Source organism: Quercus lobata, chromosome 2 (assembly GCF_001633185.2).
Source record: "Quercus lobata isolate SW786 chromosome 2, ValleyOak3.0 Primary Assembly, whole genome shotgun sequence".
Taxonomy (NCBI): Eukaryota; Viridiplantae; Streptophyta; class Magnoliopsida; order Fagales; family Fagaceae; genus Quercus; species Quercus lobata.
This window is the reverse complement of record NC_044905.1, coordinates 45,395,290-45,467,378: the sequence shown is the minus strand read 5'-3', so window position 1 is coordinate 45,467,378 and position 72,089 is coordinate 45,395,290. Positions and strand designations below refer to the sequence as shown.

The 72,089-nt window shown below is 37.5% G+C and overlaps 2 protein-coding genes and 1 pseudogene across 2 annotated transcripts in view; 2 read left to right on the top strand and 1 right to left on the bottom strand.

Annotated features, from left to right (window-relative positions):
* The window catches only part of LOC115974302, a 1,269-nt gene extending 74 nt beyond the window's left edge, over positions 1-1,195 (bottom strand). Inside the window, exons 1-2 of the mRNA XM_031094582.1 lie at positions 728-1,195; positions 1-159 (exon numbers count right to left, since the gene is read on the bottom strand). The exon at positions 1-159 is cut by the window's left edge and continues 74 nt beyond it. Coding sequence (XP_030950442.1) covers positions 1-159; positions 728-1,132 — 564 coding nt within the window. The 5' untranslated portion in view covers positions 1,133-1,195. The remainder of the gene's footprint in view (positions 160-727) is intronic.
* A 37,439-nt stretch (positions 1,196-38,634) lies between these two features.
* Positions 38,635-43,914, top strand: LOC115965192 (annotated as a pseudogene).
* Positions 43,915-49,871: 5,957 nt separating this feature from the next.
* On the top strand, positions 49,872-67,592 carry LOC115965183 (pentatricopeptide repeat-containing protein At5g25630-like). Its single transcript, XM_031084371.1, has 6 exons — positions 49,872-49,999; positions 58,460-58,540; positions 60,146-60,258; positions 62,195-62,334; positions 65,045-65,953; positions 66,638-67,592. The coding sequence occupies exons 1-6, from the start codon at positions 49,872-49,874 to the stop codon at positions 67,529-67,531; spliced, it is 2,265 nt and encodes a 754-aa protein (XP_030940231.1). The 3' UTR covers positions 67,532-67,592.
* Positions 67,593-72,089: the final 4,497 nt, after the last annotated feature.

Below are 72,089 nucleotides of genomic sequence, written 5' to 3'. Positions count from 1 at the left end.
CAAATTTGTGAACAGAACACTACAATATACTATGATAACACAATGTAAAAAAAATTCAGTATGAACAATGTAATGAATAACTAACCTCAACGTACTCCACACCAATTTCGCTAAGATTATCAGGAAGCAAGTAGATAACTCCACCTCGCTCAGTTTCCACTAAACAAATTCAAACCCGTGGCTCAGTTTCCACACAAAAACAATTCAATCACTAATTTTAACACAAAAACGTATAACTAAAATTCAAAAAAAAAATTAAATTGATTATGTGTGCACAAAAACTACAATTCAATCAATTATAGAATACAAAATAGGCTGGGGTAAAAAAATAATCTATAGCTCAGTTTCCACTAAACAAATTCAAACCCGTGGCTCAGTTTCCACACAAAAACAATTCAATCACTAATTTTAACACAAAAACATATAACTAAAATTCAAAAAAAAAATTAAATTGATTATGTGTGCACAAAAACTACAATTCAATCAATTATAGAATACAAAATAGGCTGGGGTAAAAAAATAATCTATAGCTCAGTTTCCACACAAATTGAATAGCCGTGAAAAAAAAAAAAAAAAAAAAAAAAAAACATACCTAGAAATTGAATAGCCGTGAAAAAAAAAAAGCATCTTGACAGGTTTATATATATAGTTATAGAGTCCTAATCTATATAGAGTTCGGATTCAGAAAAAAAAAATTAATATATATATTAGGTTTATAAGATAATACCTTTGGGCCGGTCTCGACGGGCTGGGTCGGTTGCATTGCCGACCGACATTGGGCTGGGGAAGAGTGGAAACTGAGCGAATTGGATATGGGTATGGTGGGATCTGTGGCCATGGGCTTGCCGTGGAAAGGAAGAGGCAGAGGATCGGTCTGTTGGGTCGGATCGGTATCGGGCTGTTGGGTCTTGCCGTGGAAAGGGAGAGGCAGAGGATCGGTCTGTTGGGTCGGATCGTTGGGTCTTGCCGTGGAAAGGAAATGGCAGAGAATCGGAGAAGGCAGAAGGTCCGGTATCGTGAAAGGGAAAGCTATTCGTGTGGCCATGGAGGAAAGGGAAAGGTATTCGTGGCAGAGAATCGGAGAAGGCAGAAGGTCCGGTATCGTGAAATGGAAAGCTATTCGTGTGGCCATGGAGGAAAGGGAAAGGTATTCGCGTGGTTATGGAGTTTGTTGTCCGGTATCGTGTAAGGGAAAGGTATTCGTGTGGTTATGGTTTTATTATTATTTTTTTTTTGTTTTATTATTTGTTATTATTATTTTTTTTTTAAATGATGTGCTGACGTGGAAAATTGTGGAAGCTCCAAAAGCTTCGGTTTTATATATATATATAGATAAAGATCAAATCATGCAAAGCAGCGGAAAATAAACAACACACGATATGATCACCCAGGAAACCAAACAAGTAAAAACCTGGGGAGGATTTAACCTAGCTATCCTCAAGGTAAACTTGAATCCACTATCAGAAAGAATCGAAGTTCATACAAAAGGACTTACAAGCACCCCCGCTCGACTTCCTAATGCTACCAACCAGTAGAACTTACTGACACGACCACGTGCAAGCTCCGAATCCACGTACTCCTTCTTTCTTTCGATTCCCACCAGCTACAAGCACCTCCGCTTGTGTATTCTTTAAGCTTTAATGGCAGCAACTGTTTTGATCATCAAGGTGTAGAGAATATCTCCTCCTTGAAAACCCTAAGTTTGTGTAAAGGAAAGCTCCTCTAGATCTCACAAGAGATTTACACAAACCGCAATATGAGCAACACTAAAACGTGGCTAGGGTTTGCCTTTTATACTTAGGACAAATAAGAAACCCTAAAAATGTTTTAAAACAATTAGGGCTGAGTTGGAAAATTCTGTAGAAAAGCAATCTGCCCGAGCTTCGATCGGTCGAGCCTAAGCTTCGATCGATCGAGCCAGGCCGAAAGCCACAGTGCTTTCTGCTTTACACTCGATTCCAACTTTACATTGACATACAACTTTGAGCTAGTTTTAAACATTTCTAAACACATTGTTTTGATCATAGTTTGTCAACAATACAAATTAGAGTTCTAAATACATAAAGATCTACACTTTAGAACCTAACAAACTCCCCCTTTGGCAATCCGTGACAAAACACAACTTAGAAGCTCAAAGTTTACAAAATGAAAAGCCCTTTACAAAATAATGCTCATAAACAAAAATTCAATCCTAACTACTATCCATCAGTTGCAAGTGTAGACAGTAGCTCAATTGAATCAACCTGTATATTTCCTGAAACACTAAATAAAATGCATAACCGCATGTGTGGAAATAATACAAGTAAACAAAATAACTTCTTGATTTCAAACAACACACAAATAAAGACATATATCAATGAATAACTCATAAATATAAATCAATAAGCAGTTTGAAACAAGAAACAAATAAAGTACCAACAAAAACATAAAACTCCCCCTATCATGAATATCCAATAAAAAAAAAGGTAAGAGCTAAAAATGTTAAGTACACAGTGAAGCACCTAGATACAATCTAAAACTCCACAAGCTCCAACCAAAAACAAAAAAGTCTCCTCCTGAAAGCAAAAACACTATAAGTACTCTCCTTTTTTGTGACGGAATGCCAAAGGGCAAATAAGATATCCATCATCAAAAGGGAGGTGGTCTAAACTGCGCCAACTCCGCACGCAAGGCACGGATCTCATCAAGCACGTCCACCAAAATCTGTCCTTGAACCGCCTGAACGGTCAAGACATGATCTAACGTGCGACGAATGTTTGAATCATCCGTAGCAGTCGGTGGAGGAACAGCAGCATGAGCATTAGCAGCAACACCTGAAGTCTCAGAAGTAGCTATACTTGTATAAGAGGGAGGAGGGGGAACACTACTAGATGACGCACCTCTAGGACGAGAAGGAGGAACTCTCAACTGAGTAGCCCTCTGACGAAGAAAGGTGGCACCTATGGGAGCCATCACATGAACAGGCTCACCTGATGGAAAACCATCTAGACCTAAATAGAGCAGAATCCTATGAATAAAAATAGGATGAATCAGCGCATGCCCTACGGCAGAACTCCTATGAACCTCGTTCAAAGAACGAAGCAACAAGTGAGGAAAACTGATAGACGCTCTAGAAGCAAAGGCGTACAAAAACACACATCGCTCTAAAGGGATGGTGTGGAAGTGAGAGATAGGCCACAAGGAATGACACACAATCCTAAAGAAGAGATAGGCAGTCTCGGTAAGCTCAGCGGATGTGATCCGAGGATCAGAACCCCACTGGATAGATGACCTAGTGATGTAAGACATGACAACATCTAAAGAGGGTGTCTCATCATAGGGATAGTCAGCATCCCGAACAACCGGCATCCTAAGAGCCTCAGCCACCAACCGAGGGGTAATGGTAAACTCTACACCTCGTATCCAACTCCTAACAAGGGTGTTGGAATCATAGAGGTGGCAAGAGAGATTCGAGTAGAACTCTTTAATCAAGGCGGTCGGAGGTGGATGATCTATCGCTATGAGAGGCAACCAACCCCTAGACTCAAAATTGGCCCTAATGGCAGGATCAAGAGCATCTAACACAACAACTCGCTCAGACGAGATCTTACGCCTACAGTTCAAGGTGTCATAGGCTTCTCTACACTTCTCATTCTTAAATAGCTCTACTCTAGGTGGAGACTTAGAGGAAGTGGAAGTGGTCCTATGAGTTCTAGTTTTCCTAGGCATGGTGCTAAGATAAGGATCAAAACACAGAGCGAAAGAACAAAAACCACAAAACCAAAACCAAGGGCAGACTGCAAGTTAGCACAAAAACAAAAAAATAGAATCAAAATCTATATGATGCATGAATAAGTTTAAATGTCATGATGCATGTGCTAATGCAGTGAATTGAGTCAAAAAGATTCAAATTACAAAATTGGCTTGCACATAAAGGTTTTTAACACAAAAACCCCAAAATAAAGAAAACACTTGATCAATTTTTAAAAAATTGACGAATCGATCATTGCACATAATATAATAACAACAATAATGACCAATTACATCAATTGGAGAAGCCAATTTCATCAATTTAAGCCAATTTGACAAAATCCCCAATTCGGATCAAATTCAAAACCCTAGAATTTTCAATTTTTCAAAAACCACAAAATTGATCAAATTAAACTATAGGGAACATCAATATAACATCATGGCACAAAAACCCATTAATCAATTACACAAGAATTGGCTTGAATCATCAAAAACCCCAATAATTTTGAAGATGCTGAAAATACCCATAAGAATGCATGAAAAATGCATGAAAACAAGAAATAAACTTGAAAAAGAAGGGCAAAAAGATCTTACCGGCTTTTAAGGACAAAAACCTTGCAAAAATCTTGAAGTAAAACGACAAAAATTTGATGGTGGAGCCAAGAGCCAACGCGGAGAGAGAGAAAGAAAAAGAAAAAGTTTGAACAGTGACTTTGAAAAAGTCCAATTTTGCCTTTTAAAAAACCAGATACACGAGTTTCGATCGGTCGAAAATCAGCCTCCACCGGTCGAAACAAACAGAGACTCCCTCTCTCAAAAATTTTAAAATTTTAAAAATTTCGATCGGTCGAAAAATAGAATGGATCGATCGAATCAGGCAGAGGCTCACCAAATTTTTCAGGAAAAACAAAATTTTTGAAAAACAAGTTGATTTAGCTCAAAGCATTAAAATTTAAGAACAAAAATGCATGAGTATGAGATGATATGATTTTCCAAACAAGAATTTTAAGCCCAATATTCCCCAAAAAAAATTTTGCATTCTCCACAAATTTTCAAGCAACAAATTTAGTTTGCACATAATTCAAAGTGATTGCAAAAACTTGGTTGGTCAGACCATAAACACACACAATAACATGTACAATGTTTAGCAAAGAGTAACTCGTGTAGTGTGTGCAACTAGCAAAGACATGAGATACATGTGAGGTGATATGTGAATAGTAATCAATCACAAAATCTACAAAATTCATCACAAAAAATTTAAAAGAGACTATCTCCTAAACATCATATAACTCTCACATCTCCTAGATCATAAGCTTGCAATCATGTAAGTTTCTTGTATTTATGCCTCATAATATACATTCCAATTTTAAGTTTATGTGAGTTTGGCATCAAGCCTAATAGTACACACCAATTAGATTTTAAGAATTAAGCACTTTTACCGAGGCTTCACCTTATGTTCTTTTTGTGCATGTGCTACACTTTCTCGAGTACAAAATCTTATGATATGCACTAAGGTGTTCATGATTGGCTAGTGAACAGTGGTGAGATGGTTATTTATGCCTTTCTCTAAAAGTTCAAGTCCAACATTTAAAAACAAGTGACTTCAAGATTAAGACATGGTAATCAAAAACCATACACATCTTTCCCACACAACATGCACTACAAATCTTCAACTAGTAGAGTGCAATAAATAAGCTCATCAAAGCTAAACAAGGTACAACAAACATGTTATGTGAAAATAAATTGACCAACCTTGTTCTTAAAAACCAAGAAGAATAGTACAAAAACAAAATGTTCTTCCTTTTCCCCTTTTTTTTTTTTTATTTTTTTTATTTTAATAAAAAATAAAAACACCTAGAATTAAATGCATGAATGTTATGCAATGCAAATCCTAGAGACAAAAAAAACACAACCAAAGAACAATGGTCACAACGGGTAGAGCAATGAAGCACAAGGACCATGTCAGAAAGACTCAGTTAGGTCGTGTCTTTTGCATTCAAAACTTTTTAGATGCATCACGAGCATTGGAGTTCTTATTCACTTGAGAATGATTACCAACTCCAGGATTGGAATAAAGGTTTAAAGCCTTTACCAAATTACCAATAAGTACCATAGGATCAAGTGCTTGAGGCACAGGTACTTTTGGTTTGTTTGCTCTCTTTGCAGCTTGCAGCTTGTAGCAATTTGGACGTATGTGTCCACTCTTTCCACAAAAATGACAAACCCATGCAGGTTTATCATGTGTCTTGTCCTTAGATAGGGTAGGCTTCTTAGGCTTAGATTCTTTCAGATCAACCCTAATCTTCCTAGATGATGAACCTTCTAAGGGTTTAGCAACCTTACTCACAGGGTGTTTGACAGTTTCACTCACTATCTCACTCACTGAAGGTCCAAAAGAAGAAGATGAAGGAACAAACTTAGTGGAATGGGGAGCGGACACACAGATGCTATCAACATAACCTAAACCAGTTTTGTCAGAAGATGACTTTTGAACATTCAGCATTTGATCAAGTTTAGAACTAGCAGATCTAGCAACAGATAAATCAAGTTCCAAAGATTTAACTTTATCAAGCAACAGCATGTTTTCAGTTTTCACATTGTTCAAAAGGTCATTAGCATCAAAAAATTTAACAAGCAAATTTTTCTTTTCAAGCTCAAGAGATTCAATTTTCTTTAGGCCAAGTTCAACATTCATAGCATCCTTTGCAGCAACTTTGCAAAATTTGTTATAGGCCTCTTGAAGATCTGCATCTTCAGAGAGTTCCCCATCAGAAGGGTTCTCTTCAACAGATATGCTCTCGTCAACTACAGCAGTAGCAGTGAAAGCAATGAAGTTTCCATCCTCATCACAATTAGAATCATGATCAGAAACTTCACCATCACTAAGGGTTACAGCCATAGCCTTACCCATAGACTTCAAATAGGTTGGACATTCAGATTTCAAGTGTCCATACCCTTGACATCCAAAACATTGAGAGCCCAAAGAATTATTGGAAGATTGACCTATTCTTTCTCTAGGTTTATCATTGTTATTAACCTTAGTGGGATCATACTTCCTAAAATTTCTAAGTTCAGCAGTGTTTGTGCCTCTTGCCTTTCTATTGTTATTCCTGAGAAAGTTTCTAAAGTTCTTGGCAAGATAGGCAATCTTTGTAGCAGAGAGCTCATCATCAAATCCACCACTATCAACATCATCAACAGACTTAAGAGCCATTGATTTGGATTTGGTAGTTTTGGGTAGATCCAACTCATAGGATTGAAGAGATCCTACAAGCTCATCAACAGGGATGGAGTCCACATCCTTGCTTTCAGTAATGGTAGTCATCTTTGGTCTAAAGTCTTCAGTCAAAGATCTAAGAATCTTCCTAACAATTTTAGGTTGATCATAGATTTCACCCAAGTTAAAAGCAGAATTAACAATATCATTCAGTTTTGCATAGAATTCATTAAAAGATTCATCATCAGACATCCTAATGCATTCAAATTTAGAAGTCAATTGCTGCAATTTATTTATTTTGACAGCCTTCGTGCCTTCATGCACAGTCTGGAGGATATTCCAAGCAGTATGAGCGATCTCAACATTCCTGATTCTCTTAAATTCCTCCATAGAAATAGCATTAAAGATCGCATTCATAGCCTTGCTATTAAACGAAGCTGCTTCTTTCTGAGAAGTTTGCCACTCACTAACAGGAGTAGTGGGCTTCTCCCATCCGTATTCAACGGAGTTCCACACCCTCTCATCAATGGATTTCAGGAAGACTTTCATCCTTACTTTCTAGTAAGAATAATTATTCCCATCAAAGTGAGGAGGAATAACTAGAGAGTGTCCGTGTTCCATGACAACAGGGGTCAAGGATCAGCTCAGTGATCAAAGGATCAACAACAAAAAAAGCTACCCACTCTGATACCACTTGATAGTTTTTAGAGCCCTTAAACAATTGATTAAACCTAGGTAATTAGCCAAGTTGTTACTTAGTCCAATTAAACAAGTCTAGGTTATCACAATAATAAAGATCAGATCATGCAAAGTAGTGGAAAATAAACAACACACGATATGATCACCCAGGAAACCAAACCGGTAAAAACCTGGGAAGGATTTGACCTAGTTATCCTCAAGGTAAACTTGAATCCACTATCAGAAAGAATCGAAGTTCATACAAAAGGACTTACAAGCACCCCCGCTCGACTTCCTAATGCTACCAACCAGTAGAACTTACTGACATGACCACGTGCAAGCTCCGAATCCACGAACTCCTTCTTTCTTTCGATTCCCACCAGCTACAAGCACCCCCGCTTGTGTATTCTTTAAACTTTAATGGCAGCAACTGTTTTGATCATCAAGGTGTAGATAATATCTCCTCCTTGAAAACCCTAAATTTGTGTAAAGGAAAGCTCCTCTAAATCTCACAAGAGATTTACAAAAACCGCAATATGAGCAACACTAAAACGTGGCTAGGATTTGCCTTTTATACTTAGGACAAATAAGAAACCCTATAAACGTTTTAAAACAACTAGGGCTGAGTTGGAAAATTCTGCAGAAAAGCAATCTACCCGAGCTTTGATCGGTCGAGCCTAAGCTTCGATCGATCGAGCCAGGCCGAAAGCCACAGTGCTTTCTACTTTACACTCGATTCCAACTTTACATTGACATACAAATTTGAGCTAGCTTTAAACATTTCTAAACACATTGTTTTGATCATGGTTTGCCAACAATACAAATTAGAGTTCTAAATACATAAAGACCTACACTTTAGAACCTAACAGCTGCAAAGTTCTTCAGTTCATCACACTATGAAGATCACGAAGCTCCTTGGTTACAAAACCCTACGGTGTACAAACACAGCAGCTTCTTCAAGAGAAAGATGAACTAGGGTAAATTCTGTGTTCGGTCACAATTTACATTAAAAAAACCTTGTTTCACACTCGCGCAACCTTTGACGGCCCTTAAAATAATCCTTATATATGTTTAGGGTTGTGAGAAAAGAAAGCCTAAACATAATCTTTACCTGATTCTTGGATAGACTTGCATGGCTTTAACACTTGAACTTGAAACCATGTTCCTTGAACATATCCTAGATCTACCCAATTACAAGTAAAGTACGTTTTGTCAAAGGATTAGCGAATTACATAAAATAGTGACATATGTTCCTAATATTGAATCACATATGTCCTAACAATCTCCCTCTTTGGCAATCCGTGACAAAACCACAACAAACAAATGAACATATGAGAGAAGTCATAAATCACTCAACTCATACTCACATGTTAAATACAATAAAATCTATCCTAACACAACTCTTGAAAAACTTTGCGAGAAGAGAGTTTATGGAAGAAGAATTTGACAACCTGTATTTTTGAAACACATTAAACAAAACTCATCATGGCATCTTAGTGTGAAATAGAAATAATATATTGCATTCAATAAATAAGAAACAAGTGTATAAAGAGAGAAAAGAAACAACACATGGAGAGATAGGTGAAATAACATACATCAATATATATATATATATATAAACCAAATATAAGTACAATGTCAAATGGTCACAAGACCAATAGAAAGAAAAGAAAAGATACAAAAAATCCTCACTACATCCCTCATAGAAACTCCCCCTATCTCTTATACTAACCCTCCCCCTATGAGTATGACTACTCTCATCTCAAAACTATTCCCCCTTTTTGTCACGAGTGACAAAAGGCAAGTATATCAAGTAGACATCTCATCATCACTAGGCGAGCCAACATCATCATCCTCATTAGCATCAGCACTGCCAGAGCCATTATCACTCTCATCCTTAGAAGCCAATGGAGATGGATAGGAAGCAATAGTGAAACCACCCATGACAGCCTGTTGTCGCACGATACGACTAACACGGGTGTTCACCTGACACAACTCATCGTTGAGAGTGTCAAGGCGAGCATCCATGCGCAAAAGCTGTGCCATGATGGCCTCAAGTGTCACTCCACTCACAAAAGACGAAGGAGCGGAGGTGGATGGAGCGGTAGAAGTTGGAGGAGCTACCGCCTCTATCTGGGGCTACCTCAGTCTAAGCTGTGTTGCGCTCCGTCAAATAGTAGCTGCATCTATGGCACACATGAAAGCGAAGTGGGGAGACTCGGGATAGGAGATAGAAAAATGGTGAAGGAGCTGCAGGATAGCCGAAGGAAAAATGAACTTATCATGGGTCACCGTATCCTTATAGACATCTATAAGAAAGAGTATGAAGTGAGAAGGGAAGTCTATAGAGATATCCTCTAGGAAGGATAATGAAAATTGAGCACGAGGCTTTGTGATAGTGTTATAGTGAGACAAAGGATGAAGAATAAATATCATCACCATATAAAGGAATCTTGGACCTTTTGCAAAGGCCGAGCAAGGGGTGTTTTGATGCTCACCCCAAGATGATGGTGTCTTACAAAAGAGAGATGCAAGTTCATCTTTAGACATAGTCTTAAGACAATCACAACCAGGGTAGTTAGGATGCGCTACCCTAGGAATGTGTAGTACCTCGGATACAATATCTGGAGTAACTACCATGTATGTACCTCGAACGCGAGTGACAAATTGGGGTATAGAATAATCAAATCCGTGTAAATTCGTGCATATTGGAGTAAAACTCCTATATGATCACGGAAGGGCACGTGATTGGGACGCCACATAGTGACTCCCAACCCCTATTATTGATGACAGTGGGTAGGTCAGTGTTAGAAAAATCTAACAGAACGTCTTGGCGTTCCGAATGAATGCCTCGTCATGAAAAGATCTCCGAGAAGTCTGACTTGGCCTTCTCATCACGAAATCGTACGTGAGATGGAGTGGGTTCAAAAGGAGAAGAAGAAGATGCCCCAAAACAAAGAGGGTTCCAGGACATAATGGATTTATGATTAGGTGCCATGATGCAACTAACGTAAGAAAGAGAGAGAGCGAGGGAGAGAGAGACAATCAGAAAAGCACCAACAACAATATATCAAAATATAAAGAATTGAAGGTGTGTATGCATGAAAATGCATGAGCATGTGACATGCAAATTTAAATACATCATAGGCTCAGCCCAATCCAATCCTAACAACACACAAACAATTCAACATATATAGCACACATCTAATGAAAATATAGTTATAATGCAAATATGATGCAATGCACGAACATTTAGGATCAAAAATACAAATCCTATCCCAAAAATTTAGCAAAAACTTTATTAATTTTAAAAAACCCCAAAGTTTATCAAAAATCCCAAAAGTTAGGTTTAAAGATATGGAATGCGTGATAAAGAGTGAGAAATCAATATATCAGATGAAGAAAAATGATCTTAAGACTGAAGATTGAGTGAGGAAGTAGTTTGGAGTAATTGAGAGGTGTTTATATAGAAACTTCATGAACCTCGATGGATTGAGAGCTATCGAGATTTAAAACGCCCCTTTCAGCTATCGAGGGTCTAATGAGAGGTGTCCACAGCAAAGATTCTTGATGGATCGAGGCAGCTATCGAAAAGGTATCGAGAGGTCAGAAAGTTTCTTAGTGGATCGAAGTAGCTATCGAGAGCTATCGAGAATGCGATAAAAAGAAGCTGAAGGTTCACGATAGATAGCCTAATTGTCGAGAGATATCGAGAAGCTATCAAGATTGCTTAAAAAAAGTTTTTCAAAGAAAAGAAAAACACAAATATGAATGCAATCATGCATGCTACTCAACCAAAGATCCAAACAACATTTTAAGCTCTCAAAATCATCTCTCAATCAAGAAAAAATGTTAAGCACATAGATAATAAAAAAAAAAACACACACACACACACACACAACAAGTCTAACCGATTTCATATTTCCAAAATAAGTTAAGATAGTTTAGTGAGCATACATTAACACATGTATTCCTTGTGATGGCCAAATCACATTGTAGTCACACATGTATCAAAAGTAACAAAGAATATTACGTGTTGTGTGTGAAAAATATCGCAAGATTGCACAAGTGTCTACATGTTATGACGATTTGAGATATGAGAAAATCACTTTAACTCACAATCATAACTATTTGATGGGAACTATCACCTTCAAGGTACATCCTATAACTCCCACATCTCCTAGAAGACACGCTTCCAATCATATATAAAGTATTTTGATTCTTTTTGCTTTTATTTTTCTTTGCATATTTTTCTTTTAAGCAAATCATACATAGGCATATAAGAGATAGAAAAGAAATACCCAATTATGTTAAGCATTTGACATTCCACTTTCGCTATGCCGAACCATATAAATGTCATTTCATGATTGGCGGGCAACAGTGGTGAGATGGTTATTTATGCCTTTCTCTTAGGATTTTCTAGTCCTTCCCGTCAAAAAGAGTGATACGAGTGTTAATTACAAGAGATAACTTAACCTTACTCATCACAAACACGAGCCACAAAGCTCACTTGCTTAGTTGTGCATAGAGATGCTCATCTAAGCTACAAAAGATACAAAGTTTAGAAAACATTGTTTCAATGGCCATCCAAGGTACACAAATACCAATGTACACAAAATACACATTGTTTTTGTATTTTTCTGATATTTCAATTTTTTTTTATATATTTTAAATGAAAAAAAAAAATAAAGCAAAACTGAAAAGTAAACAAACAAAAACATGTTAAACAAAGTAATTCATAAAACTAGACTAACTCAAAACATGAAAGCAAAACACACAAGTAATGCAAACACAAAAACAAGAAGCGGAGAGAGAGAAAAAGTGACAAAATAACTTGGAGCCCTTTTCCTTCCACACCTTGGAAGAACCTTTTCGTGTAGCAAACCCTTGATCCGGCGGTGAGGGGGAAGAATTAAAACCGTTCAAGTTTAAAACGAACATGAGGGCTTTGAGAAGATCTCCAAGAGGAGCAAAGGAGGATGAAAACGAATTATGGTTTCCTGACGCACTCATGCTGTTGCTCTGTTGAGTGGCTAACCAATTATAGCAATTAGGTTGAGTATGTCAAGCTACTCCACAGTGATGACTGAGATGCTGCTTCTTCTGTTTAGGCTTTCAATGTTTCCCTTCTTAGCCCTAGGGTTCTTAATATCTTTCTTATCAAGCTTAAGGGGTGCTCCTAAAATAGATTTACCTTTGTCTATGTTCTCACTAGCTAATTCATTTTTAACATCATTGTTCTCAGTTTCAACATTATTAGTAGGAGGAACAAAAACAGTAGTACTAGAAGTAGCAATATTAGGAGAAGAGAATTCATACCCTAAACTAGTTTAATCAGAAGCAGATTTCTGAAGACTGAGCATCTCATCAAGCTTAGCACTTGAAGTCATTTCCAACTGAGCTCTGACTTGGAACAGTTCTGCCTTAAACTTCTTGATCTTCTCAGCCAAGAAATTATTCTCATATCTCAGTGCTCCAATAGTCTGATTAGCTTTCATCAAACTTTGTGGAGTTTTCTTCTCTCTCAAGCTCCACATCACTAAGCTTCTTGGTGGCCAACTTATACAACTTTTCATGCTTTTTTGAGACCTTGTATAACTTTGCATAGGCTGTGTGGATGTCATTTTGTTCATCCATCTTCTCAAATTTAGACTCCACCAAGTCTTCTTCTCTACATCTTCAACAATCTCTTCAGTAGGATTTACAATAGCAGTGAAGGCATTTAGGATTCCATCATCCTCATTATCAAAGTCATCCTCAGACTCGGTGTCGCTCAAGGTAGCAGCAAGTGCCTTGCTTTTTCCGATGGTCTTGAGATAAGCAAGGCACTCTTGTTTCATGTGACCGAAGCCTTAACACCCAAAGCACTTTGGTCCTGAGGGAATAGTGTACTGACTGCCATCCCTAGCATCCTTCTTCCATTTATCTTGGCTAATGAACTGTGAGGAACTAGATTGCCTACGGTCCTTGTCGAATCCCTTCCCATTGACATTCTTCATGAACTTCTTGAATTGCCTTATAATGTAGGACTTCATTTTAGAATCTTCATCTTATGAAGACTCATCAGTATCACTACTCTTGGCCTTCAATGCCATGCTCTTGCTCTTGTTCGATTTCCTAATCCTTGTCAAACCTAACTCATAGGTCTGCAAGTTGCCAACCAACTCTGTCAAAGGAATTTTGTCAATATTCTTTGATTCCTCAATTACGATGATCTTGGCATGAAATCTCTAGGGTAGAGATCTGAGCACCTTTCTCATAATCTTGAGTTCAAAAATGGTTTCCCCAAGATTAAAGGCTGAGTTTACTATGTCCTTGAGCTTGGCAAAGAACTCATCAAACGATTTATCCTCCTCCATCTTGATCTCTTCAAAGCTTGTAGTGAGCCTCTGAAGCTTTGAATCCTTGACAGCCTTGATTCCTTCATAGGTTGTCTGGAGGATGGTTCATGATTCCTTTGTAGTTTCAGTGGAGGATATTTTCTTGAACTCCTCATTTGTGACTGCACTAAATAAAGCATTCAATGCCCTATTGTTGAAGTTTTTTTCCTTGATCTTAGCATCATCCCAGTCGGCCGGCACTTCCGTAGGCTTAGTCCAGCCTATCTCCACAGCTTGCCACACTTTCTCACTTGATTCTTGGACAGACTTGCATGGCTTTAACACTTGAACTTGAAATTTTTTTCCTTAAAGTATTAAACACATCCTAGATCTACCCAATTACAAGTAAAGTGCGTTTTTTCAAAGGATTAGTCAATTACATAAAATAGTGACATATGTTCCTAACATTGAATCACATATGTCCTAACAGTTAAGGTTCATAATGTAGTGAAGTATGTGAAATCCTCTCCTAATAGATTTGAGAAGTTCAAGGCGTGTGTTGAAATAGAAAAAATTCAAAGCAAAATTTGTTCCTTGATGTGTCTACTAGGTGGAATTCAACTTAATGTTAAAAAGTGCTCAAAAGTTTGTGGTTGCATTCGAAAGGATGGATGATGATGATGGGTGTTTCCTTCATTATTTTGAGAATCCATCTAGTGGCCTCCCTCGGTTTTTGAGATTGGGAAAATGTAAGGCATTTTACAAAGTTTCTTGGTGTGTTCTATGAGGTAACTTTAAGATTTTCTGGTTCTTTGTTTGTGACTATTAATGTGTGTTTCCATGAGCTTGTTAGTCTTCAAGACCAATTAAATCAATTGTGTAATTGTAGGGTGATCCTTTGTTAAAGGATATGGCACAAAGAATGAAATTGAAGTATTATAAGTATAAGGGAAGTGTTGATAGGATAAATTTGATATTGTGAAATTGAAATATGTGAAGTTTTGGCTTAAGTAGTGGTATGACAAGGAAAAGGCCGATGAGTTAGGATTGAGAGTTAGAGAAGCTTTGAATAGATTGTATAAACACTATAGTGGAGCAATGGGGACTCCATAGGGTGCTACTGCTAGTGGGACTAGTGAGTCTGGTGGTAGTGATGTTGTTGCCATGTCTTCCATGCTAAGTTGCTTTGGCAGTGTAGAAGAGAGGATAAAGAGGTATAATAACATATACAAATAGCACTTAGAAGATGAGGATAGTGTAGAATGCAAATTTGAATTGGACCAATAATTATTAGAAGCTAGTATAGATCCAGAGATGGAAGGCTTTGATATTCTTGATTGGTGGAGGGTGAATTCTTCAAGATATAGGGTCCTTTCTCTAGTTGCCCATGATGTTTTGGCAATTCCTATCTCTACCATTGTATCAGAATCTGCATTTACCACAGGATGTTGTTTTTGGATCCTTTCCGTAGCTTATTGTCTCCCAATACTGTCAAATTTTTAATTTGTACACAAAATTGGTTGTGGTCTAAGGATTCAACTAAACCAATTAACCTACGAGAGGCAATGGATGAAGTGGAAAACTATGAACTTGAATCGGGTAATGTGTTTATGTTCTTTTCTAATTTTTTTTCTGCTTTTATTATTTATAAATTCTCTTGTATTTTATTTGTTATTTATTTATTTATTTATGAGTTATTATTTATTTACAATTTTTATTTTTTTTTTCCTTTCAGAGTTTGCACCAAAACCCACTGTGGGTATAGATTTTGTTCTAGATTGATTTGGAAGTTGGGGTTGTTTTTTGGACTTAGCTACATAAGGTAACTTAAAATTTTTATGTAATTTGCTTATTTTTGTTGGTGTTGATACCTCATTTTGCAACCCGCATTTAACCTCACATGGAGGGTAAAAAGGGTAATTTTCCCTTGGAAATAGGCATCTTAAGTGTGGCCACTAGATCCTTAATTTTATTTTATCAAAATGATCTTGATGTTGTAACAATCAAATTAACTAGTCATAAGCCTTAATCAGACCATCAGATTGAAAATTATCATCAAATCAAGTTTTAATGGCCGAGATGCACTATTAGAAATTGAGTCCGACTATATGTGATTATGAACAATTGATTCCAATTGGTTATAATTATAATCAATTTGAAATTAAATACGTGTCATAATTTGATTAGCTAGGACTACATCGTATGGTAAGGTTGCACACACTTGATTAATTAGATAATCAAATATTAATTATTAAATGAGTAATTTGTGTAATTATCTTTTTAATTGAGGTAAATTTGGAACTGATTAAGTCTAAAATGTAAGCGATTGAAGCTATTAATGTTAATTGGAAACTAATATGGGGCATATTAATGTTAATTATGCTTAAACTATTTTCTGACAAATGACCTCTGCTCACCATATTGTCGATATATCTCATAATATTTTGATTTTGTGAGTGAGATTAATTTTTCTAGAAACTAGACATCTTTGGCTTCAATTTGAGCACAAGAACAAGACAATTCTGATAAGAATTGAGTATGATATGATTTTTTTAATTTGGCTTTGCGGGCTATTACAGGAGCTACGGGAAACTTTTTTTTTTTTTTAAATTTGGCTTTGTGGGCTATTACAGGAGCTATAGGAAAAAACCAAATTCTTTGTCATTTTCCTTGCTCATCACTCTCACTAACCTTCAAATTTGTTAAGTGTCATATTTTACATAATTGGCTAATCTTTTAACAAAATATATTTTACTTGTAATTAGGTAGATCTAAGTTGGTTTTAATACATCAAGAAATCTGTTGTTCAAGCATATCAAGTGTTCGTATTAAAAGACATGAAGATTGGTCCAAGAAACAAGTGAAGAAAAGCTGTACATTAAGTCTCAACAGATAGCTCGACAGATTAATGCTATCGAGACGTATTATGAATCTCGATAGATGGCTCAAAACATCCTCGATCTATCGAGAATTATGATTTCAGAATTTCCAAGTTTGATATTCAGCCCAGCCTAATGTATTTGTTTAGGGTTTCTTTTCTCAAAACCCTAGACATATATAAGACTTATTTTAAGAGCCATCACATATGGATACAAAGACCAAGAGATTTTTTTTTCTCTGTGAAAAGCTATAGCATTTGTACACCATAGAGTTTTCTAGACACTCTATTTTGTACCCATAATTTAATCTTGGAAGATGGTGTTAGGGACATATCTTATGTAATTGGCTAATCCTTTGACAAAATGCACTTTTCTTGTAATTGGGTAGATCTAGGATGGGTTTAAGACTTCAAGAAACATGTTGTTCAAGTCAAGTGTTAAAGCCATAAAGATCTGATCAAGAAACAAGTGAAAAAGAGCTGTTCATTAAAGCTCGACAGCAATCTTGACAGAAAGACTTCTATCGAGATTTAAAGTCGAAGCTCGACACAAGCTGTTTCTGTCGAAACTTGCGAAATCAGAAATTCCAGATCTAATTTTTGCCCCATGCTGAAATATTTGTATAGGGTTTCTTTTCTCATAACCCTAGACATATATATGGCTTATTTTAAAGGCTATTATACATGGAGAACACATGCAAAAAGTGACCTAGTGCCATATTCTCTCTGCAAGAAGTTACTGCGTCTTTTACCCCTTAGGGTTTTGTAACCAAGTACTTCTTGATCTTCATTGTTGGTGAAGTGAAGAACTTTGCAGTCAACAACATCTTCAAGTTGTTGGAGTTAGTCACGTACTGGAATTTGTGCAAAAAGGTGGCATTCATATATTGAAGAGTTTAGAGGTTTTGAAGCAGTAGATGGTTTCTGCTCTAAGTTTGTCTAGGGACAAAGGTTTTGTACTAGATCTAAAACTTCTCTTTACTATAGTGAATTTCTTTTCGGGAAGGTTTCCCTTCCCTCCCAGGTTTTTTATTGTGAAACTAGTTTGTTTCATTAGTTTTCCTGGGTCATCATATCTTGTCTTATTTACTATTCCTTTGTGCATGATATTGATGCTTGTTTGTTTTAAAAAGGTTTATTCATAATAAATCTAATTAATAACTTGGGTTTAAAACTAGTTAATTCTATCAATCGAGATCTAAATTTTCCAATAGATGGCTAGAATGACTATTCATATACTCAAAATATAGAGTTTCATTATATGCATTAATTCATTCACTGCATATCATAAAAATGATCTTGAAATTCTAACCATCAAAACAGTATGCCCGATTTCAAAATTGGACCGTCAGATTGAAAGATATCACATGATCAAGTTTTCACGATTTGCATACATTTTGTTTGGGTGGAACCGATCACATGTGATTAATTTGAATTAATTCTAATTGGTTCTATAGTTAAAATTAATTAAATAATTTTGTGATTGGTTGTTGGTTAGTGTCAAAAATAAGCATGCTTGCATGAGAATAGAGTGGATAATCAGATAACAAAGAAATTGTGGATAATCAAGTCTTTTTAGAATATTTATTTGATAGATAATTATTACTTTAAAGACCTGAATATTAAGAAAAAGTGATTAATTTTTAGAATATGAATTAAAAACACGTCTAGGTGTAATTCCTGACTCAAAAAACCTCAAAAAAAGGAGCCCAAATTGAACCAAAATTGAAGGGGGGGCTCGGCACCCAAGAGGGCCAATCAGCACTCTTGGAGTACCAATCGGCGCATGGCCAGTGCTGATTGGCCCAAATGAGTGGCCGGGCCTAGGAACCTCCTGATTAAGATAAAACTTATCTTTTTCAAATGTTTAGAGATAAGGATGAGTTCCAATTCATACCTGATCTTATTCAGCTTATTTTTCAAGCATTCCAACCTCTATAAATAGAGGAAAAATATCTAAATTCGCCTTTCTTCTTTGGACTTCTTTGCTCTCCTTACGTTAAAGACATTTTGGAAGCCTTGGCCTTAAGAATTTCTTTTTTTTTGTAAGTCAAATATTTTTAGATCTTAAAATGGTGAAAGTTTCTTTGATTTCTAAAGTATTCTTCCATTGAAGGGTACCCTAATGCAAGTAGGTATTTAATTTCGTTCTTGTGCTTATTTTTCTTTTCTCTTAATTGATACATTGTGTTGTTCATTCCATGGTTTTTTGTTAATGTAGGTTTGATTTAATTATGATCTTGTTTACAATTCATATATGCCATGTTTATATGTTTAGTTGAAATTGTCTTTAACATGTTTGTGAAACCCCTCTAAAACATCCATATGTGTTTAGATAATTCCTTACGAAGAGTTTCACAAGTATCAAGAAGATCGATAGAGAGTGTCATTTTTATTCAAAATATCATAGCCAAAAGAAGTAAGACACTAAAAATTATCCATAATGGCAGGGATCAAGGATCAACTCTACATAAGACTACCAAATCAAGAGTTAACTTGCTTTGATACCACTTGTTAGTTTGTTTAGACCCTTGTACACTCAGATTGTTTAACCTAATTAATTAACCAAGTTGTTACTTAGGTTTATTATTCAGATCTGGGTTAAACATAATTAAACAATCATATCATATAAAGTGGAAAAATAAAGAAGACAAGCGATATGATGACCCAGGAAAACCAATAAAACAATCCAGTTTCAAGGTAAAAAATATGGGGATGATTTAACCTAAACAATCCACAAGGAAATAAATTAACTAAATAGAATGGAAGTTTTACAATAGATTTTTGCCTAAATCTAAAGCTACCTATTGTAATACTTACTCACATGACCATATGCAGCTCCAAATCCACAGACTTTTCTATCTAAATTTGTTGCGTACAAACATCCACATTTGTTACTTTAAGATCTCACTCAAAGCTTTGGGTCATCAGCAATAGTTAATCTTGTAGCAGCAACTTCCAAAACTCTGGATATTGAGTTTCTTCAAAGAATAATACCAGTAGAAGATTTTAGAGAGCTTTAGGTACAAAAACCCTAGATCTTAAATCAGAGGCACAAGATGCACTCTTCTCTCTCTAGAAACCCCTCTAAAACATCCACATTTGTTACTTTGAGATCTCACTCAAAGCTTTGGGTCATCAATAGCAGTTGATCTTGTAGCAGCAACTTCCACAGCATCAGATCTTGATTTTCTTCAAAGAATAATACCGATAGAAGATTTTAGAGAGCTTTAGGTACAAAAACCCTAGATCTAAAATTATAGGCACAAGATGCACTCTTCTCTCTCTAGAAACCCCTCTAAAACATCCCTTGGGATTTCCTTTAAATACTAGGAGAATTAGATCTGAAACCTAATCACCTAATTGGCTTAACGAGCTGTTGGGCTTTAATTAATTTTTGCAGATCTGTGTCTCGATCGGTCGAGCCTTCTTCTCAATTGGTCGAATTTGGCATGTTTCGAATCTTGAACTTGCTTTCTTCCTTTTTCTTGTATTCTAACTTGCAGCACCTTGAGCATTATCTAATCATACCTATAGACTTAGGAATTTATATCTAGACAAGTTTGTGCTCACAGTTTACTAATTGTTCTAAACTTTTAGAGCCTAACAAATTCTTTTAAGGCTTTGGATCATTCACTGAATGTTCAAAATGTGTATAAAACACCTATGAACATTTAGACCCCCAATTAACAAATTACAAATTCAAGCTTATCAATAAACAATTAATGTGCAGAATATGAACATAAGCTTAACAAAGACTTGATAAACAATCTAAACCAAATAAAATCACATCCACAATAGAAATTAAATGGCAAAGATTAAGGAAGAGAGATGCAAACACAAGGACAACATAACGATGTGTTATCGAAGAGGAAATCGAAGACCTCGGCGTAAAACCTCTCCGCCGCCCTCCAAGCGGTCAATAATCACTAAAGAATCAAGTTAGGATACATGAACAGTAGAAGACCTTCCAAGTCTAATCTACCCAATGTATCTAAGCCCTCCAAGCTCCTACTCCAACGAGGTTACACCAAACCTATTTTTTCTTTAGCTTACCAAATTCCGCTATAAACCATAGCATCAAAAAATATGAATTAGTCCCTTCCTAACTGCTTCCCAAGCACCAAAATAGGCTTCTTACAGATATGGATATGATGAGAAAAGGTTTTGGCTAATGTACCTCTCAAGGATGTAACAATGGAGAGGGTGAGAGTTGAGGAATTTGAAGAGTCATTATGTAAAGATTGTGGATGAGTCAATCTGGTTTTTCTTTAGGGTTTCTCTATCAAAGTTCTCTTTGGAAGCTCTCAATATTTCATGGGTATAGGGGGTATTTATACTGGAGTGAGAAAGGAATGCGAAGAGTCAATTTTTCGATAACAGAGTGGATTAGTGACTTGGCCTCGCAACTTGACTGAGTCGTGAGTCCAAGCTGCAAGCTAACTAAATAGCCAGTCTAGAATTTTTGTCCTGTAGTGCTACAGCTGGCATGACGGTTCAACTTCTCTGCATGCTTCACTTGTGTGCATCTTCTGGCAACTTGCAAGCTGCGAGCCACCCGTGAGATCCAGCCGCAAATCCTTGCTTCACTGCACAGTTTTAAGCATTTCTTCACACTCTCTCACACACTACCCTTACATGATTTCCATCTAAACACAGGGTTACTAACTGCTAAATTACAAGTAAATTTGGCATGAAATAAATCCAACAAGATGATTGATTAAATTCAACCTTACAATCTCCCCCTTTGGCTATTTCGTGACAAAACCCTAAAACAAATTCTAGACTTAGCATGTGAGTTAGGAATAGTTGAACAAAACTCACTCACACCTAACTCTAGAATCTGTGAAGCTCTTGAATCATAAGAACAAGTATCTCTTAAAACACAACAACACCATTTGATCATTGTATGCAGAAAACTTGTAATGCATATGAAGCAAGCACAATGCGATCAAGCAAAATGGAATAAAGCAACAAACCATGGCTTGACCATACAAGCAATCACTATAGAATAGTGACCACAGTGCTCATTCACATATGGAATGAATAGCCGAACATGCAAGCTAATAAGCTTAAATGCAAAATATCATTTGCATGTCCAACACTCAACCATTGCACAAAACATATATGCTTCTAGGAACAAGATCCTACTAGGACACAAGAGTGATGTACTTAAAGAAAATGCAAAACATTAAACAACAAGTACTATGCTGCAAAGCAAAGGTACAAAACCCAAAGTACATAGAAACTGAATATAAACTTATAAACATTAAACCATAAACACACAAGTTTTAAAGTGTTTAGCAACATATGTAGCAAATCCATAATTAAAATATTGTTCAAAACATAGTACCAACTCCATCAACATAAACATAAAATAAAAACTGAGGTAAAACATGCTAAATGTAAGTTTTATGCAAGCTCCCCCTCAAACTTGCACTCCCCCTCAAGTGCAGGCTCCCCCTCAAATTGGCACTCCCCCTCTAGAGCTACCCCAAAAATCTTCCCCTTTTTGACCGGAATGGCCAAAGGGTCACTGCTGGGTGGAGAAGCTATCAAACTTTGCTAAGAGGATGTTCATCTGATCTTGAAGTGCAGCCAGTCTGTCAGATTGTTCATTCTGTACATCTTTGATCCCATCAATCCTCTCTAGGATGATCTGGAATGCATCTAAAGGTACAGTTGATGAAGATGAAGCTCTGCTCCTCTTGCCATGACCTCTTGAGCTTGAGGGTTCTCCTGTAGCCTTTGTCTCAGTGTCCATGGGTTCACCTTCTTCTTGGTCACCTTCCTCTTTATCACCTGAAAGATAAACTCTTATCCTTGTGATGGTTAGCTTGTTAATTGCTGAGGGAGTAGGCATTAGGCTATATCTTGAGGGATTTCCACACCTTTCAACCTAAAAAACCTCATAAGAAGGCTAGGGAAAATCAGCTTGGCCCTGGTGGTTGTTCTGGTCTCATCCACAATGGTGTAGAAGATGTGAGCACTGATGTCTATGTAGGTTTTTTGCTTGAGCTCCATAAGGAAGATGGCTTTGGCATTGTTGATTGTGGTCAGCTTCTTCACTGGGTATAGGTTAAACATCATAATCACTGTTAGACACCATATATCTGCTGGAAAGGCTGCAGTGTTGAGGCATCTCCCCTCTCTCACTCCACCAATATGTGTCTGAATAGTTTCTAAGGACAACATCCTATCCTTATAATGAATGAAATCATGATCATCCATGTCCTCAAAACCTAACACATCATCTATATCATCCACATCTATGGTAAATTCCTTTCCTCGTATCCAAAAATTTATCTCATACTCTCTTAACACTGCATTGGCATAAAATTCCCTGATCAAAGGATCACAAACTCTAGGCAGGTCACTTAAAAGCTTATCCCAACCCCTGCCCTCAAAATAGCTTGGAATGAAAGTGTCCTTCAAATCCACCAAGTCAATAAATCTCTCTTGGATGAGAGGTTCCTTCAAGTAAAACTCTCTATATCTCTCAAAGTGATGAGGAGACTTGAACTTGGTATTGTCCATCTTCAGCCTTTTATCACCCTTCTTGGTAGTAGTTTTCTTCTTGGTAGGAGTCATCTGCATAACATAGCAGCAAAGCCCAACAAAACCAAAAAATAATAGATGGAAACTCAAAACGTTAGTAACATGTTAGTGGAATAGAAAAGGACATAGTATTATACCAAACATTCAAACCAAACATGGTTCAAGATCAACATTGAATGAGATTACTCAAAACAGAAGAGTACGGAACAAATAATCGACAATTCTCAAGCATACCACAATGTTACATTAAACACTGAAACCTAACATCAACATCCTAGGGAACACAGTCAAACTCATACACCAAAAATGCAATAGACAAACAATGTGAATGAACCATACTCTTAAACAGAGTCTATTACAACAATTTCTAAAAATAAGCATATGTCTATAAGACATATCTCAATGGGTATGGTATGTTCAACACAGGACAAATCAATAAGCATACTCAAGGATGAAAATTAGACATGATAATAACAATATCTAGCATCCTAACAACAAAAGCAACAAAACCCAAACACCCAACCTCAACAAAATGAGCAAACCCATGTTCGAACACTATATATATCTCAAATCATAATAACAACAAACAAAACCAAGAAAACAAGGCTATAAAATGAAATGTATAAAGAAAATAAGAAAAACCCTACCTTTTTCTTGAAGATTGAAGTCAAAACGATGAATAAATGAAGGTTTTTGTGAGAAACTCAGTGCGTTAGAGAAAGGGATAAACGGGGAAGACAATGAACAGTCACAACATTTCGAGGGAAAACTCAAAAAGGTTTTAAAAACTGACCTAAACACGCGATTTTTGCGACTCATTTAAGTCGCGTGCAAGTCGCCATGGTAAGTCGTGAGATTCTTTGAAACCAAAATTTTAGAAAAATTTTCTAAGTGTTTTTCGTGACTGGAAGTGCTACCTGCGAGAAAGTCATAAGGTAAGCCACGAAAATTTCTGTGTAATTCTCGCGACTAGACCTTCCACCTGCGAACAAGTCATTAGATTGAGCCGCGAGAAACATTAATAACCCAAATTTTGAAAAATATTCTAAGTATTTTTCGTGACTGGGACATTGACCTGCTAGTGAATCACGAAAAATCTCTGTGTGGGCTTGCGACTAGGGCATGCGACTAGACCAACCCACGACTGAGTCACCAGAACAGGGCAACACTGGTTTTGAAGATTTTGACAATTTTTGCAAAAACAAAATACTTTCCAAAAACAACTAAAACACTCAAAAATCTTTTTGTGTTTGACTAACAAAAATTGAGCATGTGAAAACACATTTAATCAAGTACAATCACACAAATGAATATGGCATCTATTAAACATAGACATCTGTGATGTGTGTGGATATCAACAATGAGATAGTCCTTAGGCTAACGTGAAACTTCAATGATCAATTCAACCAAACCATACACAATTAGCACTAGATAAAGTGACCCATCTCAATTATACAGATATGCATATATGACTTCCCATAAAACTTGATTATATAACTTGTGAAGATTTTCATTTGACTCCATATACATCATATCATTTAATCTTTTTGAATCAATACATCTCATTGTGAGATCGATGCCTGAAATTTTTGATATTTCAATTTGATGAGTTAGCCTTTCGCTTTTTGGGCATTGTAAGGTTGAATTATTCAACCATCTTGTTGACTTTATTCCGTGCCAAATTTGCTTGTATTTCAGCAATTAGTAACCCTGTATTTAGGTGGGTTTGTTGTAAGGGTAGTGAGTGAGATAGAGTGTTGAACGCTCAAGAGCGTGCAAGAAAACAGAGCCTCGCAGCTGGATCTCGCGGCTGCAAGCCACCGGAAGCAGCACACGTGCCAAGCATGCTAGAAGTTGAAGCGTCATGCTAGCTAAAGCACTACAGGACAAAATAGGACAACTGGCCGTTCTGTTATCGGGCGGCTAGATCTCGCGACTTAGTCAAGCCGCGAGTCACCCCTATTTTGAAAAACCTGACATTTCACATTCCTTTCTCACCCAATATAAATACCCCTTATACCCACAAAAGAAAGAGAGCTTCCAGAGAGAATTTTGAGAGAGAAACCCTAGAGTAAAACAAGATTGATTCATCTACAATCTTTACATAAGAGTCTTTTCAAATTCCTCAACTCTCTTCTTCTCCATTGTTAAACCCTTGAGAGGCATTTTACCAAAACCTTTTCTCACCATATCCATTATTGTGAGAGGGCTGTTTGGTGTTCTGGGAAGCAGTTAGGAAGGAACCAATTTACATTGGTTGATGCTATGGTCAAGTAGCGGAATCCGGGAAGCTAGAAAAGAAATAGGTTCGGCGCAACTTCGTTGGAGCAAGAAGCTTGGAGGGCTTAGGTGCACTGGGTAGATTAGGCCTAGAGGGTCTATTACTGTCCATGTATCCCAACTACATTTTCTAGTGGATTACTTACCACTTGGAGGGCGGCGGAGAGGTTTTACACCGAGGGCTTTGGTTTCCTCTTCGATAACACATCGCGTGTTGTCCTTGTGTTTCCATCTTCCTTGCCTTTTATCTTTGCCTTTTATTATCTGTTGTGGGTTGTGATTTTAAATTAGCTTAGATTGTTTACGAATTCTATTTTATAGCTTTTGTTCATTTTCCGCACACTAGTTGTTTGACATAAAACTTGAATTGGTTAATTTGTAAATTGGGGGTCTAAACGTTCAAAGGTGTTTTTACACTATTTGAACTTTCAATTGGTATCAGAGCAGGTGCACTTGTTGTGGTTTAATTACCAAAGTGCGATTGTAGACCCCTTCGTTTTGGATGCCATTATGGAAAATGCCATGCTGAATTGTAGTTTAAGTGTCTGTGAAAATGACTCTAGGAGTATGTTTGAAGGGTGTCTTAACAATGAACCCGTAGAGTTCTTAAAAACCAAGAAACATGCTAGGATATTTGTTCACATGCTGAAATATTTTGAAAATAAGAATCACATCTTACACAATAGCATATTTGAATCTAAATCGTTGATTAAGAAATACAAAAGAAAAAATAGAATGTTGTGTGAGATGATTGAGAGTCTGAAAATGAAAGGTCAATCTAACAGAAGCATGAAAACTGAAGATAAGATTCTGTTTGAAGGTCAAGAATGTTTGTCTTATGTGAGCTTATTTATGCATACCTCATTAAAGGTATTTAATTCATGCTTGTGGTATCTTGACAACGGTTGTTCTCGTCATATGACAGGGGATAAGTCACTGTTTAAGACACTCAAAGAAAAGGTTGGTGATTATGTGACTTTTGGTGATGGAAGTCATGCTCAAGTTCTCGGTAAAGGGACTATCGAGATACCTAGATTACCTCTGTTGAAAGATGTTTTATACATCAAAGGGCTGAAGGTAAATCTTCTGAGCATCACTTAAATATGTGATGAGGACTTCCTTGTCCAATTATCTAAGAAGGGATTCTTAATCATCAATGTAGTAAGGATTCAAGTCTTGGAGGGAAATCGGGCTACAGACAACTGCTATGGAGTAGTTCTTACGGCACCCATTTCGTGTAGAAGTGCTCGTGTTGACATGTTGAAACTTTGGTATCACAGATTTGGGCATGCGAATTTCAAACAAGTAGCTAAAGTGTCCAAACTTGAAGTAGTTGAGGGACTTCCTAAGTTTGGAAAGGTGAAGAAGACTATTTGTGTTGCATGTCAAATGGAAAAGCAAACAAAGGCAAGTCATCACAAGGTGAATGTGATTGCTACTTCTCGGTATTTAGAGTTACTTCATGTTGATCTAATGGGGCCTACCAAAACTGAAAGTCTAGGAGGAAAAAGGTACATTATGGTCATTGTGGATGATTACTCAAGATACACTTGGGTTGAATTTCTTAGAGAAAAATCAGAAACATGCGAAAGGTTGGAAATTCTGTGCAAGAAACTACAAAACGAGAGAGGGGTCCCTATTGCCAAGATAAGAAGTGATCATGGGAGGGAATTTGAGAATGCAAGATTTGAGTCTTTCTGTGAAAAGAATAGAATCAAAAAGGAATTTTCAGCACTCAAAACTCCTCAACAAAATGGAGTGGTAGAGAGAAAGAATCGGGTGATTCAGGAAATGGCAAGAGTCATGTTACTTAACAAGGAAATACCTCAAAAGTTTTAGGGAGAAGCTGTAAACACCTCATGTCACATTGGCAATAGAATATTTTTCCAAGTAAGAAGACCGCCTATGAGATTTGGAATGGAAAGAAGCCTAGAGTAAAGTATTTTCGAGTGTTTGGAAGCAAGTGTTATATACTAAATGATCAGGAGAATCTTGGGAAATTTGATGCAAAAAGTGATGAAGGTATTTTCCTTGGGTACTCTACTACGAGTCGGGTGTATAGAGTTTTTAACAGGAGAACTAAGACAGTGATGGAGTCCATCAATGTCAAGATTGATGATGCCTTAACTAAGGTAGAGATGATTGATGATGGAGAAGGATCGAGCACCAAAGAACCCGATGTTGAGGTTGAAGCTCTTGATATAGAAGTTGAAGAATCTACACCAGAAGAAGAATCAACTCCCATAAACCCAAGAATGGAAACAAGATCGATATCTATAACATGAAGTCCTCTCACTCCTCCGGAAGTCCATCCTCCCATCTCACGGAGTGATGAAGTCTCCACATCAAAGAAGCCATCATCAAGAGTGATTAAGAATAATCCGGAAAGCAACATCATAGGGTCTCTAGATGAAGGTCTTCGCCTCAGAAAGGGAAACATCCTTTTGGCCAATCATGTAACATATCATTGCTACCTTGCTCAATTTGAGCCAAAAAGGGTAAAAGATGCTCTTCCAGATGAGAATTGGGTTGAGTCAATGCATGAAGAGCTGAATCAGTTTGTGAGGAATGATGTGTGGGAACTGGCTCCAAGGCCTGAAAATGTTCATGTCATAGGCACGAAATGGATATTCAAAAACAAAACCGATGAAGATGGAGAGATAATACGGAATAAATCTCGGTTAGCAGCTCAAGGATACACTCAAGTAGAAGGAGTAGACTTTGATGAATCCTTCGCTCCTGTGGCAAGACTTGAGTCTATTCGAATTCTCATGTCCATTGCATGCACTATGAACTTTAAACTCTATCAAATGGATGCAAAATGTGCATTTCTAAATGGATACCTGAATGAAGAAGTGTTTGTTGAGCAACCAAAAGGATTTGAGGATCCTCACTTTCCTGATCATGTGTTGAGATTGAAGAAAACCCTTTATGGCTTAAAACAAGCACCTAGAGTTTGGTATGATCGGCTTACACATTACCTCCTAGATAGAGGATTCAAAAGGGGATATGTTGACCGGACTTTGTTTGTCAAAAATGATGAAGATTATCTCCTTGTGGCACAAGTATATGTTGATGACATAGTGTTTGGGGCTACCATTGAAGATCGTGCTATTGAATTCTTTGAGGAGATGAAGAAAGAATTTGAGATGAGTATGGTGGGAGAACTCACATTTTTCTTGGGCCTTCAAGTCAAACAACAGAAGGAAGGTATATTCGTTTCACAAGAAAAGTATGCTAGAAACGTTGTCAAGAAGTTTGGACTAGACTCCAAAAAACATGCCTCCACTCCTATGAGCTCATCTACTAAACTGAATGTTGATTCTTCTGGAGTGGAAGTGAGTCCTACCTTATATAGGAGTATCATTGGGAGTTTACTCTATCTTACAGCTAGTAGACCGGACATTGCATTCAACGTTGGTGTTTGTGCCAGATATCAAGCTAATCCAAAGGAATCACACCTGACTGCGGTTAAGCGAATTATTCAATATATCAATGGAACTTCAAACTATGGTCTGTGGTATTCAAAAGACTCAAATGCTTGTCTTGCCGGGTATTCAGATGTTGATTGAGCTGGTAGTGTGGACGATCGGAAGAGTACTTCAGGAGGCTACTTCTACCTTGGTAACAATCTTGTCTCGTGGATGGGTAAGAAACAAAATTCCGTGTCTCTCTCTACTGCTGAAGCAGAGTACATAGTTGTTGGAAGTTGCTGCACCCAGCTTCTTTGGATGAAGAAATTACTTCATGACTATGGAATTCCTCAAGAGACGATGTGTGTCTTCTATGACAACACCAGTGCCATCAATCTTTCTAAGAATCCTGTCCAACATTCAAAATCCAAACACCTAGATACGTTACCATTTCATTCGAGATTTGGTAGAGGAAAGAGTTGTGTGTCTTGAATTCATACACACCAACAATCAAAAGGCGGACATCTTTACCAAGCCTCTCGATGGTCCATGATTTGAATCCCTCTGTAAGACCATTGGTGTTGGTACAATTCCTTGAATCTCTTGTGTGATGTGTGCTTCACATATTTACAATGTGTTAGTTTTTCTTTTGGGGCAAACAATACTTTGTTGGCTTTTTGTATAGCATGATTCTGTTGGATGTTAATTGCTTTGTTTGTTTTTGTTGTTTTTTATCAATCTTTTCTTTCTTATGTGTCAAAAATCCAAAAATCACATAAAAAGTAGAAAATCAAAAAGTTTGATCGACATTGTTGAAGTTTTGTCTCAAAACTTATTTTGCCTTGTACCTTTGTGCTAATGGCTTTGTGCATTTATAAGCGTAACTTGTTTCTTTGCACTCTTATCACTGTGGAAGAAATCTTGAAATCTATGTGACTGTTGTAAATAAATTTTCAAACTTGTCATGAATGATTAGTGAATGGTTATGTTGATCTTGAGACATGTATAGACTTGTGCCTATATATCTTCCCACTATTTATTTTTGTTTTTGCTAAAAAGAGCTCACCAAATGTAAATCTTCAAATGAAAAGAGATATTGAGCTACAAAAGCCTGTCGCACATACTAGTATTCGACTAGGAAAAAGGGAAAGCGATCAAAAATTAAAGTGAATGATTATTCAAAAAGCCAAAGGCTATCTCATCAAGGTAAAATATCAGATATCACTCTCACAATGAGAGGTGATTGTCTCAAAAGGATCAAAAAGATCAAATGTTATGATTGAAAGTGGAGTCAAATGTAAAGCTCCAAATTATGTAATCAAGTCTTGTGGGAGGTCATATATGCATACTTCTGTAATTGAGATAGGTCACATGATCTAGTGCTAATTGTGTATGTCTTAGTTGAATTGATCATTGAAGCTTCACATTAGACTAAGGGTTGTCTCATTGTTGCTACCCACACACAACACACAAGTTTATGTTCAATGAATGCCATATTCATTTGTGTGATTTTACTTGATAAAATGTGTTTTCACATGCTCAATCTTTGTTTATTCAAGCACAAAAAGATTTTTGAGTGTTTTAGGTGTTTTTGGAAAGTATTTTGTTCTTCAAAAACTGAAAATTTCAAAAAACAGTTTTGCCCTATTTTGGCGACTCAGTCGCAGGTAAGTCAAGTCGCATGCAACAATCGCGAGCTCGCGGGTCAATTTTGGCGACTTGTTCGCGAGTGGAAGGTCCAGTCACGAGGGGTACACAGAGATTTTCACGGCTCAGCTCGCGACTACCTCGCGAGTAAGACTTCCAGTCGCGAAAAACACTCAGCAAATTTTTCAAATTTTCGTTTTGAAGTGTTTTAGTGGGTAATCTTGGCGACTCTCTGGTGACTTACCTCAGTCACGAAAATCGCGTGTTTTGCAAAATGAGCTCGTTTTCAACACTATTCTCAAAAAGGGGTCCTCATTTGTTTTTCTCGTATTCTGTGACTGTTCACTTTCTGGTCTTACTTTCACTATTTCAACATCACTGTGGTAATCTTCAAATTCTTTCACCAATTTATTACCATTCTCTTAATCTTCAAGGAAATGTATGAGTTTTGTCCTCTACTCTTTGTTTTTCTCAGTTATTGCCCTTTCATCATGTTTTTGTGCTCTATGTGGTATTCATATATCTCTTACCCGTGTTTGGTTATTTGAGTGTCTGAAATTTTCATTTTTGTGTGGTTTTAATTTGATCCACTCTATATTACAGCAACATTTGGGTCATTATTGTCCCTCATTGTTATTTTCTGGTCATTTTTCTAGCTCTTAGGGTTTTCTTCATTTTCCCTAATTTGACTCTAACCCACCCACTACTAATAATGTCTTTTGTATTGTGTTCTTTCTTTTCCTCTATTACATGATATAGACTGGAAATGTCTCCATTCAAGAAAGCAGTTGTGAAAGGAGGTAGTTCCAAAGGAAAGGAACCCGTCATTGATGTCGATGACTACTCACCTCAAATAAAAGGGACTCGTTCTTCATCAAGAGGGTTCGATCCCAACAAGTTCAGATCCTATGCTGTCTTTCAGTCTCATGAGAATTATTTCCGAAATGCTACACCATTACTGGAAAGACCTGTTGACCAATCATCACTTCATGACACTGACATTTCGAAATGGTTTGCTCACAAGGATTGGAATTACCTTCTCTCTGATCTGGATGACGCTTATGAGAATTTGGTAAAGGAATTTTATGCCAACGCGATTGTGGAAGGAGAAGAACTTAAGTGCTGGGTTAGGAAAAAGAGTTTTTCAGTCTCTCCTGCATATTTGGCAGAGATCCTTCACATCAACTGACCAATGCTTAGACACTCACCAGTTTATGATGATCTTTGTCTTGATGAGGAACTCCTTAAGGAGAGTCTTAGACAAGACTTGGAATTCTCATCCAATGGAAACTCCGTCAGTGTTTCCTCTCTTCCTCCAAAACTGAGAGTGCTTACAATTGTGATGTTTCACAATTTGTACCTCCTATCAAGCACTGGGTATATGAACCTCGGACGTGCCTTGTTTCTTCATGACCTAATCTCTGATGTAGAGATTAACATCTGTGCTCATATCTTTCATGTTCTGTACAAAATGGTTCTACGAACTGAGTCCCGAATATGTGTTCCTTTCTGCTGTCTCATTTCAAGGATCTTGAAGCTCAAAGGAATTTATCCAACGACAGATGAATCTCCTTGCTCAAAACCGAGTTCAATCAACATGCGTACATTCAACGTAAGCATTGGTCATAGTCGGAAGAGAGCCAAACTGGAAACTTCCACATCTCACAGTGGTTCGCATTTCAGCACCCTCTCCCTTGACAAAAAACTTGATCACATTGTATACTCTATACACGAGTTGAATACCAAGATGTCCGGACTCATATCTACTCTACACCATCACAGAACTCGATGGGAAATGAAGTTTACCTCACTCCAAACTCAATTGGATCAGATTCAGAGGAAGTTAAAAGAGAATGTGTAGCTATTCCATGACAAAAAGGGGGAGATGATGTCGTAAGGGAGGGGAATGTAATGAAAGGGGGAGTGATAGCTTAATCAGAGGGGGAGGAAATTATCTAAGGGGGAGTGTTTCTGCAAGCAGTTTCAATACTTTATTTTAAGTTTTTTTTCAGTTCAAGTTGTTATTTAGTGTATAATGTGTTTGTACCCATGTTGCTTTTGTAAGCTTTTAAGGTTTATGTTTTTTTTTTTTACTTGTAGGCTTTATGGTTTATACCATGCTTTATGCAGCCTCTATGTTTTTGTTAAATCAGTACTTCTATCCAAATGTTATGCATTTTCTGGTTAAGTACTGTCACTCTTGTGCCCTTGTAGGATTGTTCCTAGATGCATATAGTTAGTGTTTTATGCATTGGTTGAGTGTTGGGCATACAAGTAACTTGCATTGTTCTTATTAGCTTGCATGTTCAAGTGTTCATTCCAAGTGTGAATAAGCATTGTGATCACTACCTTGTAGTGATTACTTGTTTGATCAAGCCATGATTTGTTTCTTAACTTCATCTTTGCTTGATCACTTTATGCTTGTTTCATATGCATTTCATGTTTTCTACATACAATGATCACGGCGTATTGTTATGTTTCAGGAGTTTCATGTTCATATGATTCAAGTACCTCACAGTTTCTAGAATTAGGTGTGAGTGAGTTTTGCTCAACTATTCCCAACTCACATGTTAAGTCTAGAGTCTGTTTTAGGGTTTTGTCACGGAATAGTCAAAGGGGGAGATTGTAAGGTTGAATTTATTCAACCATCTTGTTGGCTTTATTCCGTGCCAAATTTGTTTGTATTTCAGCAATTAGTAACCCTGTATTTAGGTGGGTTTGTTGTAAGAGTAGTGAGTGAGATAGAGTGTTGAATACTCAAGAGTGTGCAAGAAAACAGAGTCTCGTGGTTGGATCTTGCGGGTGACTCGCGGTTGCAAGCCGCCAGAAGTAGCACACGTGCCAAGCATGCTAGAAGTTGAAGCATCATGCTAGCTGGAGCACTACAGGACAAAATAGGACAACTGGCCGTTCTGTTATCGCGCGGCTGGATCTCGCGACTTAGTCAAGCCGCGAGGCCAAGCCGCGAGTCACCCCTGTTTTGAAAAACCTGACGTTTCACATTCCCTTCTCACCCTAGTATAAATACCCCTTATACCCACAAAAGAAAGAGAGTTTCTAGAGAGAATTTTGAGAGAGAAACCCTAGAGTAAAACAAGATTGATTCATCTACAATCTTTACATAAGAGTCTCTTCAAATTCCTCAACTCTCTTCCTCTCCATTGTTAAACCCTTGAGAGGCATTTTCCCAAAACCTTTTCTCACCATATCCATTACTGTGAGAGAGCTATTTGGTGTTCTGGGAAGCAGTTAGGAAGGAACCAATTTACATTGGTTGATGCTATGGTTAAGTAGCAGAATCCAGGAAGCTAGAAAAGAAATAGGTTCGGCGCAACCTCGTTGGAGTAAGAAGCTTGGAGGGCTTAGGTGCACTGGGTAGATTAGGCTTGGAGGGTCTATTGCTGTCCATGTATCCCAACTACATTTTCTAGTAGATTACTTACAGCTTGGAGGGCGGTGGAGAGGTTTTACGCCGAGGGCTTCGGTTTCCTCTTCGATAACACATTGCATGTTGTACCTGTGTTTGCATTTTCCTTCCCTTTTATCTTTGCCTTTTATTATCTACTGTGGGTTGTGATTTTAAATTGGCTTAGATTGTTTACCAATTCTGTTTTATAGCTTTTGTTCATTTTTTGCACACTAGTTGTTTGACATAAAGCTTGAATTGGTTAATTTGTAAATTGGGGGTCTAAATGTTCAAGGGTGTTTTTACACTATTTGAACTTACAATTGGTATCAGAGCGGGTACACTTCTAGTGGTTTCATTACCATTGTGTGATCCTTGACTCCCTTTTGAGATGGATAGGTCTCAATCCCTAAATGCACCTCCATATTTTGATGGTAGTAACTATGCTTTTTGGAAGGTTCGCATGAGAACATTTTTATGTTCCATTGATGAATCTGTTTGGGATGCTGTTGAGATTGGTTAGACCAGACCTGAGGCAAGCAAATCCACATGGGATAAGGCAGCACTCGCTGCATCTAATGCTAACAGTAAAGCACTCAATGCTATTTTCTGTGGTGTGTCTCCAGATGAATTTCATAGGATCTCTCACATTACTGTTGCCAAAGAAGCATGGGAGATATTAGAGACCACATACAAAGGCATGAAGAAAGTAAAAGACACCAAGCTATAGATGTTAACTACTCGGTTTGAGGAGTTAAAAATGAGTGAGGATAAGTCCTTTGACTCTTTCTATAGCAAGCTGAATGAGGTGATTGTAAGCAAGTTCAATTTGGGAGAGAAAAAGGAGGATTCTAAAATTGTAAGGAAGATCCTTCGATCATTGCCGGAAAGTTTTCGTGCCAAAGTGACAGCGATTGAAGAGAGCAAAGACCTTGATGACATCAAAGTCCAGGAGCTGGTTGGTTCTCTTCAAACTTACGAAATGTCACTGTCCAATCAACGAAAGAGTAAATCTCTTGCTCTTAAGACCATTAATGAGAAGGTGGAAGACCATGACTCATCGGGAGAAGATATGGTTGACAAAGATGTTGCATACCTTGTAAAAAATTTCCGAAAATTCTTGAAATTCAAGAATAATGGCAAATTTGGTGATAAAGGAAAATTCCAAAGTTCAGGGAAGGAGAAAAGGGAATTCAAAAAGAAAGATGGAAAATAATCTCAATCTACACAAGGTGTCACTTGTTTCGAATGCAATAGGCATGGACACTTTAAGAAAGAATGTTTGAATTATTTGAAATCGAAAGGCAAAGTGTATGCCACGACATTGAGTGACTCTGATTCATCCGACTCAGATTCTGAAGAAAGCTGTGATGGAGAGGGGAACTATTTAGCTTTTATGACCATTGCCCATGTTGAGTCTTCAGACGAGTTGAATCTGCTTGTACGAGACCTTGGAGAACATAGTGATGAAGAATCATTGGGAGTTGTTGAAGAATCAGATGCTGAAGAAGATGAAAGCACAGCCAATCTTCAAGAGAATTATAACTCACTCCTGGAGAAGTCAGGTGAGTACACAAGGGTGGCCAAGGCAGTTGTGAGAAAAATGAAGAAGGCAGAGGAGGACTATAAAAATCTCCTAATTCAATATAGGGAGGCCAAATGTTAGATAGAAACACTGAACGGTGAGCTTTCAGAAGCTTACACAAAAGTGAGATTTTTTGAGCAAGAGGTTGTGCAAGCAAATGCTAAAATAGAGAGGGTCACCACCAAGAAGCTAGATGATGTTATTTCATCTCAAAAGAGCTTTTCAGACAAATCCGGATTGGGATATACCGGAGGAAGTAGCTCATCTGGAAATGTCACTAAAGAAGTGAAGTTTATAAAGGCCAAAGAATCAGCTGATGTTGGCCCTACTGCTGAGAAGCCCAAGATAGAGGAGAAGAGGAATGTGGGGAACGAACGATTGTTGAAGTCACGTAATCAATCTTTGGGCAGGTCTGAATCCCGAGCCAAGTCTCGTCCACGACCACAAAGAGGTCCTAGATCAAATTATGTGTGTCATCATTGCAGACTTCAAGGGCATACTCGACCAAATTGTCAAAAGCTGAGAGTAATAAATAGTGCAACTCCTCATAGGTCACGAGGACCTAGAAATGATAGGAGAAATTGGGCTGGTGAACCATTAAGAGATCAAAACGGTGATCCCGGAATGATGAACATAATGAAGATGATTGGTGCATTTACCAACTGCTTGGAAAGCTTCACACGAAGGTTTGAAAGCCCTAACTCCCGTACCCAATCCTATAAGGAAATCACTCCAAACGCAAGTGACGTGTGGGTGAAAAAGGGTACTCATGCATAAGCATTACAACATGCCCATGCATTAATACTTCCCATGCTTTGTGACGGTATTTGATTTTTTGCTTGTTGTTTATGTTGATGGTTGTTTGTTTGTCTATTTGTGCATACTTTTGGTCATTTTTGTTTTTGATCAATCTTTTTCTTCTTATGTGTCAAAAATCCAAAAATCACATAAAAATATAAAATCAAAAAGTTTGATTGACATTGTTGAGTTTTGTCTCAAAACTTGTTTTGTCTTGTACCTTTGTGCTAATGGTTTTGTGCATTTTTTAGCGTAGCTTGTTTCATTGCACTCTTATCACTGTGAGAGAAATCTTGAAATCTATGTGATTGTTGTAAATAGATCTTCAAACTTGTCGTGAATAATTAGTGAATGGTCATGTTGATCTTGAGACATGCATAGACTTGTGACTATATATCTTCCCACTTTTTATTTGTTTTGCTAAAAAGAGCTCACCAAATGTAAAGTTCCGAATGAAAAGAGATATTGAGCTGCAAAAGTCTATTGCACATACTAGTATTCGACTAGGAAAAAAGGAAAGCGACCAAAGATTAAAGTGAATGTTTATTCAAAAAGTCAAAGGCTATCTCATCAAAGTGAAATATCAAACATCACTCTCACAATGAGAGGTGATTGTCTCAAAAAAATCAAAAAGATAAAATGGTATGATTGAAAGTGGAGTCAAATGTAAAGCTCCAATTTATGTTATCAAGTCTTGTAGGAGGTCATATATACATACTTCTATAATTGAGATGGGTCACATGATCTAGTGCCAATTGTGTATGCTTTAGTTGAATTGATCATTGAAACTTCACATTAGACTAAGGACTATCTCATTGTCGATATCCACACACAACACACAAGTTTATGTTCAATAAATGCCATATTCATTTGTGTGATTGTACTTGATGAAATGTGTTTTCACATGCTCAATCTTTGTTGATTCAAGCACAAAAAGATTTTTGAGTGTTTTAGGTGTTTTTGGAAAGTATTTTGTTCTTAAAATCTGAAAATTTCAAAAAAAAAATTTACCCTGTTTTGAAGACTTAGTCGCGGGTAAATCAAGTCGCAGGCCTCAGTTGCGAGTTCGCGGGTCAATTTTGGCAACTTATTCGTGAATGGAAGGTCCAGTCGTGAGGATTACACAGAGATTTTTGCAGCTCAGCTCGCGACTCCCTCGCAGGTAGACCTTCCAGTCATGAAAAACACTTAGAAATTTTTTTCAAAATATTGTCTTTGAATGTTTTGGCGGCTTGACCTAGTGACTTGTTGGCGACTCACTTCAGTCGCAAAAAACACGTGTTTGGTAAAAACAGAGGCAGTTTTTAAATTTTTTCAGTTTTTTTCCCTCGAATTTTTTTTGGCTATTCATCTTCTCTCTCAACTGTCTCCTTCCGAAACGCTCCGTGTAACCCATTTCAAACTCCATTGTTGCTTCCTTTCAACTCAAAATCTTCAAGTACCAGGTATGGGTTTTTTTTCTCGAACTCTGTTTTACTTGATTTTGTGTTTTTCCTTCTTGAATATTCGCATTTGTGTCACTTTTGAGATGGGTTTTTGTTTCGGCTGTTGCTCTTTGTCCATGCTTAGCTAGTGGAAGCTATTGATTTAGTTTGAACTTGATTAAGTTGTTAGTTTTAGTCTTCATCATGTGCTTAGCTAGGGTTTGTTATCTGTTGGTTACTCATCTTGTCTGATCTTATGTTGATGTGTTGATTCAAAATGTTCTTGTTTTGGTTGTGGGGTTTACTGTGCTGAATATGTGCCTGTTCATCTAGTGTGTGCATCTGTCTTTTGTTCTCTGGGTCATTTCATTCTCATCAAAATGTATGCCTCATTGACATATATTTGTCTTTTGGGTGTTTTCAATCTTTGCTGCTTTAATACTCCCCTGCATTATACCAGTTGTTCTTGTGTATCCACTTTTAGGCTTGTTCATCTGTGTGGTTGATTTAAGTAGCATGAGGTTTAAGTGTTTTAAGTTCATCTGTGTGGTTGCATTTTTGTCTGTGTTACTAACAAAGTACTGATTTGTTCTACACATGTATTGTACTATGTTGTTGTGGCCTCTTCTGATTGTTCACAGATGGCTCCTTCATCCCCAAAGAAGAAAACTCCTGCAAAGAAAGCAGATAAGAGAATGAAAATGGACCCTAACCTGTTCAGGTCTGTTTCCCATTTTGAGAGATACAAGGACTTCTTCTTAAAGGCACGAATTATTCAAGAAAGGTTTGTGGATTTGGAGGATTTGAGGGACACTTTTATCCCCAGCTGTTTTAAAGGGAGAGGATGGGAAAAACTTCTGTGTGATCTCCTAGTTGTGTGTGAACCCCTGATTAGGGAGTTTTATTCCAATGATGTGATAAGGGAGGATGAACTAAGCTGCTGGGTTAGAGGTAAAGAGTTCACTTTGGATGCACATGACATTCATGATGTGCTACGTCTTGAGGGATTAGAAGATCAAGAGTTTGTCAATTACAAAGATAGGATTTTGTCTATTGAAACTGTACAACAGAGGATAGGTGGACAGAGAAAAGGGAAGTGTCTGAATACCACAGCTTTTCCAGTAGATATGAGGTTTCTCACTATAATCATGATGTTTAACCTATATCCCATAAGGAAGTTGACTACAATCAACAGTGCAAGAGCAATTTTTCTGATAGACCTCAAGGAAAAGACATTCATTGACATCAGTTCCCACATATTTGACACTATTGTGGATGAGACTAGAACCACTTCTAGGCCTAAACTGATCTTCCCTAGTCTGCTCATGAGGATCTTTAGAAAGAAGGGTGTTTCAATCCCTCGAGACATCAGTCCCATGTCCACACCTTCTGCAATTAACAAGCTAACCTTTGAAAGTTCAAATATGTGTATAAACACCCTTGAACTTTTAGACCCCCAAATTATAACTTAACCAATTCAAGCATTATGTCAAACAACTAGTGTGCAGAAAATTAACATAAGCTATAATATGGAATTGAAAAAACTATCTAAGCCAAATTAAAATCACAACCCACAGCAGATAAAGAGGCAAAGATAAAAGGGAAGGAAGATGCAAACACAAAGACAACACGCGATGTGTTATCGAAGAGGGAACTGAAGCCCTCGGCGTAAAACCTCTCCGCCGCCCTCCAAGCGGTAAACAATCCACTAGAAAATATAGTTGGGATACATGGACAGCAATAGACCCTCCAAGCCTAATCTACCCAGTGTACCTAAGCCCTCCAAGCTTCTTGCTCCAATGAGGTTGCGTCGAACCTTTTTCTTTTCTAGCTTCCCGGATTCCGCTACTAGACCATAGCATCAACCAATGTAGATTGGTTCCTTCCTAACTGCTTCCCAGAAATCCAAACAGCCCTCTCACAGTGATAAATATGGTGAGAACAAGGTTTGGTAAAATGCCTCTCAAGGATTTGACAATGGAGAGGAAGAGAGTTGAGGAATTTGAAGAGACTCTAATGTATAGATTATGGGTGAATCAATCTTGTTTTTCTTTAGGGTTTCTCTCTCAAAATTCTCTCTGAAAGCTCTCTTTCATTTGTGGGTAAAAGAGGAATTTATACTGGAGTAAGAGAGGAATGTGAAATGTTAGGATTTACAAAATAGGGGTGGCTCGCGGCTTGACCTCGCGACTTGACTGAGTCGCGAGATCCAGTTGCGAGATAACCGTATGGTCAGTTGTCCTGTTTTGTCTTGTAGTGCTCCAGCTAGCATGACTGTTCACCTTCCGGCATGCTTGGCACGTGTGCTGCGTCTGGTGGCTTGCAGCCGCGAGTCACCCGCGAGGCCAAGCCGCGAGTCTCTGTTTTCTTGCACACTCTTGAGCAAACTTCACTCTATCTCACTCACTACCCTTACAACAAGCCCACCTAAATACAGGGTTACTAAATGCTGAAATACAAGCAAATTTGGCACGGAATAAAGCCAATAAAATGGTTGAATAAATTCAACCTTACAACCTTCAAAAGGATAAGTGTTCGGCTTCCAGGTGAAAAAGATGAAGGTGATGAAGGAGAGGGTGTCCCAATGGAGACTGAGGCAGAGGCAGCAGGGCAGGCATTAACCTCAATACCTAGGATGAGTGGCAGAAGGACTAGAGCATCAACTTCTTCAGATACACCTCCAGATGCATTTCAGATCATTCCAGATCTGGAATGACTTGATGGAATCAGAGGAGTCTAGACCGAGCACTCTGAGAGGAAAGTAGCCATGCAGGACCAGATTGATATTTTGTCTGCAAAACTTGACAGCTTCACCACCCAGCATGGACAGTGACCCTTTGGCCATTCCGGTCAAAAAGGAGGAGACATATAAAGTTTTTGTTTTGTTGAGAAGCAGAGAAGCATGTCTTAAGGGGGAGTAATATGTTGAGAGGGAGCAGTCAAAAACAGACAGTGTCCATCTTGTTATATTGTTATCTTTGTTTATGATTTTGGATATTTTATTGTTGCTATGGGTTTGATACACTGTGGTTTTAGTGTATGTTTGTTTCTAACTCATAACTTATAAACTTGGTTTAATCTTTATATATATATTGTTGATGTTATTTAGTATATATTGTGTTTTGTACCCATGTTGCTTATGTAAGTTTTTAGGGTTATGTTTTTATGCATATCTGTAGGCTTTATGGTCTGTACCATGCTTTATGTAGCTTTTTTATGCTTTGTTTAAATCAGTACTTCTATCTAAATGTCATGCATTTTCTTTCAAGTACTGTCACTCTTGTGCCCTTGTAGGATTGTTCCTAGATGCACATACTTAGTGTATTATGCATTGGTTAAGTGTTGGGCATACAAGTAACTTGCATTGTTCTTGTTTGCTTGTATGTTCAAGTGTTTATTACAAGTGTGAATGAGCACTGTGATCACTACCTTGTAGTGATTACTTGTTTGATCAAGCCATGATTTGGTTTTTCACTTCATCATTGCTTGATCACTTTAAGCCTGTTTCATATGCATTTCAAACTTTTCTGGATACAATGATCATGGTGTATTGTTGTGTTTCAGGAGTTTCATGTTCTTATGATTCAAGTGCTTCACAGCTTCTAGAGTTAGGTGTGAGTGAGTTTTGCTCAACTGTTCCCAACTCACATGTTAAGTCTAGAGTCTATTTTAGGGTTTTGTCACGGAATAGCCAAAGGGGGAGATTGTAAGATTGAATTTAATCAACCATCTTGTTGGCTTTATTCCGTGTCAAATTTGCTTGTATTTCAGCATTTAGTAACCCTGTATTTAGGTGGGTTTTGTTGTAAGGGTAGTGAGTGAGATAGAGTGTTAGCTGGAGCACTAAAGGACAAAATAGGACAACTGGCCATACAGTTATCTCGCGATTGGATCTCGCGACTCAGTCAAGTCGCGAGGCCAAGCCGCGAGCCACCCCTATTTTGAAAAATCTGACGTTCCACATTCTCTTCTCACCCCAGTATAAATACCCCTTATACCCACAAATGAAAGAGAGCTTCCAGAGAGAATTTTGAGAGAGAAACCCTAGAGTAAAACAAGATTGGTTCACCTACAATCTATACATTAGAGTCTCTTCAAATTCCTCAACTCTCTTCCTCTCCATTGTCAAACCCTTGAGAGGCATTTTACCAAAACCTTGTTCTCATCATATTCATTACTGTGAGAGGGCTGTTTGGTGTTCTAAGAAGCAGTTAGGAAGGAACCAATCTACATTGGTTGATGCTATGGTCAATTAGCGGATTCGGGAAGCTAGAAAAGAAAAAGGTTTGGTGCAACCTCGTTGGAGCAAGAAGCTTGGAGGGCTTAGGTGCACTAGGTAGATTAGGCTTGGAGGGTTTATTGTTGTCCATGTATCCCAACTACATTTTCTAGTGGATTGTTTACCGCTTGGAGGGTGGCGGAGAGGTTTTACGCCGAGGGCTTCGGTTTCCTCTTCGATAACACATCGTGTGTTGTCTTTGTGTTTGCATCTTCCTTCCCTTTTATCTTTACCTTTTATTATCTGCTGTGGGTTGTGATTTTAATTTGGCTTAGATAGTTTTCCAATTCTATATTATAGCTTTTGTTCATTTTCCGCACACTAGTTGTTTGACATAAAACTTGAATTGGTTAATTTGTAATTTGGGGGTCTAAACATTCAAGGGAGTTTTTACACTATTTGAACTTTCGTACATAAAATAGTGATATATGTTCCTAACAAGTGAATCACATATGTTTTAACAATCTACAACCAATCAATATTAATTAACCTATTCGAATTGTAGGTGGTTGAAAGATTTAGATTTTGTGAAGAAGCTACCTTTTGCAAGAGACAGAGTTGTTGAGGGTTATTTTTGGATAGTGGCTGTCTACTTTGAGCCCCAATACTCACTTGCTAGAAAAATACTAACCAAAGTTTTTGCCCATTATAGATGATATATATGATGTATATGGAACACTTGAAGAAGTTGAGCCCTTCACTAAAGCAATTGAGAGGTTTATCAATAGAATTAACTAGTATATGTTTAGATCGTGATATATATAACGTAAATCTAACTTCAATTGGAACTTGATACATGATATTTTTAGGTGGGATATTAGCAGCATAGACCAACTTCCAGATTACATGAAAATTTGCTATTGTGCACCCCTTGATGTTTTTGAAGCAATTGAGGAAGAGCTGTCCAAGCAAGGAAGATCATACTGTGTTAGCTACGCAAAAGACGCAATACGAGTCAACCAACTCAACTTCATTCCCTCCAATTTTTTAAAGCTTCCTATGTATGAATTTTTTTCGTGAATGTTGTTTAATGTATGTTATTTTAGAAGAAACTTTTGGCCCGAGCCTACTTTGATGAAGCCAAATGGTTCCACCAAAATTACATACCAACAACGGAGGAGTATATGAATCTTGCTCTAAGAACCGCTGGTTACCCTATGCTTACAACTATGTCTTTCCTTAGCATGGGTGACATCGTTACAAAGAAGGCATTTGATTGGAGCTTTAGAAATCCCAAGATTATTACTGCTTCATCAGTAATTTGCAGGCTGATGGATGATATGAGATCACAACCAAAAAATTCTTACAATCCTTCCAATCTCTCTAAGGGTCATAAGCTAGTGTGACAAATACATGTTTCATATTGACAATTTTATGTTTACCTTTTGGAAAACTATGTGTGTAGTTTGAAGAAGAGCGAGGACATGCTGCCTTGGTAGTTGAATGCTACATGAAGCAATATGGTGTTATTGAACAAGTGATCAATGAAGTATTTGACAAGCAAGTCTCTAATGCATGGAAAGACATTAATGAGGAGTTAATGAGGCCTGCTGATGTTCCCATGCCTCTCCTTATGCCTGCACTTAATCTTGCACGAGTAATGTTGCATCAATGTTACAAGGAAGGTGATGGCTACACCTATGTTGGAAAAGAGATGAAAGATAATGTCACATCAGTGCTAATAGATCTAGTATCAATATGAGTGTTAAGGAATGAAATTCCTTAGTTCCACTTGGAGTGTCCTACTTTATGCTCTACCAATTATAGTATGTCCCAAGTCTTTTTTTTTTTTTTTTTTTAATAAAAATTTAAATTGAATAAAATAGCACACATGAAATACTATCGTGGATGAAACATAAAACAGAAGTGAGAGAGAATATTTTTATTAAGTATTGAGGTGGATTTATTATAATGTTTGCTGTCCCTCTTAACAAGGAATGACATTCAATAAATGAGGTAGACAAATTATGTTGTGAATGTAAATGTTTCATTTCTCAGTACATTTTTCAAAGAAGTCTAAGATTTGAATCTCCCTCTAATTGCATCTATTGTATTTACAAAATTAAAAAATTAATAAAAATAAAAAAGTTTACATACACTAATCTTAATATCAAAAGAAGCGAATTTAGTGGGGTTATCATTTTAGCTCCATCAAAAAGTACAGCCCTTCAACAATTTTTTTTTTTTTTGAATGTTATTTGATTCACAGCTAAACAAAGCTTGAGACCAAGAAAATCAAATAAAAATTCCCAAATTCAGAAAAATCACATAGAAGAATCCAATGAAATTGAAAGAGGTTAAGAGCACTCTCACTTTCGATGGTAAAACCGAAAGACAAAGATCTAAGGAAAAAGAAATAGAAAGGAACAATTAAGAGGAAAAATTTTTAGAGAGGGGAGGGATTTTGAAGAAGAAAAAAAAAAAAAAACCAAAGAAATATTAATTGAAAAAACCTAACTTGCAAAGCCTTCTCATATTTGGTATTTGGAGAGATCTGAACAGAAGAAGCCAAGTTTCTCATGTGCCAGGGAAAAGAGAAAGAGCAGAAACAGAAAGAGACATATACTTTTAACGTACGTTTATTGATCTAAAATTTAAGAGGGGGACCTAAGGAATGATATCTAAAGTACTATATCTAAGTTTTTCCCTTTAATATATCCACCAAATGGCAATGGGTGTTGCGACGAAAATGTAATTCTACATCATGAAATAGTAATACATTGTTTAAAAATGAGTATAAAATCAATTCCAAAGTCTATCAAATTTTTTGATATTTCAATATTGAGAATAAGCCTTTGGCTTTTTGAGCACCATACATTTCAATACAAGTCACTTTCCCTTTTTCTTATTCAAATACTAGTATGTGTGACGGCTTTTGTAACTCATTATCTCTTTTCGAGATTCGACATTTATTGAGCTATAAAGAAAAAACATAAAAATAATGGGAAGATATATAGGCACAAGAATATGCAAGTATCAAAACTATCGAGACTATTGACCAATCATTCATGACAAGCTTCAAGATCGATTTACAACAGTCACACATAGATTTCAAGATTTTTCTCACAAAGATAGATGTGCATACATAACAAGCTAAGCTCGTAAATGCACTATGCCATTAGTACGAAGGTACTAGGCCAAACTCACATGTGATATACACAACACAAGCGATCAAACTTTTTGGAGATTTTTCAATTTTTATGGGTTTTTGAATTTTTCAACACACTCAAAAACAAAACATATAAAGTAAGATCAACACAAAAACAGCAAGTACAAAACAAACTTGAAAAGAAACATACTAAAAGGTGAAACATAAACAAACAACCAATCAAAGTCACAACATATAGGAAGAATTGATGTATGGACATGGTCTAATGTTTATGCATGTGTACTCCTCTTCACCCACACGACACGTGCGTTTGGGCTAATATCCCTAGAGGATTGGGTACTCAAGCTATGATTCTCAAACCTTTGACTAAAGCTTGCCAAACAAGAAGTGATGGTATCAATTATCTTTATTACATCACCAAAGCTGGAATCATCTTCTCGCCCTTTGGATTGTTTGGTGTTCCAATTCCCCTTTCCTTGTCATCTTAGACTTTGAGAATCCGCTTTCTTCAATGCGTGAAGTTTATAACAGTTAGGTCTTGTGTGTCCCTAAACTCCACAATGGTAGCAAAAGTGTTGAACTTGAGGACCTCTTTGAGATTTTGGGAGAGACTTCCCTTTAGCCTTGGGTTTGGCCATAGATAGATTTTGAGGTTTTGTCAAAACCTTTTGAGCAATTCCAATTGGCTTCTTCTCCACTTTTGCATTCTCAGCACTTGAAGTTGTTACCATTGGTTCGTTAGCTTTAACAAATTTCATCTCCTTGGACACGTTGGCACATGAACTACTCTCTCTGGAATATCCCAAGCCACTTTTGTCAGAAAAAGGCTTTTGATGTGCAAGCACTTCGTCAAGTTTCTTGGAGGCAACACGCTCTTTCTTGGCATTAGCTTGAATCATTTCAAGCTCAAGAAACTTGATCTTGGAGGAGGCCTCGGTTGGTTCTCCATTCTATGCCTCAACTTCACACTTCGTTTCTTTGTACCTTATGAGTATGCTCTTGTAGTCTTGCTCAGCTCTCTTCATTTTCTTGATGGCTGCTTTAGCCACTCTAGCATACTCTCCGGTCTTCACAAGAAGAGAGTTAGAGGATTCTTGCAATCCCTTGGTTCCTTCATCTTCATCGGATTCTTCCCCAATTCCCATAGACTCTACTTCAATGTGCTCACTAAGTTCTTCCACTAGAAGGCTCAAATCATCTGATGAGTCCACAGGTGTAATGGCCATAAATGCGGAGTAATTTCCTTCTCTGTCATAGCTTTCTTCTAAGTCAGAGTTTGAATCATTTGAGTCACTTAGGGTAGTTGCAAAGACTTTACCCTTTGCCTTCAAGTAAATGGGGCATTCTTTCTTCACATGCCCATGCCCTTTGCACTCAAAGCACGTGACCATTTCAAATGGTGAGGAATCTCTTGAATCATTCTTCTTGAAGTCTTTCTTATCCTTCTTGAACTTTGATAATTTTCCCTTCTCAAAAGACTTTCCATCTCTCTTGTACTTTAGGAACTTACAGAAGTTGTTAGCAAGGTATGCCACATTTTTTCAACCTCATCCTCATCCGAGGAGTCTTGAGCTTCCAATCTCTCATTGACAGTCTTGAGAGCAAGAGATTTGCTCTTCCTTTGAGATGGTAGAGATAGCTCATAGGTTTAAAGAGAACCGATGAGATCTTGAATTTTAATCTCATCAAGATCTTTGCTCTCTTCAATGGCGGTGACCTTTCCACGGAAATTCTCCGGCAAAGAGCGTAGAATCTTCCTCATAATCTTGGAGCCCTCCGTCTTTTCTCCCAAGTTGAATTTCCCAATTACCAATCATTTAGCTTCCCATAAAATGAGTCTAATGAAGCGTGTGGTAAGCATTTCCAACTTGGTGTCCTTCACCTTTTTGGTGCCTTCATAGGTTGTCTCCAAGATTTGCCACGCCTCCTTGGCAATTTTAACATGAGAGATCCTATGAAATTTGTCAAGAGATACACCAAAGAAAATTGCATTTAAAGCCTTGCTATTAGCATTGGCTGCCACAAGGGCTGCCTTATCCCATGAGGATTTGGCTTCCTCCGGCCTAGTCCATCCTATCTTGATAACGTCCTAAACACTATCATCAATAGAGCATAGGAATGCCCTCATACGGACTTTCCAAAAAGCATAATTGCTCCCATTAAAGTATGGAGGAGCATTAAGCAATTGAGATCAATCCATCTCAAAGAGGGTCTAGGATCACACTTAGGTAATAAAACCACAACAAGTGTCCCCGCTCTGATAACAATTGAAAGTTCAAATTTGTGTGAAAATGGAAGAGCTGTTTAGACTCCCAAATTAAAATTACGGCTCGGTTGATTTTACTCTAACATAAACTAAGTGTGGAATAGAGTAAATGTGAGAGGATAGACAAAATAACTACTTTAAGCCATGTTCATCAAATCACAGCAGTAGAAAGAAAGCTAAAAGAGTAGGGAAAAAGAATGCAAACACAAGATAACACGCCAATGTGTTAACAAAAAGGGAACCGAAGAACTCGGTGAAAAACCTCTTTGCCGCCTTCTAAGCAGTAAATTGATCCACTAGAGAATACGTTGGAGTACACGAATAACAAAAGACCCTCCAAGCCTAGTCTACCCCATGTACTCAAGCCCTCCAAGCTCCTGCTACCAACTGACTTTGCCAAGCCTTGTCTTCTCTAGCTCTTCGAATCATGCAATTTAGCCTGATTGCATCCACCAAACAAATGGCTTCTTCCAATGCTTCCTAGCAGCACCAAAACCTCACTTTACATTCAAAATGGGTGTGGTAAGTGTTTGGGCTATTAACCTCTCAAGGATTTGGAAATAGAGAGGTAGGAGTTGAGGAAAACCAAAATGGATTGTGTAGAGAATTGTGGATATAACAATCTCTAACTCTTAAAGGTTATGGCTAAGGTTTTCTATCTGAAAACACTCCTCTCAATATGTGGGTAATGTGGGTATATATAGTGTATGTAGAGACCTAGTGTATTGGATTTGCAAATTGGCAAAACATAATGTTTCACGAGTATCTCATAGGAAGGCCTTACCCACGAGACACTTGCAAAAACCAGCTGTCATCGTCTATCATGACTCTTCGTATTCCAGTCATGTGCTGAGCACATGCTTCACTTCATGGGAAGGCTTCTCGCGAGCTACCCACAAAAACTTCTTTGCTCTTCACTTTGCCTTAAGTCTTCACACTCTCTCTCACACACAACCCTTACAAAAAAATCCCATATAAAATACAGGGTACATAAGATTGAACGAAATTATAATTAAATTTGGCACAGAATTAAAGCCAACACAAAATAGTTGTAAATCACAACTTTACAAAAACCAACACATGACAAAAACATAATTCAAACGGCAAGACTAAACGCAAAGAAATGGATATAATAAAAAGATAATAAATAAAAAGCCCATAAAGGGCAAAGTGTTTACAGTAAAGCCCAAAAAACAAAAAGGGCACCCGCTATGTCTGAAAATAAGACGGAATACCTAAAAGTTAAAAATTAAAAAAGGCTAAGCTGGAGGAGCATCCAAGGCAGATGGGTTCACATCATTTTAGGCAGAAGGGTCTTCAACAGATGGGACCAAGGGAGCGATGGTGCTTGCAAGAATAGGTTGGGTGATAACCACGCCGTTATCTTTCGGGCCCTACTCCTCTATATGAATGGAATCATCATACTCTTCATTGATGGTGTCACCACCCCCAGGAGTCGTCAACACTGGATCGTCAATAGTGATCTTGGATAAGTCAAGGTCTAGGTAGACGAACCCAACTTGCTTTAAGCAGTCCTCGAATCCATCTATTCACGGAGGGTTGACAATTTCGTTGCCAAAGCTGCCTTCACCTTTTCTGCTTCTTCTCGGAGACAAGACTCCTCCTCCAGCTTGGGATTTACAGACATCAACCTCTTGTTGAAAGTACGAAGGGCCTCCTTATACTGGTCCCGCTTCTTGTTTTCAATCTCCTAACGCTTCCGATACTGACGGATCACCCACTCTTGAACCCCTGGGTCTCCCCCTTCAGAAGGTGTTCCATTGTCATCCTCATCATCCTTACCATCCTCCTCATCCTCCTTATCCCCTTCGTCCTCTTCTCCCTCATCATATTCATCCCCCTCAACATCTCCCTCATCCTCTTCCTCATTTTCATCACTCAAGGACTTGGTGGATGGCTCCCTTTCCGGGGACCGAGGAGAATCTTCCCTAGGCTCACACCCTGATGGAAAGAGCTTATTGTAGCCCGCACATTCACAGACTGACGATGATAGTTCACTTGTCACTTCCTTATCTGACATCTATCCATCTACAAGCAACGTAGGTATTTTTCTAAGAACCTATCTTGATGGGACTCAAAACATAAAAAAGGGGACATGTTGCAAAAAGTATAAATAAAAGCAGAGAAGAGAACTTACCCAAAAAAACAGATGGATTGAAAGCAACGGTCCCTCTAAAGGTTGACAGCAACAAAGTAACAGGTGGCTTGAACGACGGAACGACAGTTATTTCTCTTAAGGCTCCTAAAGATGAAATAAGGAGAAATGGAAGGTGGTAAAGGACTATTTATAAGACAAAGGAGAACAAGAAACGAAGCAACGTTTTTGGTTAGAAACGAGGCCAATTGGCTAGAGCCACGTGTCTCCGAGAATTTAATGATGGCTGATCAAAGGTAATTAATAAGCCCCCTTTTTCAAAAAAAATAATAATAATTAATAATATGACTGAAATCTTGAAATCTATGTGACTGTTGTAAATAAATCTTCAAACTTGTCATGAATGATTAGTGAATGGTTATGTTGATCTTGAGACATGCATAGACTTGTGCCTATATATCTTCCCACTATTTATTTTTGTTTTTGCTAAAAAGAGCTCACCAAATGTAAATCTCCAAATGAAAAGAGATATTGAGCTGCAAAAGCCTGTCGCACATACTAGTATTCGACTAGGAAAAAGGGAAAGCGATAAAAAATTAAAGTGAATGATTATTCAAAAAGCCAAAGGCTATCTCATCAAGGTAAAATATCAAATATCACTCTCACAATGAGAGGTGATTGTCTCAAAATGATCAAAAAGATCAAATGTTATGATTGAAAGTGGAGTCAAATGTAAAGCTCCAAATTATGTAATCAAGTCTTGTGGGAGGTCATATATACATACTTCTGTAATTGAGATGGGTCACATGATCTAGTGCTAATTGTGTATGTCTTAGTTGAATTGATCATTGAAGCTTCACATTAGACTAAGGGCTGTCTCATTGTTGATACCCACACACAACACACAAGTTTATGTTCAATGAATGCCATATTCATTTGTGTGATTGTATTTGATAAAATGTGTTTTCACATGCTCAATCTTTGTTTATTCAAGCACAAAAAGATTTTTGAGTGTTTTAGGTGTTTTTGGAAAGTATTTTGTTCTTCAAAAACTGAAAATTTCAAAAAACACTTTTGCCCTTTTTTGGCTACTCAGTCGCGGGTAAGTCAAGTCGCATGCCACAGTCGCGAGCTCGCGGGTCAATTTTGGCGACTTGTTCGCGAGTGGAAGGTCCAGTCACGAGGGATACACAGAGATTTTTGCGGCTTAGCTCGCGACTACCTCGCGAGTAAGACTTCTAGTCGCGAAAAACACTTAGCAAATTTTTCAAATTTTCGTTTTGAAGTGTTTTGGCGGGTAATCCTGGCGACTCTCTGGTGACTTACCTCAGTCGCGAAAATCGCGTGTTTTGCTCATTTTAGAGGTATCAAGGTATTTTTGCTCATTTTAGATGTTTTGGGGAATTTTGGTCATTTTATAGGCTTCATGGCATTTTGGTCGTTTGAGAGGTTTCAAGGTTATTTTAGTAGTTTATTAGGTTTTTTGGGTATTTTGGTCATTTTTAAGGTTTTTAAAAATTTTTAAAAAAAAATCATTTTGGCTTCATTTCTAGCCAAATTGGTTCGAGACAAACCGAAAAAGAGAAAAAAAAAATTTCACTCTAGTATCATTTCTACCCAAACTGGGCTAGAGCATTCCCAAAAAAATTTAAAAAAATAGTAAAAAAAATTATTAAAAAAAAATCATTTCGGCTTCATTTCTAGCCAAATGGGCTAGGATAGACTGAAAAAGAGAAAAAAAAAATTCACTCCAGTATTATTTCTTCCCAAACAGAGATGGCATTCCCAAAAAATATTTAAAAAATTCAAAAAAAAAAATATATCATTATAACTGAATTTCTAGCCAAATCGGGCTAGAACAGCCTTAAAAAAAGAAAAAAAATTTCTTTTTCCGGTATCATTTCTGCCTGAATCGGGCTAGAGCATTACTAAATTTTTTTTTTTAAAAAAGTTAAAAAATTAAAAAAAAAAAAAATTCGTTCTAGCATCATTGGATTTGCACCATCTTTTGGGCATAGCTAGAGGAACCCCTAAGAGTTGACGAGCTAGGTTAGAAAGATCTTCCTCGAGAGTAGGAAGAATGATAGCACTAAAGTCATGCTCACCCATGGTTGCACCAAATTCTTCAAGAGTTTGGCATAATTTCACACCATTGAATTGAAAAACATACCAGGTTGGTATCCAAAATTCAGTGGCAGCACATAGAAGAGGCTCATTCACTTTGATTTGTTGAAGAAAGAAATATAAGAAAGTCCAAGAGGGTTGAGAGCGTCTTTGAAGTTAGATTAAGCCTATTAATCCACATCGTGACCTCTAGAGGAGTGAATTCTGCCATTGGGGACCTTACAGAATGTTTCCTGGGATTAAACCATATTTTATGAAGGTTTGGAAGCCTCCCACGACTATTTTCTGTCTAGAGGCATGTGTGTGCATGGTCCTAGATGCATATGCATGGTCATCGCATGTGTACACGTGCGCGCGCAGGTTCATTAGGTTTTTGGATTCCCTTTCCTATTTGGAGTGTGATTTCCTTACCAAGGCTTCTCTCATAACTCCTATGGCCTAAGGGATTACTCAAGGCAGATTCAAGTACAAATTTTCACGCATCAAAGAGAAAAAGAAAAGGAAAAGCAAGATGGAATCAAATACATACATATCCAAAGTTCCCATAAGTTGTAAAATAAGTACATGTCCTAAAATAAAAGCAGGAAATATAAGGATGTTCTTAAAATACAACCCAATGTCTCAAATAAAATGTTTATATAGAAAATATATATGCTAAAAATAGAAAGGAAAAAGAACTAGAAATATGCTATGTTGTGTCTGTCTGTGTCTATGTGTCTGAACTACAGGAGTATCACTGGTAGTGCCTCTTTCTTGGCCGATAGCTCGGAGTTGTCTTAGGGTCATCACCATTATCGTTATCACCAGGGTGGGCATATCATCCAGGCCTATAGATTTGCCTAGAATACTTGATCACCTTAAACTTCAGATTCCTAGCAAGCTAGACAAGCTCCTTTTGCTCCACCATAGTGGGCTAGATTTGAAAAGAAGACAATGTTAAGATAGGCCCGAACAATGCAAAAAAGAAGAGAGAGGGAGAAGGAAAGAAAGAAAGGGAAGGAGGACAAGGATAAAGATAACTCACTACTCGTGTAATCAGAGGGAAGGTATAACCCATGACATTTGGGTTACATCCCACAGGATGCTCCCGAGCAAAGTCATCAGGACCAAAAGTGTAAACCGACCAAGGCAAGTAAGGAGGATCAAGAGGGCCACCCACGCTAGGACCGGCTGCATCCTGATACTATCACCAAATTTGAGCATCATCACATGCAACATATGTAAGATAAAGAAAAAATAAAGATGAAAGAGAGAGGATACATACTCTGATAGGGAAGGAGGGCATGAGGTGAGTCTTGCTGAACTCCTTATAGTTGAGATCGCCTACAAGCCGCTCAAAATATGGGATGCCATTCCTTCACAGCTAATACTCGACATCGGTCATCGAGAGCGGGGCAAGCATGGATGGAGGAGGATCCATCGAAACCTGAGGCATGTCCACATTCACTAGCTGACAGGAAGCTCTCTCAACCAAGTAAAGAACCCTCAGACTAGCACCTTCCAAGGGTTGGGTGGCTGTAGAAGAGATGATGGCTATCGCCTTTAAACCAGGGTCAGTAACTGGAGGAACACCCACCCAAGGTCCCCAAGTGATCTGTAAAATGCACTTATGTTTAGAGAGAAAACCTTTGAAACATGCAATGACAGCTAGGAAAGAAGGATTTTACTCATATCCCTGGAAGAGAGGTGGTTGAGATGAGCTCGGACCGAGGGGAAGTTCTTCAAGTCCACATCTGCACCACGGGCAATGAGGACATATTTCAAGGCCCACCGTTGCAAAGAAAAGAGCAAGATAACAATTTGCAAGATAAAGCACACAAATACAATTTGCGAGATGATAGTTTGCAAGAAAGTAAGGAACAGTTTGCAAAAGCATGAAATGCAGTTTGTAAGCTTAGATGACATATGAAAAAATACAGTTTGTAAGAGTACGAAGTACAATTTGTGAAACTACATGAGGAAAAGAAAAAGGGTCTAACCTTAAAGAGCTTCCAAGGCTCCACTAGCTGACGTAGAGTCCCTCAGCATAAGGTATCCAAGATCGAATAGAGGTTGGCAAGGTAAGCTTGGCCCTAGTTCGCCTCCTGAGTATGCTCAAGGTCACAGAAGAGAGCTAGCTGCCTCAAGGATACTGTTTGCCTTCCATTAGCGAAGAGATACACCCCCCGTAGATACAACAAGAATGCCCTAGCCATCCGGGCACAATCATTAGGCATCGCTTGAGAACAAGGCTTGTAATCCGCCTCTAGATCAAAATAGCAAATGCTCTCATTTGAGTACCTGCACCCTAGTAGGTCTACACCCAGCTGAATGCCTGACTCACCCTTTAGATCAATAAGGGGACCATTGAATCTCAAACCAATCATTTGATGAAAGGTATGAGGAGTCATCGTCATCTCCCTCTCAACAATGTGAAAGGTGTGGGTGGTATCACCTCTTAGCTAGTGTCTACCTAGAATGCCATTAGTAAAACCCTCCAAAAGTAAATGAACGATAGGCTCGAAGTTGGCCGTGTGTACCAAGGTCTTTGTATTTTTAGTCAAGGCCTTGTGCCATGAAGAAATACGGCTAGTATTGCCCCTACCCATGAAAGGCGGTAAGACCTACAAAAAAGGATGAAAAGAAGCATAAGAATCATGATTAGGTAAGGAAAATAAGTGAAAAAAAAAAAAAAAAAATTCAAATTGGACAAAAGATGAGGTTTTTAAGTACCAACATGCGTATGTAGGTCCCATGTATGTGTATGCAGGGTCCTGCATGCGTGTGCATGTTGGGGCATGCATCCATAATGAATTGATGAACATGGAAGTGTACACATGAAGTGTGTATGCATACGCATGAAGACCACTTGCGCACATGCACGATGCATGCGCACGCATAAACACAAGCATAATGGTTCCTTCAACAGTTTTAGCAAGCTATGAACCAAACTCATCCTAAACATGTTCCTACCCCCCCCCCCCCTTTTCAGGACACCAAGTTTTCATCTAGACCCATCTCACAACAAAACCCAAGCATTTACAAGTCCAAAAACGGATTAAAACAGAAGATCAGAAGCAAAACTTGAAAATGAGAAAAGTTTTAAAAACTTACCAATCTGGTTCATGCACCCTTTAAAAGGTGGTTTTGTGGCCTGAAAGCCAATGGAGGAAACTCCGTTAGCCTTATGGCTCCATCCTAGTGATTAAGATTGAAGACTTCATCGGAAATCATGTAAAAGGTCTTTTAGATCTTGGTTTTGAGTGCCCTTGGAAAAGATGGGAGAGTTTGGGAGAAGATGAGAGTTTCAAATTGTGAGAGATGAAGAAATGAAGAAAGGGTAGAGGTTTTTGTAGAGAGAAAATGGAAGTTGAAGAGTTAGAAAGAATACGAAGAGATGAGAAAGATGAAGAAGAATAAGAAGAAAAGAAACGGTTGGTAACCGTTAAAGAAAGATGAAAAGGTAGGAAGACATGTAATGACTAAACTACATGTAATTTAGGCCTCCCACTAAACTACGTGTAGTTTAGCCAAAAACAATTTAGAAAATCCCCAGTGGACTCCTGGTAGATGGGAAATGCAAGGAAAATTAAAAAAAAAAAAAATCCCCAGTGGACCATGGATTATCAAGAATGTTACAAAGAAACACTAAAATGAATGAAATACCCTCAGTAGATTGAAAGAAACAAGGATCCTAAAAGCATTCCCTAGTGGATTTGGAGGATCAAGGACATCCCCTAGTGGAATAGAGTCACCAAGGAAACTCCCTTGTGAGTTAAAACCATCCACCAACTCCCTAGTGGGTCACAGATAGAAAAACTTTCTCCAAGTGAATTCGAGGACCTCCCACAGGTCGAAACCGGTGAATTACCAAGGAAACTTTCTCCAAGAATTTTCCCTAGTAAGTTGAGAATTACCATGGAAACTCTCCTATGAGTTAAAACCATTAACAAACTTCCTAGTGAGTTATGAAAGAAGAACCTTCCTTAATGGATTCCACATTATTAGAGACTTCCTTGTAAGTTGAAACCTACCCAGAAAAGCTCCTTCATAAGTCAAAACTACCATGAAAGCCCTATGCATGTAGGGAAGCCCCTTGAGTGAGCTTTCCACTCAAGATCATCACCATACTTTTGCACATATCATTCGGGAATTGAATATGCAGGCATAGATCCCCAAGACAAGAAGAGAGAAAGAACAATACAGAACTTGAGTACATATCCTTCTTGGAATTGGACATGTACACTAGAATTGAGGTGCAAGCCACCCATAATTGAAGAGATTGAGATAGAGATAGAAGTCACATAAAGGCAAGAGCCTCACTAGATTAGAGGAGATTGGGATAGAGATAGAAACTACCTAGAGGCGAAAGCCACCCGGAGAAGTTTGAGGCAAAAGCCCTAGATGGACACCACATATATTTATCCTTTTAGCTCCTAAGAGCACATTGTTTTCTTGGTTGATGGTTGAGGCCGTTGGCCATGTTTGTTTTTCTTTTTAAGTGATTCTTGGATAGTGAATCATTTGCTTTTTGCTTACAATTGGCAAAACAGGTTCTTGGATAGTGAACCTGTCGTTACTCATTTCTCGAGTAACACCTGTGGAACTTTGGACATACTCCCACGCAACTCTGCAGAGTTGCACCCCGCTCCATGCATGTGTGTTGTTTGCCATGTGCATGGGTCTGGTCCGAGCTGTACATTGAAACAAAATGTTTTTTCTCTTATTCTTTTAATTCCATTAGAGGAACTTATTAATCAAAAGAGAGGCATCTATAGACACCACATTTTGTACCCTTTATGATTTGGCCCCCCATTCCCTTAAGATGTTAGAATTCTATAGGCCAAGGTTAGTTTAGGGCCCAATCAGATGAAAATTGACTTGAGGAAAGTGTTTATGGAAATTATAATTTATTTTTGGAAAAGAAAGACCATGGAAACCCTAGGGCATGCATTGATGCAAACCATAATTGACACGCTTTGAGACCCAACAAATAATATTAGAATATTTGTCTAAGAAAGCTAAAATTCAGATTTTGATAGAAACTCTAACCCAAACGTTTATAATTGAAACGCAAACCAAAGGTATAAGTAACAGACCTCGACCTAATGATTATAACTGAATCACGAACAGAAGGTATAAAATTTGAACGCCACAAAGAAGAACCCCTAATAAGTTCTTGAAGAACCAAAAGAAGAAGCAAAACCTCACGTTATTCTAATTTTTATTCAATTATCCTCCATTATAATGAGTGCATGCTATTTATAAGACATGACAAAAAATAGGAATATGTAAACAACGTACTAAATAATAAAAGCCTAAATTAAAGTTGATTTGGTCTGAAATTAGTAGCTCCAAAATAGGAAAATAGCTAAAAAAAGTTCTAAATAATAGAAGCCTAAAAAATTAAGGTGGATTTGGTCTGAAATTAGCAACTCTAGAATAGAAAAAATAGTTATTAATTGGTATGGAGTTGGAAAGTCAATAAGCCATTAATCCATATCATAAATCACGCCCAATTAAGCTAGATCAGCCCTCAATAGCTTGGATTAAATTTATTATGCCTCATCTTCCTTTGGGCCAAGCTTGGAATGTCCTATGTTAGAATCAGCCAAAATTTCTTGAATCAGCCCATTAAGTGCTTCTTTGATCTTCTTGGATCTTGCTCTAGTAATAGGCTCAACTGGAATGTGTAATGGATCCTTTAATGCTTGTTGATTCTCATCATGCGTATGCATACATGCATATGCGCACACATGCTTATACTCTGCGTACGCTTGCTTCATGCATTTGTATGAATACACATGTATGCATGCGCATGCTAGGGTTCTAGAAACTATGTAAAACAAGTTTTTTTTTGTATTTAAACCAGGTTTGGAACGGATCTCACATCATCTAGGAGCTGCCCTATGCCCTTATTTTGAACTATATAAAGCTATAAAAGGTAATTTTTCAAATAGGATGGATTCGAGTGGTAAAACACACAGGATTCATTAGAAAGTAGTGAATCAAAGATGGAGTTTTTCACAAAACATCCTCAAGTCAAATTTTGTTTGATTGAGACCTTTTTTGGTCTTGATCTTTGAGTTCTAAGTTTACTAACTCATCTTTGATTTGGTTGTGAATAGATTGATTGAGGGAACAGTTAAAATCAAGCTCTAAAGAGTTCTAGTATTGAGGTAAAGTTTCTAACTTTGGCTCTTCACTTTTCTTTGATTTTCCTTTGTTTTTATGTTTATGTCTATGCATTGAATGCTCTAATATATTTGTTTAGTTTAGGTTTATTTCATGTTTGCGTTAGAAGCATGCTAGGTTGTTAGTTTCCTTGTTTTTGTTGTGTTTTCTTTATTTTCTGTTTTGGTTTTCTGGGTTTAGGGTTTCGGGTGTGTATGCGTGCACATGAAGCTTGCATGCGTATGCATACTCGTAGTATGCGTACACATACGGTTGAGATGTTTACACATGCCCTATGTATGCGCATGCATGCCCTATGTATGTGCACGTATACTTTTGCCCAAAAACCCTAATTCGTTTTTTGTACGTTGTTTCCTTTGTTTTATTCACATGTTCTAGCCTCTGTTTAATCTGTTTTGCCTATCTTTTAGTTTCTGTTTCCCTATTTTGTTTTATTTTATCTTTTTTATGCTTATTAGGGTTTTCATTTTGCTTAAGTATCATGAACACGCATTTGAATATGATTATGCATTGATGCATAGGTGCTATGATGTAGTGAGGTAAGTCATGCATAATACTATGAAAATGCATTTGATTTGGTTGATGGATATGATATGGTTGATATGCTTGGTTGAATCCCTTGATTTTGAGGTCTAAATGCTATAACATGTTGATCCTGATCTGCCTTATGATGTTTCTATCCTTTGGGATATATGCTTATATGCCATGATAGATGAATGATTAGGCTTGGGATGATTATGCCATGTTGTTTGCTTTAGATGCATGTGTGAGAGAGAGAGAGAGAGAGAGAGAGAGAGAGAGAGAGAGAGAGAGAGAGAGAGAGAGAGAGAGAGAGAGAGAGAGAGAGAGAGAGAGAGAGAGAGAGTTAGAATAACATGTTAAATATGCTTTTAATGAGATTAAGACTTGGAACACAATGAGTGGAAGCCGACCCACGGGTCGGGTGCCTAACACCTTCCCATCCCCATACCTAAACTCCGGACACGTGCTCTGGTAAAGACCAGTCTTTCCACGGAGGATGCTATATTTATGGTTCTTAGACCTAAACAAGGTGGCGACTCCATTTACACCCTCCGCCATGGTCCATCCTAGGCCAAGGCATATTCACCCAAACACGAAGATGACCCGTTGCGGGCACTTGCGCCCACACTCTGCTCTGTCTATCTTAGGTCTTGTTTTGTTTTTTTGGGTGTTTTGTTGCAAAAGAAAATGTGATCTTGGACGAAGTGGCGTTACTGATGGTATCTTTGGATCTTGTATTGCATATGCTTACACATATGCTTACACATATGATACATGTTTGGTTATTGAGGGGTCTGTTTCATTTTCAAATGTTAGTTGCTGGGTTTACTTTAATTTCTTAAAGTTTCAAAATTTGTTTAATTTATTTTTGGCTAGACAACTCACAAGTCACAAATGTTGTCATTTTATTTTTGATATGCTTCAATGATGTATATTAAAAGGAACGATGTGCATGGGGACAATCTGCAACACAGATGGACTAAAGAGCCACATGCAGATTGTTAGTGTTTAAACATAAAGGCAAGTTAGAATTCATAGTAATTCTAGCTGTTATATGGGCAGTGAAGTTACCAGATCTTTCAACCCAAGAGAAAGAGTACCTATTAAAAGGAAAAAGCTAAACTAAGGACATTACTTAAAACAGTGCTAATGAACCAATCAGGACTTAGAGACGAGGAGTGTAGGTCGATGCATTCTTTGGAGTCACTTTCGAAGATGACACGGGGCCAGCCTTTGAGGGAGGACTGTTGGACCGTCTAAAGAAGAGCAGAGGCTTCAGCTTGGAGAGGGGAATAGGGCTTGTGCATCTTGGTCCATACATGCATCACCTTGCCGTCATGGTCTCTTCCAATAGCGGCTAGGTCTGTCGAAGATGTTGATAAGGCAGCATCCACGTATAGCTTTATCCAGGTGTTTCGGTTATGTTTTTTTTTTTTTCACTTTTATGTAGTTATTTTACGCTCCGTCCCAAAATTTTTTGAAGTAAAATATATTTTGTAAAATGTTTTCTCATTTCCAAGTGTTTTTTTTCATGTAAAATTTAGTTAAAACTTGTAAGATGTTTTTTGTTGACCATAGAATCCTTTGTAAAAAATTGTAATATATTTAACTTTTAAAAACAGGGTAAAACATTTTACGAAAACACACAATGGTCCTCCTCGCCCATTTGGTGGCTCAGTCACCAGTGCCTCAGCTCTAATAGGAGGTGTCAACAATCAGGTCGTTGAAGGCGACAGTTAGACAACCGAAACTATCGGTCCAACAATTGGTGCTAGCAGTTCAATCAACAAAAATGTCGGTCTAATAGTTGGTGGTGGCAGAGTTGCCAATCTGGTACCTAGAATGGAGGTTTGGTCACCAAACCTTTGACACTGTCAGTTGAGTCGACAAGTTTTGGTGATTTGTGAAAAACTTTACATATCACACCAAGTACCTAAAAGTATTTTATTGAAAATGTTTTGAATGTACAATGTTTTACTTCGAAATAAACGAAATGCAGGGGTGCAACCAGGATTTTCTGTTTGGGGTGACCGAATTGTGTTACTAATTTATTAGACAAGAGTCCAGATAAACATCACACACATATATAAACCTTAATATTTTAATACTAGAGTATGTCATAAGTTATAAATATATTATTATATACAACAACTTTGACATATGTATATTCAAGAGATAATATTTTAGGAGAATTTATTATCTTTTAAACTCCAATGAGTATATAAAATTTTAGAAGTTATCTAATTTGATGTTTAGACATGTACAAAAAATGAAATTGAGAAAACAAAAACTACCTTGTCTCTATAACAAATTCGATTCTTTTTTAAGATCATCATTCACTAACTTAAATATTTTGTTGGGGGGGGGGGGGGGAGGGGAACTCTTTTTTTAGCTAAATTTTTTTAAAAAATAAAAGAAAATTTTAAAATTTTGGCTCTAGCTCTACCACTGACAAAGTGTCACGTGGATGGTTTTTTCCAACTAGGAAAATGGACTAAAATTATCACAAAAAGTTGTGACCCAAATGAAATTACCCCTAAAAATGAGAACTAAAGGAAACATGTCTAACTATCTTTTTTTTTTTTTTTTTTTTGGATTTATAATAAGCATATTTAACTTTAAGACTTCGTATTATTTTGAATTCACAAAAAATAAAAATATTGCATTCTTTTTCTTTTGTTGATAAAAGATAGAAATTTTATTTTAGAATAATATAATCTAAGCGTGTATATATGTGAAGTTTCCCCTCTCGGAAAATTGAACTCTGGCACTTGACCTCCCACTCAAAAAAAATTTTATGCTTGTAAAGTGACCATCTAGCAGGATAAAATATTACATTTTTATTAATAAGAAATCTAAAAACTTGTCCCTTGAAAGAAAAAAAGAAGGGGGCAGGGGGGGGGGCGCAATTTTGGTGCGGTGAAATGGGCTTTGTGTTAAAATTTTGACCTTGCTTATAAAACTGGTGAAGCAAAATTGAAATAGAACTCAAATTGAAATAAAACTCTTATTTAACTAAAACACTAAGAGAGTAAAAATCTGAAATGTATATTCAAATGGAGAAATAAGAGTGAAATAGTGCTTGGGTTGCAGTGGATTTTTCACTCTACAAGATTTTTGTGTGGTTATCTTATCTAGAGATCTCAAGTGGAATATTTAAAGACCCACAAAAGTTGCCAACGTTCATTTCAGTTCTTACAAATTAGGACATGAACGTTAAAGTCTCTAACGTTTATTTAAACGTTAAAATCAGATCTCTTATCCACCTCACTGCCTCCACTCACAACTCATTATCTCTAAGAAATCTCAATTATATATTTGACCATGTCAAACCCCACACAGCCAATCATAGCCAAAGTATGCAATTCCATCATTCAAACAATTTTGTTATTAATAATCATCTCATATACAATATTGTATAAGGTAATTTCTTTTGAGAATTACACACAAACACATTTTGGGTTATTTAACCACAAAGTTCAACATCCATATCGTGTGCTATTTTGCCACACAATCCAACAACAGGCGTGGCAAAATCTGCTCCCCAAAAAATCTACTCATATTTGTGGTTCTCCACTTCTCCATACCACCAGCCTCAACATATTATCCAACCAAAATCTCAGAATCTGTTATGTGGATGAGATTCTCTAGTGGATGACTGGATGTCACAGCACCAACACAAAAGATCACTACACTACTACGTTACAACACTCTTGGGCTACATGCACAACACTACTACTACTACAACCAACCATGCAAACCTCTTTCTCACTCTCTCTCCACGCCTTGCAAATTTGGCTCAACTAAACAGGTACCACTCCAACCGAAACATACTTCTTCATGTCATTTGGGTATCAACATTGCTTAGAAATAACGTACTACTATAACTAGCTCCCCAAACTTCAAAAATGCGATTTGGTGTCTGTACTGACATTATATATATATATATATATATATATATATATATATATACATACACTTAAGAATACTTTGTATTTGGTTTCAAATATTGCTTCTTCTTGTCTTTTTTGCTTCAGCAAAATTGTGTCTTTTGGGTTTTGAAAGAGAGAAATATAAAAGCATAATTGGGTCTATTAGTTTGACAGATTTGGGTATGTAGCGGATCGCTTAGAAAATGGAATAATATATATATAGCTGATGATTGGCTAGCGTGATCATCAAATTTTTCATTGTCGGTGACAATTTAATAAAAATTTAGCATTTAATTAGGTTGTGTGGGATCAAATTGAACTTTTTTTGGTGTCTGCTCGTTGATGGATTGATTTGCTTCTGCTTTTGTGAGCAAAATGCAAGATCACTTCTCTATCTGAACATTTGGTACTTCTTGAACGGCTGAACCTACTATCTTTGCACACTGCTCCCTCTAGATTCTCACGACCTTCACAAGTAGCCCCGGAAATTTCTGTTTTATTTTGAGAGAAAACTTCACAAATCATATTTTGGTATGTGACTCTAAATCAGCAGGTGTGATTATAGGCTCAAAAAGAGCCTTAGTTACCTTCTTTGCTAACTTAATAACTTTATTAATTGAGAAAAGAGATAAGTAGAATCGCACCACCAAGTAAGCCCTGTCATCATGCCTTCTTATTATCCTTCTATGAAAAGGAGGAATGATACGTGGTATGCCTGAAACCGGGTGAGAGACACTAGGACTGGTAATAAATCATGGGCTCTTTTTATGCCTCCATAAAAGGTTTGAAGAGATGAGCTAAACTGCTTTAAATAAAGCACAGTTGTTAGAAATACAGAATGATTGTATTGTATTTCATGAATCAAAAGAACATACATCAGTGCCTTTATATAGGAGGTATATGTGTACGGTACAAGTAAAGTGTAATACAAGTACAAGTGTACTATACAAGTAACCTAACTGGGCCTAAAGCCTATAATATAGTATACGTTAACAGCCCCCCTCAAACTCAAGTTGGTCTCACATCCACCTTGAGTTTGAGGGGGGCTGTTAACGTACACTATGTTATGGGTGAACAGCATCCCTGATCCTTTACACAGTCGCAGCACTTGTTTGGTAAACAGGTGAATTGCAATACAGGCATCCGGTTAGATCTGCTCATCCAATTGAATCCAGTAGATGACCATAAAATTCTGTTTATACTGCAAATTTGTTGAGCACTGGGTTTTATTCTCTTATACAATTGATGACCATAGAATTTGGATTTTGCAGTGACCCATTATTGCATATGATGGTTTTATCTTGATGGTTCTGTCTAGTAATGACATTGTAAAAGAGTGTGCCAAGTTACCTGCTTCAAAGGACCATTCAATCTCATGTTCCATGATTATGATATGGAATAAGTATTATTAGCTATAAGTTGAAGGCATAAATTGGAATTATCATAATATCACCGCAGTGTCCAATAATAAATAGGAGTGGCATCTTTTGTTGCATAATTGAATTGACCTTATACAAATGAATATTTAAGGGGGAAAAATGGATTGCATTAGCAATCAGCCAATCAGATTAATTGTCATGAGAAAACATATTGGAATTGATTTCCATGCTGTTCAAACCATTGTGGAGGGTTTAGTGACTTCTTATATACTCACCATAGTGATTGATCATAAACTGTTCCTCCTTTAGTTTGCTTGGTAACTTCCTAGTTTTATTTGGTGACTGCACAAATCAACTTGCTGGAAAGCTACATTCATACGGCTCATTCTCTTAGTCAAATCTTTGTTTAAGTTTTGGTTGATCTTTCTAGGTTCCACCTAGGAGGAGACACTATTTTAACCATATGTCTTGAGAACATAAAGCTGAGGAAGAAAGTGAGATATAGGCCTTCTGGCCTTTCTGTATGGTACAGTAGCCAGACATAAGTCCGGCCTAAGCAGGAAAGTGGTACAAGAACATATTGAAAAGCAGGCTGAGAGATATTGGGAGATTTTTTTTTTTTTTTTTCTGGGAAAGTCCATACTGTCATCATGGGTAAGCGCCAAGGAAAAATCACTAGCAAGAAAAGAATTGAAGCATCATGAATCATGGTAGTTATTTCTTAAACTTGTTCATTTATCTAGTTAATGTAATTATCTCTGCCTTGTTTCAGCTTTATCTCTGCTTTATCAAATATTTTTCCTGCTCCTAATTTCTCATAAGTTCAACATTAAGATCAAGATGTCTTATTGTCTGCAGCAGTTGTCTCAGTTACAGAATCAGCCCTTTGTTGCTACAGAGTATTGGCTTCCTTGTGATAAATTTTAATGTGTACTAGAAGTATATAATTAACTGCTTAGCATTTGCTACCTTCACATTGCTTGGATACTTTGATTCTTCACTCCAAATTCACATATTTTCTGTTAGAGAGTGCGGTTAGATAGTTGTTCACTTAGTCGGTTTGAGATCAGTTTCAGGAAAAAAAAAAACTGTAAATATTTTAATGCTTGGCCTATTTACAGTCAGAAATACGTCATAACTTATAATAATAATGTATCTATATTCACATGCATTGATGGTGACATTCACATATAATCTTTGAACTTCCCAGGAACCATATGTCCACAAAGAGGACCAATTACATTCAATGTCAACTTCTGTAGATTCGCAAACTAAATCCAACTGCCCTGTTTGTTTGGGCAACCTCGGTTGCCCAACAGTGCGTTCAAGAACAAAATTGATGAGTATTTTGATAGAAAAGGGGAAGCCTCAAGAAGCCGATTCCATTTTCAACAGTATTACAGAAGAAGGACACAGACCAACTCTTATAACGTATACAACTCTTGTAGCTGCCTTGACCCTTCAAAAGCGTTTCAAGTCCATTCCTTTACTCATATCTAAAGTGGAAGAGAATGGACTGAAGCCAGATTCAATATTGTTTAATGCCATGATCAATGCTTTCTGTGAAGCTGGAAATGTTAAGGAAGCAATGAAAATTTTGCACAGGATGAAGCGGAGTGGATGTAAGCCCACAACCAGGACTTTCAATGCCCTAATTAAGGGGTATGGAATTGTTGGTAAGCCAGAAGAATCTCTGAAATTGCTAGAGCTAATGTGGGAGGAAGAAATGAAACCAAATGACAGGACATTTAATATTCTAGTTAGAGCCTGGTGTAATAAGAAGAACATTACGGAAGCATGGAATGTGGTATATAGGATGGTGGCATCTGGTGTGCAACCTGATGTTGTCACCTACAACACACTAGCAAGGGCTTATGCTCAGAAAGGGGAGACAAGTAAGGCTGAAGGAATGATATTGGAGATGCAAAGAAATAAAGCAAGGCCTAATGAGCGTACGTGCGGTATAATCATCAACGGTTATTGTAAAGAAGGTGATATGACAGACGCCTTGAGGTTTGTGTACAGAATGAAGGATCTTGGTGTACATCCAAATCTTTTTGTTTTCAACTCACTTATCAAAGGATTTCTAGACCTTTCAGACAGAAATGGGGTTAATGAGGTGAGTTTCCATCAGTAGTATTCAATTTATTGATAAATTCTCTTTCTTTTGTGGAATTATACTCTTTGAGTAGCTTCCATCCTAGAATCAGGAAATAAGTTATTCGTCACTTGTAAAAACAACTTTCACACTGTTGAGTTAACTTCTTTTCTAGGTACATTCTATTTTGTAAGAAATGCTTTGAGTAGGCTTAAGAGTTTATGCTATAAATGTAGGTGCCCCATGGCTTTTGAGGATGGAAATGAATAATTGTGTCTTTTACGTTTTAGATGGAAGATCACACAACAAGGTGATCAAATCTTTTATATGACCAATCTTCCAATTTTGTTTTTGTTTTTTTAAATTCAATATGACCAATCAGCACATATAAGAAGTACAAGAAACAGTCTTGTTTCATACATTTTTTATGGTTATGAGCTTGCAATAATATGCATCACATCCCCGTAATTGAAACATTTGTTTTCACTTGATAGGACTTTGGATTTAAATTTTATTTTTTAGACTGCACTCTAAGGAAGTTATACAATGAGAATCCCTTGAGAAAGAGAAGTTTCAGTAGAAAATTCATGTTTCAAGTTAACTACAGCAATCTATAGGGACCACAGCATATTGAATGTATCTAATTTCTTCTAACTTACCATGCAGTACGCAGACATTTACTTAAAAAAAGTATAAATTGGACAGGCACTGACATTGATGGAAGAATTTGGGGTTAAACCAGATGTGATAACATTTAGCACCATAATGGATGCATGGAGCTCAGCCGGGCTCATGGACAAAGGCATGAAGATCTTCAATGACATGGTGAAGGCTGGAATAGAACCTGACATCCATGCATTTAGTATTCTTGCAAAAGGCTTTGTGCGCTCTGGAGAGCCTGAAAAGGCTGAATCACTCCTGACTTTCATGGGCAAATCTAGTGTACACCCAAATGTCGTGATCTTCACTACCATCATCAGTGGATGGTGCAGTGCAGGTAAAATGGAGCATGCTTTGAGAGTTTATGAGAAAATGTGTCAAATGGGCATTCCCCCCAATTCGAAAACTTTTGAGACTCTAATATGGGGATATGGAGAAGCAAGACAACCATGGGAAGCAGAGGAATTGATCCATGTTATGGAAGAGAAGGGTGTTGTTCCTGAAAAGACCACTATTCAACTTGTTGCTGATGCTTGGCGAGCCATTGGTTTAGTGAATGAAGCCATGAGAATTTTAAATTACTCCGAGAAAGAATGTGAAGTAGTACAAAACTATAAGAGGGGTGAGATACCAGAGGATAGTTTGCAGATTCATAAGAAACAAAATGTTAGTGCCGCTTATTCTAATCCTTTGCAGGTACCTAGAGTAGTTGCAACTAAACAAAATGGGTCATCTATTGCTAACATAAGCAGCAGGTTGGTGCAAAATGGATCTGAGATTTTATCTGAGAGCATGCGGAATGCCACTCTTTCCATGGTTCTTGCTCATACATGTGCATTTGGTGCAAGGCCAATGATTATATGTAGGAAGCAGTTTCAAAGTCGGGTTGGGATAGGCAGGCATTTTGTAAATACATGTGGAGCAGTGTTTATAAACTGATGAGCAAACAATGTGGCTGCAGTGATCCTTTCTTGACTATGATGAAATGCTATCCTATGAACAATGTAGCTGCAGTGATCCTGTCTTGACTATGATGAAATGCTATCCTATGTAGATAGATTTAATGTGGTCACTGAAACTGGGGATTAGAGATGATTATTTGCTTCATGAAGCTACAAGCATACAAAATTTACAATTCATTTGTCATTTCTTCTGAACACTACCACTAGTTACAGACCCACGCGATATATGAGAATAGATGATTATTTTTTGTAATTATGATACAAAATATAATTTGTTCTCTAAAATTTGTTGAAGATAATTTTTTCCCTAAAAATTAAACAATTTTTAAAATTATTTTTCATTTTTCTATCTTTACTAATATATCATTCTATTATTTCTAGTGTAGTGTTTGGTTGATATTGTTCTTTTATGAGACGGTCCATATTTTTTGAAATTATGTTATAGTGTGCTTGTTTTTACAATTTTTTTTTAATCTACAACTAAACTTTTTAAGTTTCAAATAAATTTTTCAAATTCTTCATTCTTTTAAAGGAGATTATTATGATAATCAAAACTCATAACAAAATTACTTTGTAATATTACTCAAATAATTGATTGACACATTCAAATCTATAGCCAATATTGTGTTTTGATATAAATTCAAATTCTTACTTCCAAAAATAGCTAAGTATTAACTCAAACAAAAATCAAACCAAAGTTATAAGAGAGAGATAGATGATACTTGTGTTGGGGAACTCAAAAATACAATACCAAAACGTATTAACCTAAAATAGATGTCGACGCCTTGCGGTTGCTCGACCACCCATTGCGGCAATGCTCGCGTGCCTTTCTCTCGGTGTGAGAGTTGTTATGGAGGTGTGTCGTACCTCGAGTGTGTGACTGAAATATGAGTCAATTTTAAGGAAATTACAAAGGGTAAGTGAAGTCGCCACCAATCATTGAGTTTTTTCTAAGGTGTGATTGGTCACTTGACTCTATTTGATTTTATTACTGATCCTAGGTTAAGAAAAATGATGTTTTTCCTAATCTAATGTGGATGGGAAAAAATCTTGATTCTTGAGTTCTGAAGTCTGGTTATGTGTGGGAAGGTGTTAGACACCCCACAACGCCTGTCCATAGACAGTCCTTTGTTTTAGTAAAATCATAATTTAAGGACATTAGCATTTGAAAACAAGCTATTGGCATTAGCTTTTGGGGCTTTAAACGGGTTGGGCTTTGAGGTTTGGTTTCAGAATGGGTGTGGTCTTGATTGATGCTTTCCAATTATGTTTGGAGTTGTTGCCAAATTTTCATGGAAAAAATTCGGTAGCATTTCGCCTTATTTTTGTGGAGGAAATCTAGTAGCGCTTCACCTCAGATGCGTCATAGCATGCAAAACGCTATTCTCACCAAACGTTTGACGTGAGAATGCAGCAATGGGGATGCCCCATTTTCACGGAAAAAATCCGGTAGAGTTTCACGTTTGGTGCGCTATGGCGCACCGATAGGGTTTCATGTCTGTGTATACGACGTGTATCGATAGGCTTGCACCATGGTGAGTCGAAGCCCTCCAAAGTGTCAAGGATGTTGATGTGTGTCACATACACAGGAAAATAGATGTCACTTGGTGACATGGATCAAGACAATCACACCGCGATGAATGTGCACACAATATAGCATGAATATGCACTATGACAATCGCCCTGAACGCATACCTATACTATAGGGTCATGAGTTCTCATGACTAGAGAGGGTCACTCATGTAACCATGAGAGCCCATCATACAAAGTGCACAATCACCCACACACATGTAGGCATATATATATATATACACATGCACATCATGCACAATGCTATGAAACAAAGCGGGAAAGTAAATCAGACATTGCCAACGTTCCAAGGGTATGGCCCAACAAAGTACAAGAAATGTAAAATAGACATTGCCATACTCAGGGAACACGGCCTAAGCAAGGAGTAGGAAAATAAAAAGAGGTACATGGAGGGGGACCCTAATACATGCTCTAGGGAAGAGGCTTAGAGAGAGGGAAAGAGAAGACCGCTCTGGAGGGGCTAGGCCCCCTAATCTACTAAACAAGCCACAAAGAAGCAAAGAAACAAATGGAAGGAAAAGCATGCTAAAGACAAGCTAAGAATAGATGCCAAACTAGGGAAAACAAACCTGTGAAGCACACAAAGAAGCATGTTATCGAACAAAAGGGGGGTGTCTTAAGAGGACAAATATAGGTTTGGATCGAGTGTCCATAGTTCAATCGGATTGGAGTATGGACAACACACAGACTCATGCATGAACATGTAGGCAAGCGTGCAAAGATGCATAGAAACAAGGAAAGCCAAATAGGTGGCACAAAGCAAGCAAGGCAAGCATATCAATAATGCACAGAGCGGAGAAAGGTGTATATCAAGCACACTGACACTATAGAGGTGTATCTCACAGGTGGTTACAGCCAAAAAAACCCTATGAAGGACGGATGTAACCATACAAGCATAAGCCCACGGAGGGTGTTAGGACATATGTGATTCACTTGTTAGGAACATATGTTACTATTTTATGTAATTGGCTAATCTTTTGACAAAATGCACTTTACTTGTAATTGGGTAGATCTAGGATGTGTTTAATACTTCAAGAAACTATGTTTCAAGATCAAGTGTTAAAGACATGCAAGTCTGTCCAAGAAACAAGCTGAAGAACTACTGTTTATTAAAGCTCAACAGCTAGCTCGACAATTAACTATCTATCAAGCTTAAAGAGCTGTTTAGCCCCGAGGCTCGACAGCAGCTCGACAGATAGGGTATTTGTCGAGGTTTATGAAAAATAGAATTTTAGTTCTGTTTGACTCTAATCCGTGATTATGTTTTTGGGTTTTCTTTTCTCACAACCCTAGACATATAAAATGATTATTTTACGGCCCGTCAAAGTGTACACAAGTTGCACAAGTGTTGAGCAAAGTTTGTTCAAGCAATTTGTGACCGGAGACACAGTTTTGCCCTAGTTCATCATTCTTGTGAAGAAGTTCTTGTGTTTGTGCAATGTAGGGTTTTGTGACCAAGCATCTTCTTGATCTTCATCATTGGGATGAATTGAAGAACTTTATAGCCAACAACCTTCTCTAGTTGGTGATTAAAGTCACGTACTGGGATCTGCGTTAGTCACGTATTGGGAATCGTGTATCGAAAGGAGAAATTGTCACTATAGAACAAGTCCAATTGGGTATTGGGGTAAGGGTTCAACTGTAGGTTGGTATAAGGTACTAAGATTCCTTTACTTGTAACTGCTTGTTGTGATAATAGTGGAATTTCGGGAGTGATGACCTTAAAATCACTCGGTGGGGTTTTTGCCATGTAGGTTTTCCCCATTCGTAAAGAAATCATCGTGTCAATTTATTTTCCGTTGTATACTTAGTTTAATTGGTGATTTGTTTGTGCTACCACGTGTTTGCATGTTAATTAACTTAATTAATTCACTTGGCTAAATTAATTGGTTAATTTATCACAAGGGGTCAATTCATTTTTGGCCTATCAAGTGTTTTTGGCCTATCAAGTGGTATCAGAGCAAGCACACTCTGAATAGGGTTAATCTTTACTGTGTTTGATCCATTGACCCCTGTTTGTCATGGATAGAGGATAGTCATTAATTATACCTCCTTTATTTGATGGCACTAACTATGCATACTGAAAAGTACGCATAAGAGCTTTCTTGCAGTTTCTAGATAAGAAGATGTGGCACGCTATTGAGATAGGCTGGACCAAGCCAAAGGAAGCACAGGCCGACTAGGATGACGCCAAGATCAAGGCAACGAACTTCAACAGTAGAGCATTGCATGCTTTGTTCAGTGCAGTCACTAATGAGGAATTCAAGAAGTTATCTTCCACTGAAACTGCAAAGGAAGCATGGACCATCCTCCAGACAACCTATGAAGGAACTAAGGCTATCAAGGATTCGAAACTTCAGAGGCTCATTACAAGCTTCGAAGAGATTAAGATGGAGGAGGATGAGTCGTTTGATGAGTTCTATGCCAAGCTCAAGGACATAGTGAACTTAGCTTTCAATCTTGGGGAAACCATTCCTAAACCCAAGATTGTGAGAAAGGTGCTCAGATCTCTACCTGAGAGATTCCATGCCAAGATTATGGCGACTGAGGAATCAAAGGACATTGATAAGATTTCTTTGATAGAGCTGGTTGGTAATCTGTAGACTTACGAGCTAGGGTTAACAAGGATTGGTAAGTCAGGCAAGAGTAAGTGCATGGCCTTGAAGGCCAAGAGCAGTGACACAGATGAGTCTTTAGACGATGAAGATTCTAAGATGAAGTCCTAAATCACCAGGCAATTCAAGAAGTTCATGAAGAATGCCAATGGGAAGGGCTTCGACAAGAACCATAGGCAATCCAGTTCTTCTTAGCTCAAGAGTCAAGACAAAGGGAAGAAGAATGCTAAGGATGTCGGTTAGTACACTGTTCCTACAGGACCTAAGTGCTTTGGGTGTCAAGACTTCAGTCACATGAAACAGGATTGTCCTACATATCTCAAAAGCATT

What these genes read in the sequence shown, in the direction of transcription:
- LOC115965183 (XM_031084371.1), top strand. Translation starts at nt 49,872, where the DNA reads ATGGAAGGTGGTAAAGGACTATTTATAAGACAAAGGAGAACAAGAAAC. An exon ending in TTAATGATGGCTGATCAAAG is followed by an intron (nt 50,000 to 58,459) that starts GTAATTAATAAG and finishes TATGCTTATTAG; the next exon opens with GGTTTTCATTTTGCTTAAGT. An exon ending in AGGTGCTATGATGTAGTGAG is followed by an intron (nt 58,541 to 60,145) that starts GTAAGTCATGCA and finishes TTTTAAAAACAG; the next exon opens with GGTAAAACATTTTACGAAAA.